The following is a 72,089-nucleotide window of genomic DNA, read 5'->3' on the forward strand; positions in this document are numbered from 1 at the left end:
AAAGGATAGAGAAGACGGCGGAAATTAGGACTGAATGAGAGAGGAGAGTATTTAAAAGGGAGCTGCCGGGTCAAACCTTAGAGTGGACCGGGTCGGTGGGTTAGAGGAATTGGGCCCTCGGGTTTTATCCGGCCATCCAGTGAGCAAGGCCCAATCATATTGGTTTGGGCCATCATTTTATTAATATTTTCCACCTTGGTCCAAACCAAGATGGTGGGTCAAAGGCTGTCATCATTGCCATAGCTTCCTTTTCCTGCAAGAAGAGAGGTTAAGGAACAACAGTTTATAGATGTAGCATATCAAGACAGTTTTTAAACTTTTCTATTGCTAAACATTTAGTTCCCATATCTGCAGGATTCTCTTCTGATTTTATTTTCTCAAGATTGATTATTCCATTGTTAATAACATCCCTAATAAAGTGATATCTAACATCTATGTGTTTGGTTCTGTAGTGGAAGACTGGGTTTTTACATAGCTGAATACTAGACTGACTATCAGAGTAAACAACAAGTTTATTTTTCAGAAATCCAATTTCAGAAATTAAGCCTTTTAACCATAATGCTTCTTTTATTGCTTCAGTTGTTGCTATATACTCAGCTTCTATAGTAGAAAGAGCTACAATACTTTGAAGTTGTGATTTCCAACTTATGCAGGCATTACACAGTGTAAAGATATAGGAGGTAGTTGATTTTCTACTATCTTTGTCATTAGCATAGTTAGAGTCCACAAATCCTTTAAGTTCCACACCATCAGAATTTTTAGAAAAGGTTATTCCAACATTCTTAGTACCATTCAAGTATCTAAACAGATATTTCACTGCTTCCCAGTGGGAAGTTCCTGGATTGGACATATACCTACTTAAACAGCTAACTGCATATGCTATGTCTGGCCTAGTACTTACCATTAGGTACATGACAGAACCTATAGCATTTGAGTAGGGCACATTTTTCATTTTATCTTTTTCAGATTCTGTTTTAGGACATAGATCTTTGCTTAACTGAAAGTGTGCTGCAAGTGGTACAGAGGATGGTTTGGAGTTTTCCATTGAAAATTTTTCAAGAATGCTTTGAATGTAAAAGGTTTGATTTAAGAAAATAGTTGACTTGGTTCTGCTTCTTTCTATGTTCATACCAAGTATTTTCTTTGCATTTCCTAAGTCTTTCATTTCAAAGTTCTTGCATAAATGATGCTGTAAGTTTTTAATCATATCAAGACTAGGACTAGCTATTAACATGTCATCCACATATAAGACAAAAAATAGTGGCACATTGTTTTCATGCTTGAAATATAAACATGGATCATAAGCACTGTTTTTGAAATCCAAAGAATGCATGAACTGATCAAACTTTTTATTCCACTGCCTAGGGGATTGTTTCAGACCATATAAGGATCTTTTGAGCAAGCATACATGTTTTGGATTTTTCTTATCAACAAAACCGTGAGGTTGAGACATGTAAATTTGTTCATCTAGATTTCCATGCAAGAATGCAGTCTTTACATCCATCTGTTTTAATTCCCAGTTAAAGTGAGCAACCAAAGCAAGCAAGATTCGAACAGTAGTAAACTTAACCACAGGAGAGAAAATTTCAGTAAAATCAATGCCTTCTTTTTGAGTAAAACCTTTTGCTACAAGTCTTGCTTTAAACCTTTTGACATTATTTTCTTCTTTTATTTTGAAAACCCATTTACAGTCGACTATAGAAGCATTTTTCGGTTTTGAAACTAGAACCCAAGTGTTATTCTCTTTTAAGGCTTTTATTTCTTCATTCATAGCAGTTATCCATTCTTTAGAGTTTGTACTTTCTAAAGCCTCTTCATAAGTACTTGGTTCTAAGTTTTCAACATTTAGAGCTAAATGATAATCTTTAAGCCTAGAGGGAATCCTACGTTCCCTAGGTACTCGATCTCTAACTAGCTGATAGGTATTTGGATTTTCATTTTCATTTTCTTCATTGTTTTCTTCCTGATTTTCTTGATTTTCTTCTCTATTTACTATTTCTTCCCCTTGTTGGTTATCCTCATTACTAAGTTCCACCTTATTAAAGGTATTTTCAATATTAAAATCTTCGGAATTTTTAGAGGAAGTGTTTAAGCATGGCATTTCTGATTCATTAAAGATCACATCTCTACTTACTATCACCTTAAAGCCAGGTTGATTCTTAAGCCATAGCCTATATCCTTTTACTCCGGGTGGATAACCAATAAATACACATTTTTGGGACCTAGGATCTAGTTTATCACCATTATAATGACAGAAAGCAGCACAGCCAAAAATACGTAGAGAAGTAAAATCAACATCAGAATTTGTCCAAACTTTTTCAGGAATATTTCCAAGTAAAGGCACTGAGGGTGACCTATTTATCAAATATGCTGCAGTTAATAAAGCTTCTCCCTAAAAAGTTTTAGATAAGCCAGAACTGATTAAAAGACACCTTACTTTATTTAACAAAGTCCTATTCATTCTCTCAGCTACCCCGTTTTGTTGAGGAGTATATGGTGTGGTTTTGTGTCTTTTAATACCATACTTTTCGCATAAATCAGAAAACTGTTTGTTACAAAACTCCAAGCCATTATCAGTTCTTAATGCTTTAAGCCTATGACCTGTTTGGTTTTCAACCAGATTTTTCCAACTCTGAAATTTTTCAAAAACATCAGATTTTTGTTTCATTAGAAAAACAAATACTTTCCTAGAATAATTATCAATAATTGATAGAAAATACTTATTGCCCCCATGAGTACTAATATTAGCAGGACCCCACACATCTGCATGCACATACTCTAAAATGCAGTTTGAAGAAGTGGGTGATGGGTATGAGGAAGTAGGAAACTTAACTTTGTGTTGTTTTCCTAATATGCAATCATCACAAAAATTTAAAGTAGAAGGTTTTTCATGCAAAAAACCATTTTTGTGTAACAACTCAAGCCCTCTAAAGCTGATATGACCCAGCCTCTTATGCCAAATTTCAGATTTATTTTCTGTGAAAACATTTCCAGAAAAGGAATCATACTTAACAGTGCATAAATACAGATTTCTCTTTTTGATTGCTTTGAAAATAGTCATGGAACCCTTAGAAATTTTCATGATCCCTTTCCCCCATTTCCCCTCTAACCCTTCTTTCTCTAGGGCAGAGCATGACATTAAATTATGGGCAAGATCAGGGACATACCTAACATTCTTAAGGGTTATTTTCGAACCATTTTCAAAAATAAGACAGGTATTACCAAAACCGAGCACATCACATAATTTTTGGTTTGCCATTGACACAGAACCTAGTCTTTCAGTTTTAAAATTTGTCAAAATGTCTTTATAAGGTGTCATATGAAAAGTGCATCCAGAATCCACAAGCCATTCAGATTTATTTAAGGAGTTTTCAACAAAATTTACATCAGACACCATATAAACTTCATCAGTTGTTTCTTCAGAAACATTAGCAGATTCATTTTGTTGGTTCTTTTTAGGCTTTTTACAGTCTTTAATGAAATGACCTCTACCCCCACAGTTGTAACACCTAAAATTCTTTTTGTTTTTATCTTCATCTCTTTTATTATTATTGTTGTTATAATGCCTATTTCTAGACGGACTTCTTCCCCTACTTCTACTCCGACTTTTACTGTATTTTCTGAATTTCGAGTTATGGTTATTATTCCTATTTTTAGGTCTTCCCCTTACCAAGTTTACTTCATTGTTGTTATTACTAGGAGTATTGGTTTTTAAATCCATTTCTTTTGATTTTAAGCCACTAATTACAGTTTCTAAAGTTACATTATCTCGTCCGTATTTTATTGCGGCTTTAACATCACTGTAGGACTCAGGAATAGCATTTAATAAAACTATGGGTGTATAATCATCAATATTTTTATCCCCTGTCAATTTTATGTCTTGAATTAATTTAGTAAAATCATCAACATTTTCCTCAATATTTTTCGAAACATCCAGTTTATATCTGAAAAATTTTTCTAGGAGAAACAGTTTGCTAGGAAGTGAAGTTTCAGTGTATAGTTCCTCTAACTTATTCCATAGCTCTTTAGCAGTATTCTGTTTTCCTACTTTCCTAATTACAGAATCAGATAGATTTAAAATAATAGAGCTGTAAGCATACTCATCATTTTCAAGCCGTTTTTCATCAGAAACAGTTTCAGAATATTTTCCTTCAATAGCTTTAAAAACTTTTTGTTGTATTAAGATGCCTTTCATTTTTTGTTGCCATATAGAAAAATCAGTTTTTCCGTCAAATGGTTGTAAATTATAACCAGACATTTTAGCAAGTTTCAGTAATATCACAGAAATTCACAGTTCAAGTAATAGAGGCAAATATTAAGCAGCAGCAAATTCCCAATCACAGAAGATTCAACAGTAAACTAAAACAGTTAATAAAGCTAGGGCCTTAACTACGCCTCCACTAGATACCCGACGGCTTCAGGAGCCCGGCCAAGGGAGGTTAGCAGTAAGGGGTCGGGAAACTGGGACCGGAAAAATAAAGAGAGAGAGAGTTAGAGCGATGTTACCGTGAGTGGCCTCAGGCCAGAGACTTAACCCCGCTCTGATACCACTGTTAGTAGTGGATCGGTCTCCGGCACAGTTACAATACAAATAATTACAGAACACTTAAATATTACAGGCTTTCTAAATGAATTACAAGAAAACCTACCGAATAAGAATTAATGCTTACAGAGAATAAACCGAAGCAATACAATTTCAGAACAAGAAATGGTCGGCTCAGAGGCCTAAGACCCAGGGCCTAGAGAGGCCGTAGGCCGCAACCCTGCTCACGGTTGCACGGATATAACCGAGGCCACAAAGGCCAACCACAAAGGCTGTTCACAGTAATCCACCGAGGATCGTGCCACAAAGGCTTTAGAGTCGGAAACCACTAAGGTGTTTGCCACAAAGGCTTTAGAGTCGGAAACCACTAAGGTGTTTGCCACAAAGGCTTTAGGGTTTTTCACGGAGGAAGAAAGGGGGAAGAAGAGAATCTGTTTGTTAACCTCAAACCAGCAAGCACGAGCCATATATGAAGGCTAGCACTTAATGTTTCATTTACAGCCATTATCTGGAGAATAGGAGTTACAGAAGACGAAGAACGTGTGAAGAACCCGAAGGGTTCGGAGGAGAGAAAGGGATAGAGAAGACGGCGGAAATTAGGGCTGAATGAGAGAGGAGAGTATTTAAAAGGGAGCTGCCGGGTCAAACCTTAGAGTGGACCGGGTCGGTGGGTTAGAGGAATTGGGCCCTCGGGTTTTATCCGGCCATCCAGTGAGCAAGGCCCAATCATATTGGTTTGGGCCATCATTTTATTAATAAAATCAAGCATCTTGGAGTGTGTATGTTATAGCTCTTGTATGTTACGAGTAGCCACCATTATTCTCAAACCACTCAATTGTTTCCACATGAACTCCAAGTTGATGAAATGTTCTTGCTTTTCTTACTTTTAATGTTACATGTGCCCATACTCTCATCTCCCGAGGCATCTTTTAGAAATTTCATTTTTTTCCTTTTCTTTTACTAAAATATGATGAAATAGAACATAATAGAATGAGTAAAGGGAAAATTAACTAACACTTCGAGTGCGAGGTCGAGCAAGATTAAGTACCTTTTGTCTTAATATCTCCTATGCCACAAGTGGTGTTCCTTCTTCCCTGACTTGTGATTAATTTTTCTGAATCCACATGAAGAGACTGTCACGAGTTTCTCCACACACAGCAAACAAAAGAAAATGCACACATATACGATGAAATAAATTAAAACCACTTCCTCATCATTAAGTAATTCTTCAAGTTACATATGCAAAAAAGCAATTTGTTTATAAAGAAAAAATTGGTTCACATGATCAAAACAAGAATACTGCTGCACATATAAACCTGTTCTGAAGAAAAATTCTAGGGAACGAGACGAAACTACACAATGGCACAAAATTCTTCTGCACATTTATAGAAATATTAAACAACAAAAACTTGAAAAAGTATTCCCATCGACGAATAAATCTGCAGAGCTGAATAACCTAACATATGTTTCATGCATGGTTAATCTATATCCAGGTCTTCTACTAATTGAATTCGTTCAACCTTTTCTACTCTAAAGGAAGTATTTCATAGTCATAAAAAAAACAATTGAAAAAGAGAGCAAATTACGAATTACAAGCACATAAGATATATTCCAAATTGTACATACACAAGAAAGTATGCATCACAGATGATCGTCACATAGTAGAGACATCATAGTAGCTAAAGAAAAATATAGAAAAATAGAGATAGTAGTTAAAGGGTTATGTAAAACTTCAGAATGAGACAAATTATATTTGCCCAGCTGTAAAAAATATATGTGTTCTCGGTTTCGACTAAATCAATCTAATTCTTCATTTAATTAAGAATTTTCTTTACAGCCACCACCAACATTTTAAGGAATTAAACAAGTTCACTTTGCTTCTCAACAAAATATGTTAGGATAAAGATAAAGGGAACTAGAGGTAAATCAAGCTTTATTCATGAGAATCAATATTATAGAAAGTTACACTAATCGTGGTTATCATAACCACAAAATAGAGATCTTAAGGTCTCAATTTTCAGCATCAATTGACTTTATTCTTCCACTGACTAAAAAAATCTTTGGGAAACTACCATCAGCCATTTCATTTAAAAGTAAGAATACTACTAGTTCCTTGTTACAACAAAACATGAACAATGAGACAACCAAAGTAAGAAAAAAGACCGATGGTAGTTAATTCTTTTTTCACAGATAGTCAAATAGGAAGTGAAAATCAAGTATCAAGAGTTTGTCAAGTCGAACATTTCAGAAAGCAAAATAAGGGAGGCAACATCTTTTAAGGAAGTCTGGGAAGACATAACAAGTCATTACGAAGAAAACATAAATGAGGATTCGAGGAGTAGAGTAATAGATGAAGTAAGTATTATCTAAAACTGATCGATATAGCAAACAAACCATTGGCTGATTAGTTAAGGTAATAAGCATGCAGAAGCGAAGAAACGCACTAACGTACAATAATATGAATTGCAAAACTTGCTCGTAGGTGAAAAATCTAAAACTAACTATCAAAAGAATGGATCAAAGATGTACAACATCAGTTTACACTAGCATTTCTCCGAAGATATAAATGTATTTTCCAAAAAATATAAGTAATTAATAACATGAAACACTAACCAACTATCCGTCAATAACTTAGAAGGCCCTCATATAACTAAGAAGAGCATGAATCATTGTCGACACACAACAACCAAAAGTGGTAGTTTCTTAAACAACATCTTCGTGAGTTTGTTATGTTGATCGCCCTACTTTAGAAGAAATTGCAAAGTAAGTCAGGTAAAACCCTACTCAAGCAATTATATCATCAAGTCACCAACTAACAAGTAACCCACGCAGAAAGTATGATTCACAAAGAAAATGGAGAAGAAGTTGGTTAGTCTCTAAGAGCGCATAGGCTTCTTTTGATTACATTTTCAATAAACTTTTTACATTTGCTTATCATACTAATTCAGTGATCAAAACTTACCATTTGCTTCACATCTGTTGTTCCTTAAGTTTGTAGAGAAATCATTGTTTCTCTACTTCTCCAATCTACTCAATATACCTTGAATCCGACTTCTTCATCAACACCAATTTCTCTAAGCCACAATAATAAATTTCGACATTACTCCCTAAAACATTAGCTTCCACTAAGCCACAGTTATCATAGATAAAATATAAGCTCATAAATTTCACATAAGTACCATTTTTTTCTTTTATCGGCCTATGAGCCGATCAATAGATCACGCAAAGTAATCCGAACTTCGAACAGAAACAATATGGAATTCTATGTTCTTTCAGAATTTTCAAATGATTAAAATTGCAAGTTAAAAAAGTGTAGGTATCTACTAGCACCAAACAAACAAATAACTAACAGTATTCAACATGTTAACATGTTATGTGCAAAACAAAAAAAGGAAAAAGAAAGAAAGAAAGAGAAGAAAAACTGCATACCTTTAACTACAACGCATTCAGACACACTTCCTCTAATTGTGTATTGAAACCAAACATCAACTCCAAGTGGATGAGATGTTATAGCTTTTGTGTGTTGCGAACAGCCACAATTGTTTCAAACCACTCAATTGTCTCCACATCAACTCCAAGTGGATGAGATGTTCATGCTTTTCTTACTTTGAATGTAACATGTTCACATATCTCTCATCTCCCAAGGCATCTTTAGAGATTCTTTTTTTTCTCTTTTTTTTGGAATGTGAAGAAATAGAATCGAATGGAATGAGTGAAGGCAAAATAAACTAACACTTGGAGTTCGACTTCGAGTTTGAGCATGACTAAGCACTTTTTGTCTTAATCTCTCCTACAGCATAAGGGCCATTCCTTCTTCCCCAACTTGTGAATAGTTTTCCTGAATCCACATGAAGAGACTGTCATGAGTTTCTCCACATACAAGAAACAGAAGCAAATGCACACATATGCAACGAAATGAATTAAAACCACTTCCTCATCATTAAATAATTCTTCAAGTTACATATGCAAAAATCAATCCGGTTATAATGGATAAATTCATTCACATGATCAAAACAAGAATTTAACAACAAAAATTTGAAAAAGTATTCCCATCGATGAATGAGTCCGCAGAGCTGAATAACCTAACACATGTTTCGTGCGTGGTTAATCTATATCCAGCTCTTCTGCTAATTGAACTCATTCAACCATTTCTACTCTAACGGACGCATTTCCTAATCATAAAAATAAGATGGAAAAAGAGAGAAAATTACGAATTACAAGTACACAAAAAAGTGTATTTGAAATCGTACATACACATAAAAGTATACATCACAAATGATCGTCAAATGGTAGACATCATACTAGTTAAAGGCAAATATAGGAAAATAGAGATAGTAGTGAAAGAGTTATGTAAAACTTCATGATGAAACAAATTATATTTGCCCAGCACTAAAAATAGATGTGTTCTCAGTTTCGACCAAATCAATCTGATTCTTCATTTCATTAAGAATTTTCTTTGCAACCACCACGAGCATTAGGAATTGAACAAGATCACCTTGCTTCTCACCAAAACATGTTAGGATAAAGATAAAGGGAAAGTTACTGGAGGTAAATCAATCTTTACTCATGAGAGTCAACATCATGAGAAGTTATAAATCGTGGTTATCATAACAACAAAATACAAATATTAAGGTCTCAATTTTCAGCAACAATTGACTTCATTCTTCAACTGAACAAAAAATTCTTTAGGAAACTACCATCAGCTATTTTATTTAAAAATAAGAGTACTACTAGTTCTTTGTGTCAAAACATGAGCGATGAGACAACCAAAACAAGAAAAAAGGCCAATGGTAGCCAATTCTTTGTTCACAAATAATCAATAGGAAGTGAAAATGAGGCGTCAAGAGTTTGTCAAGTCTAACATTTCAGAAAGCAAAATAGGTGGGGTAACAGCTTTTTAGGATCTCTGGGAATACATAACAAATCATTGCGAAGAAAACATAAATGAGCACTCAAGGAGTAGAGTAGTAGATGAAGTTAGTATTTCCTAAAACTGGTGGACATGACAAACAAACTGTTGGTTGATTAGAAGGCAATAAGCATGTTAAAATGAAGAAAAGCGCTAGCATACAATAATATGAATTGTAGAACTTGCTCCTAGGTGATAAATCTAAAACTAAATCTCAAAAGAACGGATCAGACATGTATAACATCAATTTAGACTAGCATTCCTCCGAAGATATCAATGCATTGCTTAAAATTATAAGTAATTAATATCATGAAGCACTAACCAACTATCCTTCAATAACTTAAAAGGCCATCATATAACGAATAAGAGCATGAATCATTGTAGACACATCACAACCAAAAGATCGTTTCTTAAACAATATCTTCGTGATTTTGTTATGTTGATCGCCCTACTTTAGAAGAAATTGCAACATATGTTAGGTAAACTCCTACTCAAGAAATTATATTATCAATTCACCAACTAACAAGTATACCCACACAGAAAGTATGATTCACAAAGAAAATGGAGAAGTAGTTGGTTAGTCTCTAAAAGCGTATAGGCTTCTTTTGATTACATTTTCAATAAACTTTTTATAATAACTGCTCATAAAGCTCATCTTATCTCATTAATAATCCTATCAATTGGTTGAGTAATAAATTCAAACTTTATTGGTTCATCTTCAAAGATTCCTATTATATTTTTTTCATTAATCATTTTTATAAGAAAATTCTTCTTAAGAAAAGTTGTCCCGATAATTATTTTATTAGTTAAATTGTTTATTAATAAAAAAAACTTATTTGAATACATCTTTTATTATTAAGAATGCAAGCTTTTGAAATTTTAAAACTTATATTTAATTTTTGCCCATTAGTAGAGAACAAAAAATGAGTCGTTTTTTTCAAAATATTTGATTGGAATTAGCCCTTCTTTGATAATATTAATATCTACTCTGTAGAAATCGGCACAGCGGAATCATAGCAAGAAATTGCATAAAATTGGAGAGTTTTAAAGAAGAGATTTGAAGCAGTAGCTTCTCTGCAGATTTTATTACTGTAAAATATGAACGTTGCAATTGAAGAAGAAGGACTCCTTCTCCTTTTATAAAGACACAGGCTGCAACTAACTACAACTAACTATAAATCGCACTATCACTAATAAAACCGCTAATAAAAGAAACACGCTGAAAGGAGGAAAAATTACAACTAAAAGAGGCGTGATTGTGAGACAAAAGCGCAAGCCCGAAATGCGATCAGTGACAGTACAAAGCTTCTCCTTCCTCCCGTTACTCTGCTTCAGTTTAAACAGCAGCTCCAACTAGCTGCAGATCAACATTTCAACACTCCCTCCTCAAGCTGAACTTGTCAAAACGTTGACAAGATTTAGCTTGGACACCAAGTACATAAACCTTGTACCTGTTAAAATTTTCGTGAAGAGATCTGCAGGTTGTTCCTTTGATGCAATGTGCTTAGGGGCGATGAAGCCTTCTTTGTACTTATCCCTTACAAGATGGCAGTCAATCTCAATGTGTTTGGTTCTTTCATGGAAGACCGGATTAGCCGTGATATACAAGGCTGCCTGGTTGTCACAGTAGAAGGGAATAGGAGTTTGGATATCAACTCTTAAGTCTCTGAGCAAACTGTAAATCCACACAAGTTCGCAAGTGGTTGAACCCATGCTTCTGTACTCAGCTTCTGCCGTAGACCGTGAAACCGTGGTCTGCTTTTTAGTTTTCCAAGATATCAGGCTCCCTCCTAAGAAAATGCAGTAACCTGTGAGGGATTTTCTGGTTTCCTTACAGGTAGCCCAGTCTGCATCACAATAAGCTTCCAGGTTGAAGTTGTTATTGGAATTAAGGTGCAGCCCTCTGTGTTGTGTCCCTTTCAGATACTTGATTAAGTGCAAGGCTGCTTCCCAATGATCTTGACAAGGAGATTGCATAAATTGGCTTAGTTGTTGGGTGGCATGACAGATATCTGGCCTTGTAAAGCCAAGATACAGCAGCCTACCCAACAACCTTCTATAAGCTTCAGGATTTCTAAGTTGTTATCCTGAAGCAGCCGTGAGTTGTAGGCCAGCTGGTAAGGGGGTGTTGGTGGCTTTACACTGTGAGAGTCCAGCATCTGCAATAATGTCCTTCACATATTTGCTTTGTGTGACGATCATCCCTTCATTTGACCTGCCAATTTCTAATCCAAGGAAGAATCTGGCTTTTCCCAGATTTTTAATAGTAAACAGATTATGTAATTTGATTTTAAACTCAGCTATGGTGTGTTCACAAGGCCCTGCAATTAAAACATCATCAACATAGACAAGGAGACAGAAAAAACCTGTATCAGTATGAACAGTGAACAAACAATGATCAGACTTTGATTGGGTGAATCCTATCTTTTCTAATTGTTTTGTAAACTCCAGGTTCCATTGCCTAGAAGCCTGTTTGAGGCCATAAAGTGATTTCTTTAACTTGCAAACATGTCCAGCAGGAACATCATAACCTTCAGGAGGTTTCATATAGATTTCTTCCTCAATAAAGCCATGCAAAAAGGCATTATTAATGTCTAATTGATGTAAAAACCAGTGTTGCTTACAAATGACAGCAAGAAAAGTTCTGATGGTTACAGCTTTAGCAACAGGTGAAAAACTGTCATTATAATCAATTCCTTCGATTTGGTTATATCCCTTTGCTACCAGCCTAGCCTTACATCTATCCAAGCTACCATCAGGTTTTAGCTTCAATTTGTATACCCATTTGCTGCCTATAGCCCTTTTATTTTCAGGAAGTTTAGTAATGTCCCAAGTGGCATTGTCCTCTAAGGCTTTAAGCTCTGATACCAAGGAGGGAGTGTATGTGCATGTTGTTTGATGGATTATGCCTTCTTGTTTAAAGAAATTCTGGCATTGTTCACTTAGAAATTCCAAACCATTATCAGTTCTTATCTTTTTAATTTTCTTATCAAACTGAGTGCAAATCATTCTATGAAAATCCTTTAATAAGCTAAAGGTTTGTGACTTTTGTTGCATTAAGAAAGTCCAAGTACATCTACTATGGTCATCAACAATGGTTAACATGTACATACAATTGGAAAGAGAGTATTCATTGTAAGGTCCCCACAAGTCTACATGTATAAGGTCAAAGATGGATGGGGAATAAGAACTACTAACAGTGAATGGAAGTCTATGCTGTTTAGCTTGGGGGCATATGTCACAACTAGAATATCTATCTGCATTCTTATGAATTAAACCTGTATTGATCAGAACATCATGGGAAACATGTCCTAGCCTTCTATGCCATATTTCAGTATCTAATTTGGTGGCAATAAAACCAGAATTTCTGAAATTTGAGATCACATCCTCTATGAAGCCCTTTTCAAAGGATTCTGTCTTGATGACATACAGATTTCCTATTTGGCAGGCTATCCCAATGATTTGTTTAGTCTTGCGGTCCTGCAGGATACAATGAGATTCAGAAAACTCAAAACTAACAGAGGAACAACTGCAAAGCTTACTAACAGACAATAAATTGAATTTAAGATCAGGTACATGCAGTGTGTTTTCCAGCAGCAAATTTTTAGTAAGTTTAACATTCCCAGAGTTCTTGATAAGATGTCTACTACCATCTGCCAAATGTATATAGGTACTTTCAGCATGTGGTTTAACATAATCAAACAGGGAAAAGTTATTACACATGTGAGAAGTAGCCCCACTATCAACAATCCAACAGTTAGTGTTCTTCATGCTTAACAAGTTGTGTTCAAGATTCTTACCAGAAAATTCAAACTTATCTGTATGAGTGTTTCCAGAACCTTGAGACTTTAATTCATCAAAGAGCTTATGGAATTCAGACCTGATTAAGTTGGACATTGCCCTTTCATCAACAGTATTGTTGGCTCTTTCATCTTCAGTGTTTATGGCTCCTGCAAATCTGTTGTTATTTCCTTGGTTGGCTTTCTTTTGTTCCTGAAATGGTTTGTACCATTCAGGGTATCTAATGATGTCGAAACATCCCTCCTTCTGATGTCCAGACTTGCCACAATGCTTGCATATCAAGGCCTTCTTGTCCATCGGGTTTCTCCTTTTCTGAAAATTTCTGGAATTATCTTGTTTTCTGAAGGTTTGCATAGCCATGTTGGGAGCTGTTTGCTGTTGCCCGAAATTAACTTCCCTCTGTTTCTCCACATTAAGCACCATGGAATATGCTCTGTTGATATCGGGTCTTGGATCCATCACCAAGATTTGGGCTCTCACATTATCATAAGCTTCATTCAATCCCATGAGGAATTGAATGAGTTGGTCATTTTCTTTAATGTTTGCAGATTCAGCAGTGGTTCCACAGGTACAATTCCCACATGTACAGCTGGGTGTGGGTGTAATGCACGTCAGTTCATCCCATAATTTTGTAAGCTTGGCAAGGTATGCAGACAAAGGCAGTGCTCCTTGGATGGTGGCGGACAATTCTTTCTTGATCTGGTACTACATTGGCCCATTGCTTTGGCCATATCTCCCTTCCAGCTGCTTCCATAATTCTCTCGATGTATTTGTGTACATAAAGCAGTCAGCCAATTCCCTTTTTATGGAATTCAAGATCCACGAAGCAACCATTGAATCTGTTCTTATCCATTGTTCGAATTCTTTTGCGGTCTTTTCTGGTTTTTGGTATTCTCCGTTGATGAAGGAAAGTTTCATTTTCGCCGTTAATCCCAGCTTCACTGAGCGACTCCATGACAGGAAATTCGTCCCATCAAATAATGTGGTAACCAGGCTGATTCCTGGATTGTCTCCCGGTTGCAGCCTCAAGATATCAGGATCTTCAGCCATTCTTGAGATGGTGTGTTTCTTGATTTTCAAGATCTAATTGTCGATGTTTTCTTGAGCAAAGGGATATCAGAGACCATCAATTGATGGCTCTGATACCATGTAGAAATCGGCACAGCGGAATCATAGCAAGAAATTGCATAAAATTGGAGAGTTTTAAAGAAGAGATTTGAAGCAGTAGCTTCTCTGCAGATTTTATTACTGTAAAATATGAACGTTGCAATTGAAGAAGAAGGACTCCTTCTCCTTTTATAAAGACACAGGCTGCAACTAACTACAACTAACTATAAATCGCACTATCACTAATAAAACCGCTAATAAAAGAAACACGCTGAAAGGAGGAAAAATTACAACTAAAAGAGGCGTGATTGTGAGACAAAAGCGCAAGCCCGAAATGCGATCAGTGACAGTACAAAGCTTCTCCTTCCTCCCGTTACTCTGCTTCAGTTTAAACAGCAGCTCCAACTAGCTGCAGATCAACACTGTCAATTGGAGCGGAAAATATTTTTTTAAAATTATTATTTATTAATAAATTAATTTTAACATTCTTATTTTACTAGTAACTATTTCCAGTGTGGATAAAAAATTATCCACTATTTTTCTTCATCTAATTCGGTAAATTTATTGTTCGGGTTTACTTCTAACATTTCTACTACAGTATTAAAAGACTGATTATGTCTTTAAATATTTCTTATTTATTCCTTTAATATTCTACTTCTACCTTTAGAATTGTTGTAGAGGGATGACATTTAACTATATGCTTTTCATTAAGCAATCTTTTAAACTCACTAATTGTTTGATTCAAATGATGGGACTGTGTCATTATTATTGATTTTATTGAGAATTATGTCTCTTGTTTCAGAGTCTTTAATCTCCCTGAGTAAATCAATTATATGATTATCATTAAGGATATTAATTTTTCCTAATTCTTGAAATTTAGCTATTAACTCATAAAATTCTTGATTAGAATTTTTCTTCTATTTTCCCTTATTTACATGAACAAGAGGGTCTTTTTCTTCTCACTAAGAAGATGATGATAAATATTCATAATTTTTTTTATATTTTTTAATCCTAATAGTCAAACTCTTCTTCAGATTGAGAAGATTCTCTTTCTTTAGAAAATATTATATTTTTTCTTTATCTTCAAGATTAAGATTATTAACTTTCTTTCCTAATTTTTTTTGTTTTTTTTTTATTTCTATATCTATTTGCAAGGTGGTTTGCTTCACCACATATGTAACAACTTCTTACATTTTTCATTATATTATTCTTAGTTTTCCATTTATTTTTTCTGGCTAAGTTCTTCTTTTCTTTATTCATTTCTTTTCTTAATTTTTTCTTTATGCTCCTCTTCTCTCTAACTTCTGGAGTTCTATATTTAGGATTTTTTTCGTTTATGGAATGATTTCATTTCTATCCCAAATTGAACACAAAATTGTCCTGATTGACTTTTCCTTGTTAATTTTTTCAATTTGTTGATTCAATCAGATCTCATTACATAAATTTAATCCATTTTTAATGCAACTTCCAATTAATTTTTCATGAGTATATTGATATAATGAATCTGTATTTCTCCCTTCCTAAGAGTGTTCCTCACTCTTTGAGCAAATAAACGAGGAGGATCATCTATGAATTTTAAATTTTCAATGAGCATCATTAGATTCTGTGAGCTTCATTACTCTAATAAGAAAATATCTTTATACCATCTAAATGAGGTGAGAGTTTTACATTTTAAATTTTATAATAAGGTACTAATGTTTTCACTATAATATGACCATCTTCCTATAAATAATTATCCCACTAGCCTTTTAATTGACCAATAAATTCGATTACTATGATCTTAGTAGTGGTTTGTCTGAATTATTATTACTTTTACAGATGGTACATTATCCTATGTATAGTATTATATATTTGCCTTTTAGTATATCCATCTATATTCTATTCATAGATTTGTTTCCTTTGTAACTATTTTTGTCAATGATCTCTTGTTCTATGTAAAGAACATCCTGAGGTATAGGCCTGGGGATATAAAATTATATTTGAATAGACTTTCTAGAAATTTTTTTAATTTTATTAATCCCTTCTGAAAGTTTTTCTTTATAATTTTCCTGATTTATTTTGTTATTTAAGGTGTTTAATTTTAAATTTCTAAATTTGTTATCAAGTAAGTTTTAAATCTTTTATTGGTTTTAAATTAAAACTTGCATTTTTTGGAGGTGGTTAAATTGAAGATTTAGTAATGATTTGTTTATTAATTCCTTCAATTCATGTCTGTATATTTTGTTTGTAAATTATTTCTTGTTGCCAATTTAAGATTTATCAATTTTATAATTTAATTTAGTTATCTCCTCCCCTATAATATTCAGGTATAATTGTATAATTTCTGGGAGATCGGCGTCACCCAAAAGGGCGGGGGGCAGGGGAGGGAAGGGGGGGTTGGAGGCGAGAGGGGTGGGGGTGGGGGGTGGGAAGAAGATGCAGTGGAAGAAGACGGGGATGCGGGGGTGGGGGGGGAGGCTGGGGGTTGGGGTGGAGGTTATAATTATTATTTTAATTTTTTTTATAAATTATAATATTATATATATTATAAATATATTTTAATAGTATTAAATTATATATATTATAAATTAAAATAATTATATATTAATAGACCTAATTTGACCAGTTGACTAAAATGGGTTTTTTAGTCATTGTTTCTAAAAAAATAGGCTCAAATTGATCAGGGGCCGGTGTGATTATTTATTCATAACATAGGGGTGATTTTTTATATTAAAAATTTCATAAGGGAATTTTTTATATTTTTCTATATCACAAGGGGTCAAAATGGATTTAACCCCTAAATAAAACTATAAGTACAACTCCCTTAAAGAAATGTGTTACTATGGTTGGAGATAAAAAAAGACTATAAGTGGGTTTGTGACTTTGATTCTCGAAGTGATCTATACACTAGAGCATATTCACGAACTAGGGCACATTTAATTGGGTTAAGGAAAGGGGAGAAAACACGAGGAAATGCTTTGTGCTTTGTATTGACTAAATAAGATAAGAAAAAATTAGTAAAGGCAGAAATCAAGGTGCACACTTTGGGTTATATTTATGGGAACGACTGTGGTGGACTTATATTAAGGAAGTCAATAATAATTTTACACATTATAAATAATAGTCCATATCATAAGGGGACATTTTCTTGTGGTTTATAGTTTAGAGTGTAAATGCACTTTATACATAGTGTATGATGGATAAAAGGTATTTAACCGTAACAATAATGACCTTTACATTATTTGGATTATTTTGTAAGATTTTCCAAGACCTAATTACTACTAGTAATCCCAATATTTGCTAATTATCATAAAATTCATCGTCAGAGTAAATATTTACAATCAATATATGTTCTGATAATTGTTATAAAATGTAAACTATTTTTGCTTTTGTTGTTATAATAAAAAATTGAACTTTTTTACACATAATAAAAATTTGTTACATGTTATGGTTTATTAATATATCACACTATATTATATATGTGTATATTTAGTTCAAATAATTCAATTTTGTAATCATTCTAAAATTGAATCAAGCAAATAAGAACACCATTCAATATATATTTTGGAGCTTGTTTATGCTTGCATACTTCTACGAGTCCGATCATAACAAACATACCTTAATATATTTTAATTAGTACTAGTCAACTTCGCCCAGAAAACAGCAGACTACCTTTGCAGCACAAGGGGACGTGGGACGGCTGCCACACTGTTACATGACCTAGAAAAATACAGAACATACCAGCGTAGACAGACTAAGATTCTGACTAATATCTTAGACCAACCACTAAAGGAACCTGTATGCAAGTGCACTACAAACTAAATCCAATCCTCCCATGCAAATTATAATCAGTCTACATAGCAAAGGAACTACCATGCAAGTGCAATAGAAACAAAATAAAATCATACCATGCAAACCTTAACTGGCATACATACTTGCTGCCAAAAGGAATGCTCGTGACAGGAGCATTTAAAAAAGACAGCATGATAGTGACACATACTACAATATTTTTTCTTGCGACATATAAGATACTTTTCATATATATATTTCATACCTTCCACATTGAAAGGCCCGACAACCTTATGACCACACTTAAACTACTACTAACCATTAACTTTCATACTACGGACCACCAAACATACCGCATGCACATCTTCATGCATGCAAATCAATCTTCTTTCTTGATACGTGTTCTGTTGGATGTAGTGGAGCTTGTGACCCCCACTAGATTTGGTGGTTGGAGGAGAAACAGCCACAACAGGAGTTTTCTTCATAACTTATAGAGGCACTCTAGGAGGGGACAGAATGGAATCAGCATAAATGCCCGTCCCATAATAAACATCCATCTATTTTCAAATAAAAAAGGACAAGTTTGAACTATTGGATAAGTTCACTACAGGTACACCACTCGCAGGTGGGTCTGTAATTAGTGGAGCAAGATCAACTCAACTGTGTTCAGGTGGAGGGATATTCAGATCAAACCTATTAGCATCGATAACATCATTATCCGTGTAGTTGGCCCGATCAAAGACCCTGCATAGCTCCTCGCACAAATCCTCGTAAGCATTGTTATAGCATTTGGCACATTTGTTTTCCAACAATATAATGTAAGTTGCTAATGATGTTAGCATTCGGTATAAAAAGAATGAAAATAACCCAAAAACTTATAAAAAAATTTAGGTATTTGGATAAAGTAAAGAACATAAGATTCGCCTTCATTTGATAGTATGGGAACTAAACATACACAGTGCTTTCCAAATCTGATCGTCGACCGTCACGAACTCTAGCCTCTGGTTCCAAACTATACCTTCTGTGTTCACAACTGCGGAATATGTCGTAGTGTTCTCGCAGCCTAACAACTCGAGTTTGATCCCATTCATATGTAACCTTTGTGCCGTGCTTTTGTTCAAGGCGTATATGAAGCACATAGCGTGAATGTTTGGGCCTCCAGGGCGGAAGAATCCAGCCATGGCATGACCTCACAATGTGTCCACAAAGGTTTTTTCCATCTCTTTTGTCCACTTGGAGCTGTAGAACATATTATGTTGGTAGTGGTACCTATCTAACTACATTTTGAAAACGTGAAAAAGAACCGAACAAGATTAATAATATGAGATATGCTGTCTAAATGGATGCAGGTGTGGGCAGTACATTTTCTCTTCTTCACAACCCCAATTATAGATGCAAATATAGAAACAATTTGCAAGGTCCCTAATAGTATTTTGTGTAGCATGGCAAAGTACAGGGGTGCATAGTACGCTGAAATTATTACATCTTGATTAATGGACACGAATATGCATTGTGGAGTTATGGTGATTTTGGTAAGATGTGAGTACTAAATCTGGAAATAAAGTAATATTGGATGAAGGTGGATTTGCACCCTGAGATATAATGTAGTGCAATTAATACACGTAAATTCATGGACAACTTGTTCGGTGGAAGGCCACGTCACATAGATCTTGCCAGGTATGCTATTTACTTAAGAAGATTGTGGGTCCACTCAACTAAATCGCCGATAGACTTGCATTAAATGACCGGCTTGCTTCAGGAGGTGTAAGTAGCATTTAGTTCAGTTTTGGTTTTTCTGGCCAACTACTATTTGTATTGAATTGATTGCATTTAGTTAAGTGGGCACTATCACACCCATAAAAGCCTCCACCAAATTTTATTACAAACATTAGATATTAAACGAGTAAATATCGCTTCCACCCACTTCAAATGTTTGCTACTAGATAAATTATGGTCAATTATTAATAAGAACCGGTTAACATGTTACACCCAAAAATATCCCTCATTTGTATGCATCATGTATTGTCTAAAACAACATCTTGGCAATTAGAATAGGCTAACATGATACAAGAAAAATATTGAAGAGTTTGCAATTGCTATATTTTATGTAGAGTATATTTTATTTAAATAACTATATGTTTTTGCTATTACATATTTCCTCGAAAACATTATCCTCTAAGCACTATTAAAAGAATCTAGCTAACGAAGAAGAATATTTACATTTTTCATTACATGTTGCTTAATTATCCTCTAAGCACTATTAAAAGAATCCCATTAACTAAGAAGAATATTGGTGGATATTGGGGAAATTTTTCATTTCACGTGTGTAATATACAAATTACGCATTGGTACAAAGGTAACCAAGTTTAACAAATTAAAATAATCTAAATCATTGTTGGATGTAAATTGTCAACCCAAAAAAATTATTGTTGCCAATGTTCTCAATTTGTTTCTATGCATATATAATCTGGTGTTATTCTTGACATGCATTTGAGATTTTGGCTTGGTGTCCATATGTAAAGCAAACTTACAGCTACGCCCTTAAGGAAAATTTAGGGGAATATTAAATGTAACATGAATGCATTAAAATATTGTCACAGTGTTATAACAATGAATACAACAATGTCCATAAGGTAATGCTACTCCATGCTTGGACACAACCAATCAACCAATAGAAAAAAGACGCATAAAAAACATAAAACAACTATGAATATCTAGACTTGCAACAAAGATGGGAGCTAGGCAATTTTCAGTTTTAAGGCGACTTCTGTATTGAAGAGCCAGAGGAGAGTTCTTCATCATAGTCAGAAACCATGAGATTAGCGGCTGGTGAGATGGAACCACTGTCCACATCGACGTCAACATTAGACGAGTTTTCAACCTCATTATCTAGCTGCCCAAAAATTATTTTAAGCTTCTCCCATTTGGGCTCAAGCTTCCAGTGATAAGCTAGTGTGAACGGTTCTTCCTAGGCAAATAAAGTTTCACTAATAGAAATAGTCATGAAATTCCATATGCATAGGAACCAGTAATGATTTTACAACTAAGTGGACAACAACTAAAGAACAAACAAAATTCATAACTAGTCCAAGAATTTACCATATCTATTTCATCCCATAATTCTCCAACGACCCATAGTTGTTTCCACCGAGCAATTCAGAAGACTCCATCCCGACTGATAAGCCATGCAAAAGCTTGTATGATGGTCTCTTAAGTGCGTAACTCACTCAACACAATTACAATTGGAAAGACGGGTGCCAAAATGGGTGTTTACTGTCCGTTGGGCGAAACAAATAGCCTCGACATTTAGGCCAGTGTTTGAATTGTGCATTAGATGAGTTAGGTTGACCACTAGTGCATCAATGAAGATATCGTCCATCTCCTTGGTGAAATACTTGTGGTAAACGAACTGTTGATGGGGAGGACACATTGATGTGCACCTAAATGTGTTGTTTCGTTGGGGATTTGGGGACGGGAGCGGGAATTTACATAGACTGCACAATAAATGCTTACGTAATAAAACCAACCATGAAAGCTAAAGATAAGATGTGCACAAATGAGTAGGTGGTATTTATAACAGTAGACATATGTGAGTAATGATGGACTATAATGATAAGTGGTTGTAATTGACAATAGACCACCATACCCTAGTTCAATTAGGAACCCAATATGGCAAAATGCTTTATCAACTGGCAAAAAATAAAGGGCAATGAGGCGGATTCTAGTTCATTAACTTGATGCTCGTACGTGCACCTCGTTGTTTGTCAATTAATGTACTCTAATATTGTTACATCTTTCAATATTGTGTGCTGATAATAGAATAATTCATAGCTTATGTTCCCATAACAATGCAAGTACAGAACAATACAAGCAAAGACAGTGCATACTTGAAAATTCACACAATAACTTGTTGCCATAGATAGATCTTAAGTCTATTCTCATATTATATTTCCTTAGGAGAATATCCCTAATCTATTTGCTTAGGAATAATTTAAAGGCTTTAACCCATACATAGTAGTGGGATACAATTACGACCAGTAACTATACAAAACCATGAGAAACATAGAACCTACCCAACCGATTAATGCAAGGCATAATAATTGGAGGGATTTGCATCTTGAATCTTCTAAGTGTGACATATTCTTTAGCACTCTATACAACCTTTTCATACTGGTTCATGCATTTAACAAGTCCCAGAATTACATCCTTAGCCCGGCAACATATTGGCAGGTCCACCCACTCGAACAAGCCAGAATACAAGCCATTCAAAAGGAAAGATAATAATTTCTAGTATGTTGCATATTGACATTCAAATAGTACTATGTCGTAACATCTGGCCCATGAGTAGGAAAGAGAAACTCTATTTCATTGTGATCGAATTATAAAAATTGATAGAAAACTCACTGTAGCACCTGGACACCCCCGAAAATCGTCTACCGGGGTTGTTGTTGGTCCAGGATGTTCTAACCATGACCTGCTTCCCACATGTGTAAATACACAGTATGCTTCCATCAAACGATGCACACCTTTGGTGTGAAAACACTCTAGATGCTGAAATTGAATTGGCAGCATTTCCTTCACCCCACGAATCGTTGTCCATATACATCTGCATAAAAAAATTAATGTAGTAAACAATTGGTAAGTTCCAATCAAAGTATTCAAAATGCAAGCAGAGATTTTGGCCAAAAGCGAGGTAATAAACAAATAATGTTGGGTAGGCGTGTAACCAAATTTCGTACTGGATTGATGTAATGTACCGTGGGTATATGCATAGCACAAAGCAAGAACGGTTAGCAAACATCAAGAATGATAATTAAACTGGTTACTCGGGTAACTAAAATATGTAACACCAAGAAATAATTTTTTTAGATGTATAATAAACTTCTATATAATTCTATAGCTCGTCATACATCATATTTTAATGCGCATGTATTTTCTCTTAATTAATCTCTCCATTTATGAGAAATAAGAAGAAAAAACACCAAATAAGAGAACATACACCACCACCCTGGATACATTGATAACCCTGGTTAGACACTTTAGGTGCGGTATTACTGAGATTGAGACATTTGTTTGGCAATTCACACCAGTTAAATGGAAGTGAGACCTATATTGAAGTAGGTCCTAACTACATCAGTCCTTTCAATGCAATTACAACTTGTAAACAGACTTAATGACTAAATTGAATGGTATTGGATAATGCCCCTTTGCTGCGATGGTTAGGTATATGGAATTGAGATTAAGTTTTTAGAATTCAAGCCTTGTTCTAACAAGGTGCGTGGAGACAATGATTTGTGGACTAAATAATCCATCAATTATTCACCAACCAAGAACAACTAACGCATAAGACTGGACATAACAAACAATGATGTATGGAATTGTAGTGCCCAAAAAAAGAAAAAAAAAGGCAAAAATTTGTGGAGATAAACATAATTTAAAAGCACAATTGAAGAGAAGAACCTTTAATACCAGCTGATCTATGTGCTTGCACTGTCATCGGATGAAATCCGAAATGGAAACCTTTGGAGATATGAGCTCGGAAAAATGGAAGCAAATGAAGAAATAGTTAAGTGCTATGGCATTGGAAAGTCAGTCAAAGGAGATTGAAGACAAGGTGAATAATGGTTGATAGATGGTTGTACAGAGTTGATCTGACAAACGATAGGCCACATTGAAGTTATGGACAAATTAGTATGTTAATGTTTTAGTCCGAGACTGTAAACAATAGCTTCAGAATAGTTTATGAAGTTGCAGCGTGCAGTTTAGAACTTGCAGAAGAAAGAAGAAAGGAACAATTGGAAACGTGCTTTACTTCGTAGAAGAAAACGCATTATAGGGTACTGCGAAATCACGCTTTTATGAGTTGCTTTCATTGTATTCATTCTTATGAGATTTGAAGGCGTGAAAACGATTCTTCAGTTAGGATAGCGACTTAGAGAGCGGGAGAGTGAGTTTTCTGGTTAAGATAGTTATATATACATCTGTTGTATCTAATTTTCAAATAAGAGAAAATAAACTGAAAATTTGTCTTCTTGATTCTAGTCTTCTGCTTCAAATCTGTTTCTCATGGAAGTTACACTTCTTGAATTGTTCGTGCTCACCATTTTTACATGGTATCAGAGCCATCTTTGATGGTCTCTGATTTCCTATTCTCCTTTTAACCATATTTGAGCCCCCCCTTTTTTTTTGTTTTGTTTTCAAGAATTCAAGAAACCCTCAAACACAGAAATGGCTGAAGATCAAGAAAATTTGAAATTACAATCGAATGACAATCCAGGACTGAGCCTGGTATCAACACTGCTGGATGGTTCCAATTTCTTCTCTTGGAGCAGATCAATCAAGATCGCCCTAGGAGCAAAGATGAAGCTAAATTTCATCAATGGAGAAGGAGTTAAACCTGCAGAAGGAAGCAAGGAGATAGAGCAGTGGATTAGGACTGATTATATGGTCACATCCTGGATACTGAACTCAATTTCAAAGGACATAGTGGAAAGCTTCCTATACACCAACACCTCCAGAGAATTGTGGTTGGAACTTGAGAGCCGATTTGGACAAACTAACGGGCCTATGATCTACCAACTCAAGAGAGATTTGTCATCCACTTTGCAGGGATCAATGTCAGTCTCTACATATTTTTCAAAATTGAAAAGACTATGGGATGAGCTCGCTTGCATCACACCAATTGCACAATGCACATGTGGCGCGGCAAAGGAATCTGCAGACATAAAGGTAGCTGATCAATTGATTCAATTCTTGATGGGGTTGAATGAAAATTATGACCATGTGAGGAATCAAATCCTCATGATGGATCCATTGCCTAATGTGAGTAGAGCATACTCAATGGTTTTGAGAGTGGAAAAGCAAAGGGAAGTCACCTTGGGACAGTCACACAATTCTCAGCAAATGGCAATGCCAGTCTTCAAAAGAAATGAAAATCAGAGGTTTCTTGGTAAGAAAAGAAACCTTGTGGATAAAAGAACGCAAGTATGTAAAGAGTGTGGGAAGACGGGGCACTTGAAAGAAGTGTGCTTCGAAATTTACGGATATCCGGAGTGGTACAAATCACTGATGGAACAAAGAAAAAAAGGTGGATTTACAGCAAACAGAACTGCTGCTGTTATTGATCCTGCACAAAGCTGTAACAACCCTCCTGATGGTAAGGCAATATCTGAAATTCTACGTACAGAATTACATAAGTTTCTTGGGGACTTGAAACCACAATCTTCAACATTGATGAGAGAAGGTAACCTTGAATTTTCTGGTAAGTGCTTTGAACTTTTGAATTCTGAAACATCGTTATATGATTCTTGGATCATTGATAGTGGAGCCACGGCTCATATGTGTAATAATAATGCTTTATTTGATAAAATTAACACTAATATTCCTAACAGTTACATCCATCTTGCTGATAACAGCAAATGCAAAATAGTCAATTCAGGAGACTTAAACTTAGGTGGCAGGATTCAGTTAAAGGATGTGTTATATGTCCCTGGTCTGAAGTTTAATTTACTTTCAGTCAGTAAAATTTGCAATAATACTTCTATTAGATTTGAATTCATTCAATCACATTGTATTGTGCAGGACCACATGACTAATGAAGTGCTTGCAATAGGGTGCCAAATAGGGAAATTGTACATCATCAAGGATCAACACTTTGACCAGAAACACATAAAGAACATCATGGAATCCTGCAGAGAATTAGGACTTAGTGCACTCTCTATTCCTTCAGAAATTTGGCATAGAAGATTAGGACATGCCTCTCAAAATGTAATGATACACACAAGGCTAGTTAAAGAGAGTAAAGTTCAAGAAAACATCTGTGAAACTTGTCCTCTTGCAAAACAGCAGAGGCTTTCATTTCCTTTAAGTGTCTCAACATCTGATTTTTGTTTTGATCTAATGCACATAGACCTATGGGGACCTTATAATGAGTATTCCATTTCTAGATGCAATTATATGATGACCATTGTCGATGATCATAGCAGGTGTACATGGGTGTTTTTAATGAAACAAAAATCAGAAACCACTAGTCTATTGATTGACTTTCATAAAATGATTCTTACTCAATTTGACAAAAGAATTAAGATTGTTAGGACAGACAATGGTAGTGAATTTCTAGGACAACAAATTGTAGACTTCTACAAAAGAGAAGGTATTATTCATCAAACCACTTGCACATATACACCACAACAAAATGGAGTTGTGGAAAGAAAACACAAACACCTCTTAGAGGTGGCAAGGTCCCTAATGTTCCAATCTAAACTTCCTAAGATGTTTTGGACCGATGCTATCCTTACAGCCACCTACATTATTAATAGATTACCTACACCCATTTTAAAGTGGAAAACCCCTTATGAAATTCTTTATAATAAACCTGTTGACTATTCCCATTTTAAAACTTTTGGATGTCTTTGCTTTGCTACAAACAACTTGCCTAATAAAACTAAATTTGAACCAAGAGCAATGAAATGTGTTTTTTTAGGATATGCCATGAACCAAAAGGGGTATAAAGTGTATGACTTAGATAAAAGGATTACACTAGTTTCTAGAGATGTCAGATTCCAAGAAAATGTGTTCCCTTATCAAGAAGAACAAATAGACCCTGTATCTTGCTCTCTGCCTCAAATTATGAATGAATTAGAGCCAGCTCAACCAGATGAATATGAACAAAACACAGAAATGCAGGAATTCAATACTGATACACAAAACATAGATGTTGTACATGAAGAAAACAATGAAAATAATCAAAATATGGAAAATCTTACCTTAAGGAGATCTTCTAGAGTTATCACCAAACCAACAAGGTATAATGACTTCATATGTAACAATACAGAAAATGAATCAGACATTAGTAGTGTCTCTTTTCTGCCTCATATGCATGATTGCTTATTCACTGCTCATATGTCTCATCATGAACCTAAGAGTTATATACAAGCTGTTAAGGATAAAATGTGGATTGATGCCATGGAAAATGAAATAAAAGCACTAGAAGATAATCACACTTGGGACATTACCAAATTGCCACCAAATAAGAAGGCAATAGGGTGTAAGTGGATATTCAAAATAAAGCTTAATCCTGATGGAACTATAGATAGATACAAAGCTAGATTAGTAGCAAAAGGATATAATCAAATTGAGGGAATAGATTACTTAGATAGCTTCTCTCCTGTAGCCAAAATTGTCACTGTTAGAGCTATAATTGCTATCTCTGCAAAACTGAATTGGCATTTACATCAAGTTGATATAAATAATGCGTTTTTACATGGATATCTTGATGAGGAAATTTATATGCAGCCTCCAGAGGGGTATGAGGTCCCAAAGGGACATGTTTGCAGGTTAAAGAGATCTTTATATGGCCTTAAACAGGCATCTCGACAATGGAATCAAGAGTTTACTTCAAAGCTTGAAAGCTATGGCTTTGTTCAGTCCAAACATGATTATTGCTTGTTTACAAAGGACTCATTAACTGGCTTTTATTGTCTTCTTGTATACGTGGATGATGTGTTAATTGCAGGCCCTTCAGAGAAGACAATTGCAGAGATTTCGCAGTACCCTATAATGCGTTTTCTTCTACGAAGTAAAGCACGTTTCCAATTGTTCCTTTCTTCTTTCTTCTGCAAGTTCTAAACTGCACGCTGCAACTTCATAAACTATTCTGAAGCTATTGTTTACATTTGATTATATCCTTTTGCAAAGATACGAGGAGGTCATTAACTGGTTTTTGTGTTTTTCTTGGCAATAGTTTGATATCTTGGAAAACCAAGAAACAAACGACCGTATCACGATCTTCAGCAGAGGCGGAATACAGAAGTTTGGCATCCACCACATGTGAATTAATTTGGATTCATAATGTACTAAAGGATTTGCAGATTGTAATTCCCACTCCTATTCCACTACACTGCGACAACCAAGCAGCACTATATATCACTGCTAATCCGGTGTTCCATGAGAGGACCAAACACCTGGAGATTGATTGCCATTTAGTACGAGATAAGTTTAAAGAAGGCTTCATCAGGCCTCTGCACATTTCTACATATAATCAGCCTGCGGATGTGTTTACTAAGAATCTGTCAGGTCCAAAGTTCATGAAAGCTATCTCCAAGTTAGGACTTGTCAACATTCAACCAAGTCCCACTTGAGGAGGGGATGTAAACAATAGCTTCAGAATAGTTTATGAAGTTGCAGCGTGCAGTTTAGAACTTGCAGAAGAAAGAAGAAAGGAACAATTGGAAACGTGCTTTACTTCGTAGAAGAAAACGCATTATAGGGTACTGCGAAATCACGCTTTTATGAGTTGCTTTCATTGTATTCATTCTTATGAGATTTGAAGGCGTGAAAACGATTCTTCAGTTAGGATAGCAACTTAGAGAGCGGGAGAGTGAGTTTTCTGGTTAAGATAGTTATATATACATCTGTTGTATCTAATTTTCAAATAAGAGAAAATAAACTGAAAATTTGTCTTCTTGATTCTAGTCTTCTGCTTCAAATCTGTTTCTCATGGAAGTTACACTTCTTGAATTGTTCGTGCTCACCATTTTTACAGAGACGCAATCCAATTTCGTAAATACATTTGTTCGCTTGTTCACTGCTACTGAACAAAATAGTATCACAAAGTAAACAAGTAGGTCAAAAGTCTTGTGGAAAGCAATACAACATTTAATTTGAAAATAGTATTATGTGAATTATCCAATAAACCTTAATAAATATGGCTTTATAGTACTAATTCTGCATTTATCCATATTTTTCTTTCATGTCACTAGTAACTCAAAAATGAAAGTTTAATTAATTTTGGGGTGAATTAATGTGCTTGGGGGGGTAGGGCTCTGCATTGACAAAAGTTGAATGAAGAAAGGAAGGGGTTTTCTCAAAACCCTCCTCACTCTCCACCACCATAAACCCTTCCTTCCAAAGGCACTCATTTCTCTCCCTCTCTCCCTCTCTCCCCTATATATATATATTGTGTGGCTGTGTATGTGAATGTGTGTGTATTATGTTGTTTGATTGATTGTATGAACAGATGGATCCGTCGGAACGATACTGTTACAACCCAACATTGCGTTGGAACCCTCAAGTGGAAGAGTACTTTGTTAAAGCCTATGGAGTGGACCATTTTGCTAGAATTTCCAAGGCGCTCACGTCGGTATTTCAGATCCTTTTCTTGGTTTACACTGTTTTATTTCATCACCTGCATAGCGTTGTTGTTGGGGGTATTTGCATTGATTAATTTATTGTATCTGCTGTTTGCTTGGTTCTTTTTGGGTTTTTTTGGGGGGTGGGGTGGGGTAGAGGGGCTGTAAATAGTAGAATGTTCCATTTGCTCTCTGGAATTGAGTATAATGTATTTAACTACAACGGTTTAGTGCTAATACGCTGATGGTTGGTGAAAGTAGTTCGGCTTACTAATTTTCTTGAGAAATTTGCTGGAGAAAGGACTGCCCTTCCCTCATTGATTCTGAAAATAAAATAACTACATGGTCATGTTTGGAAGCGGGGAACTGTGTCCCAAATTTATTGTGTTTATGAGGGAATTCTTCCCAATTGTTAGGTAGCATTTTCATGCTTGTGGAAGACCAGTTAATTTAGTGTAATTGCTCGTAAATGGGGTTTCTAACCTTCTGTTGATCTTGGGATTTACTTTTTTCTCTTAATTCTCCATTCAATGTTAAAACCCTTATAGAATGTTTCCTACAGTTAGAAAGGCATCCTGTGCAGTAATTTCCTATGCAGCAGATAATAGTTAATATGTTTCCTGCAGTTAGAACTTAGAAAGGCATCCTTCTGTCGCGTTTTAGCTCAGAAATGACTTTGTTGTTTCCCTTAGGTTTTTGAACATTTGGAATGTTGGTCTTTGTCGACAAATTTGTCTGCTTGTAATTTAGTTCTCTATGCTTTTGTTAGGCGGCCATCATGTTACTCTTGTATACGGGTGAACACGCTCAAGTCAACAAGTGATGCTGTTATTGAGAAGCTATTGGCTATATTACAGGAAAGGGGTTGGCAAAATGATCCTGCTGAAGGAGCCAATGTTCCTTGTAGCTCAGATGATATTGCAACGGGACCAATGGACTCTGCTGGTTTCTCAGATGCTTCAGTAAAAAAATGTTCTATTTCGAAGTGCAAGATCCCCAGTTTAGACTATGTAGTTTTTGTCAAAGGATCAGGACCACACACTATTGATTATGGGTACAAGAAAGACAAACCTCCTAAAGAAGTGATTGTGAGCCGGAAATGTGCTGAAGCAGTTCTTCGTGGTGCTCATGTGAGTATGCAATTTAGCACCTAAACCGAACTGAATTTTCTCTTAAAAAAATTCTTAAGTGTTATAAATAAAAGAATGAAGGCCAACTGCTTTTGCGGCACTGAGAGTGCATTTGCTTCAATTTTCCTGAGCCAATCTACTCCATAGATTATCTTCTCTTTGTTATTTCTGCTTCTTTTTTTTTTTTTCCCTTCCTGTGTTATTCTTGTGTTATATTTGTATACTTATATTGCACTACTTGCTTCTCTGGAGCTATCATATGCAGGAGTAATATTTTATAACAAACATGACATACATGATATCTCCTTGCCATTTTATGATATTCCATGGTTAGGTGTATGTACCTGGTGTTTTAGCATGTAGTGCTCATGTGGAGAAAGGGGAAACAGTTGCAGTTTCAGTTTCTGTGGAGCAACCTGGCACTGATGGTGGATGGAGTGTTGGTTTTACACGTGGAACTGTTCTCCAGGGATCACAAACAGGCAAGAATACCTTACCCCTGGGCACCGACGTTATTGGTTTTTGCTGAACTAGCTCTACTCATGGTGGTTAGCTTACTATAATTCATGTGTACCGGGGTGTCACATGCTTGGTGTGTGATCTGATGACAATAAACATGAAAATGGCACCATGCAAATCCCATTCATATTCTGTTCTAGATAGTTAAGGGATTAGTTTTGATAACTATGGATCTAATAGTCTGACCGCAATGCATAATAGTTAAAACTAGAACTCTGCAGTTACTATCAATGTCATAAATGCAAAATGTTGAAGAATAGCCCCTGGAATTGTCATAATGGTAAGCATGTGGCATGTTCACTTAAATGTTCTTCATAAGAGTATATGGTATATAAATGATGATTTTAATATCAAAACTTGATCTTTATAGGACTATCTGAAGTTTTGACGCAAGGCTCTAAACAAATTATTTTTTAAGAATGTTTTTGCCTTGTCATATTCCGGTTTTGATTTCCTTGTCTTCATGGGGGAAAAATGGGCTCTATATATTTTTTTGTGTCTATGAAGAATTATCCAACTCGGAGATGCATATTACCAACTGTGTTTTTTTTCGAAAGGGAGCCTTTTCAAATTTTTCCGAAGTCTTATAAGGCTGATATATCCCCATTCTTGTCTATGTAAAGCTGAGTTGGATCAAAACATAGGTATCATGACATTAGGTTGCTTGTCATGATATTTTTTTCTTTCCTTTACCTTGATTTTTTTGGTATTTGATCTACTTGTGATTTACTACTTTATTTTGTGAACTAGCAGCCTGTCTATTTTGCTGTATTGTCATTAAGAGGGTCCTTGATATTTAAGGATGGATAAGTTTGTAATATTTGCAGATCCTTATCATTTTGAACGTAACGGCCTCTACATTGGTCAAGGAACCACTATGATGTCCAGAGCTGGGATGTTTCGGGTATCTGAAGGAGTTGCTTTAGACATGGATAACAGAGTATTTAATCTTCCTTCATTTCGTGGTATAGTTTTATTCTTTTTGCAACCTGCCTTGGTTATATTGTCTGGAAACATGCTGGTTGAATATATGTGCTTATTTATTTATTTGCACTGTGGGCGGCATATAATTCTTAGTTGCCACTACATTTCTTTGAGAGAGTTCCAAAAGGAAACCTGGGGAAATGTAGGAAACTTAAATGGGAAAAGAATTAAGATGATGTAAGATAAATATGGACAGTATGGAGCATGTTGAAAGATCCACTGTTAATGTCATAATTTAGCTCCTTCACTCCTTGGTTTGCCCATTATAACCTTGTTTGTGCTGCTACAGTTCCAGAACCTTAATGTATAGCAATACCACCATCGTAAAATGGTGTCATAAATATGAGCACTCTGAACTTTTTCTGTATGCGCCAACTCTAGTCTTTCTCTCAGAAACATATAGGGTAAAATGAGATTGAACTCAAAGAGATGGAGAAGAAAAAGCGTGTGGCCTGCCAACTAATTTAGCTATATGATCAGTGATGCCGTGGATCTATGTGTAGAATATTGGATAATTTGTTAAACTGATAAGAGTAGAAAAAGGAGTTAGGAAACGAAATAAATGGATGAAGCATACATGTTTATTTCGGTCTTTCTTTGATTTTATCTATCTGGAAAACAAGAACTACACACGTATTATTCAGTAATAGAATATAGATAAAAATGGAGACCTGAGGATCCCACACAATATGCAGCTTTTGATATGCTTTTGTGCCTTCTAGGATCTTAAACCTTACTTTTTTTCTCCAAGCTTCATAAATCTACTTTTATACTTAATGGTCCAGCAGTCTGAATGTCCAACTTTACTGTTTGCTCAAAAGTTTTTATTTGTAACCACAAATACCTAATTCGTTGAGATTACAGATTTACTTGAGGGGGACATATTTCTTCAGAACCTCCCTAGCATCATTGCTGCACATGCCTTAGGTAAGGGACTACCTAACCATGAAAGTTTATTCATATACTTTCTGCAATTGTATTTTTTCAGTTTTTGGACAAGCTGCATGTTCCACGTCATGTGCTTTTTCACGCATAGAGTCTCTTTTCTTTAGTAATAGCATAATTACTTCATCTTGCTCCACGGTCATCACATGAGTAATTGGTGAATTTGGTTTAGATGCTTAACAGATGCCCCAAGAAAGGGTGTTTGTTGGCTGTCAGTTGTCTGCTCATTTACCGAAGTGAGTTTTTTTGCTCCGGAAATTAAGAATTTCCTGCTGCAATGTTTATTAAGAATAGGATTTCTTCTTACTAGTGTGGCTAAAAGTCGATGTCAACTTGTTCAGCCGTGGTTATTTTGTGTAAGAAATGGTTTGCCCTAAAATGTGTTAAAAGGCTACAATGAGTTTTTAAAAACCTAAATCTTTTGGGAGACATTTTGAGATTTTTCAGAAACCTTGTAAAATTTTGAAGGTGTAATAATTTAATATTTCAGGGTAGTTTTATAGGAAATGAGCTCAAACTTTGGCTAGTAGTTATTTCATAGAACTCTTTACTTAAGTTTAAAACTCATAAGGTTTCATAATTGTCTAACAAGTCTAGCCTATTACTAAAGACCCATCGTAATACAAATTCATGGTTTCAACATTAAACTGCATAACTTGGTTGAGGTAAATCTTAAAAGGGGCTCCTTTTTGCTCTCATGCCAAGAACTATGTTTCTTTTGATTTTTTGCAATTCTGAAGTTAATGGGCATGCCTGCCATGGACATCAGCAACTGACTAGTGCATAAATGTGAAACACTAGTGCTTATAGAATTATGTTCCAGCATCATTTCTCTTTGAATCATGTGAATGGCAAGATTTACGTATTATAAAGAATGGCAACAAGTCGGGGTTGAGGAAGATTTGCTAAGACTTGAGACCTAACCAACCGACAATGTTATGGACAAATTGCCCTATCTGGCCAGGATCTATAGGTTGAGCCGGCTAGACTCGTTAGACCGGTTTCATAATTTTTGAAGTTATTCAAAGTTTGTTAGTTTATAAAAATATCATCCTGACTTTCCACCAGTTATGAGAAAAAATAATATTACTGACAAAGAACTAATTGTTTGCAAGTTTGTTTGTGGATGTTTTAATTCCAGATAGTTATAATTTTAAACATGTATTTACTTTTTATAAATTCAAAGTATTATTAATTTACATTTGCATTTCATTTATAAGTGCAATGTGCTTATATTCATATGTGACTTTATGTTATGAAGAAATGCTTTAATATGTCTCACAAAAACATACACAAATGATAAGGTATATCACATCTTAAATGTTGGGTTTGTGGAGGTGTGTAACACTAAAACCCCATATCAGAACGCAGACCCGTTTATGGTCTCAAAAACATCCCAAGTGGGCAGCTCTGAGTTAGACCTAGACCCAGACCCATTGCTTTTTCTAGTACATGTGTGCAAGCGTTCTCTATTGTTACGGAGAACATAAGTGATTGAACTAATACCTTTTCTAATTGGCATCTTTATTTAACTTTTGTTCCTTTATTTCATCTCTCAGTTGGCCATTCACTGTGGAAGTAACAGTTGAAACCTCACAGAAGATCCTGTTAACTCAGCAAAATTTTCAACATAGATAATATGTTATGTGCAGTAGCTCATCCTTTATAAGAAAGTTCCCAAATTTGCTTTTTGAATTAGCTTGCCAACGGTGGACATAAGTCATAAAAGATGAATGAAGGATAACAAAATTGCCTGCTACAAAACATGGATGATGCTTTTCTATTTCGCTCTGTTTCAAATTCTCATGCCAATGCTGTTAGTATGTACATGGAGTGATGCCTTGCAGTGTTGAGTTTCTGAACATGCAGTGGTCGTTTATATTGAGATAACAATGTTGGACAACTATGTCATTAGTTTTGGAGAATCTGCAGTGTGATTACCTGATGAGAACAGCACATCCTGCATTGCTTGCAAAAGATTCTAGCAAAAATTTAAAACATCATTACATTTTTGCATCAGTAGCCCCGGTTGGATCCACATTACAGGTTTACAACTATAGTCGGAAGCACTGAAAAATGGCTAGCTAGGAGAATTAAATTTCCTCCTCAAGTTGCTTGTACACGTCCTTGTTTGCCCAACCCTCTGCATGGTTTGCCTCTTCATTTACTTCTTTTTCCCTGCTAAGTTGCACCCTTTCTGTCATAGATCCTCAAGAGGGAGATAAGATATTAGATATGTGTGCAGCCCCTGGAGGGAAAACCACTGCAATTGCGATCCTCATGAAAGACAAAGGGGAGGTTATTGCAGCTGACCGATCTCACAATAAGGTGCACCTTCTGAACTTGGCAGGTGATTTTGAATATTTAACTTTTCTCTGTCATGTCTTCTCCATATCACAAACTTCTCATTGTAAAATAAGTGGGTTGACATTGACACTTTATGTCAATAGTAGATAGTTTGCACTCTGAAAATGCATACACATGCTTATTGTATTTTGTAATAGTGCTAGAAATCTTATTAATCTGTATGGTGTTGTCATTGCTCCAGAAGAACTTTTCTGGATGATGCTACCAGTTCATTGTAATGCCGATGCCATTGGTTCCTTGGTTTCTGACATTGGCTGATCCTCTGGATTTCAATGTTATGCTTATCTATGAATTAAAGTTTACACATGTTTCAAGGTAATAAATATTAGAAACTTTTCAGAAACACTACAGGAAAATTGTGAAATTAAAGAAACATAAGTAATAAGCATAAAAATAAAATTTACAAATACTATCTTCTCTTTTTAATTCAACCATTTATCTATTTCAATTTTGTATCATTTGGGCCAACCAAAATAATTTAATTTCATGTAGTATAATTATATTTTGGAGTTATTATTTGATGTCGTTGCTATTGAAATTAAATAATAATTTAGTATTTATTTTTTTAAGTGTGTGTTATAAAATGTCTTAATTACATTGATATATATATGCATACAGCATTACTAACTTAGCATAATATTAAATCAGTCATCGTTGAATGAAATATTTGTTCGACACAAGAATTTATGTATTTGTAGGTAAAATTATGAAATAAATGTTTCGGTAAAAAATTAGGAAAAATAAAAAGTTTGCTGGGAAACTCAAGAAAAAGAAGTGTTAGAAGGAAACTAGATAATTTCGAAAATACTGTCATTTTCATTCATAAAATAAAAAATAACTTTTCTGTAGTTTGGTTTGAAACTTAGAAGTTTTAAGCCGTGCTCTTATGTTATGGTGTCGGTTGCCCTGATTCACATGTTTTGCTATGCCTCTTGTTAGCCGGAGGCATCTGCACACCATTGTGGTCAAGTTATACAAGCTGTAGTTGCTAAGAGTTTTCATGTAAACCCCATGCATGCCTGAAAGTGGCAAAGTAAAATTTCTTGCAGGCATACAAGTTTCTATATTGCCTTTCTAAAGCATAAAATGCAAAACAAGGGCATGAGAATTAGAAGATAAAAAGACTAGAATATAGCTCATAACTAGAAGGGTCACAGCAATGACTTTTCCTCTTCTGCACTTTTTACGAGCAAACTGGGTTTACATGCGTTTCTCTTTTCTCCTGGGTGTAAATACTGTTGCAATTTATCTTGTGACATCATTGACACATGCCATTTTCAGGTGCTTGACATCCAGAAATTGGCTGCTGAGATGGGCTTGAAGTGTATAACAACTTATAAGCTTGATGCCCTGAGATCTGTTCAGCGAATAAATAAATCTGTTAGTGAGGATGCTCCAATGTGTGGGGAGAGTGAGAGCATTCAGAACTCAGATTCATTAACATCAAAAACACAGGAAATATCTAACACTGCTCTAGAATGTACTCATGGTGAGTTTTATTCCTTGAACACCAATAATATTCTTTTCATCTCTTGATAATTTCCTACTTTATATATCGAAATTCTTGTGAACACCATTTTCAACTTTTGAACACCATTTTGTATATCGAAATTCTTGTGCAATAGTTACACATCAGATGATTCATGCTAATTTATAGGAAACCTGTTTTGCTTCTTATTTCTATATGGCCCTTAATGGAGGAGTTGTTTTCCCCACTTTTTGGGGACCATTCATTTCTAAAGATGAGTAATCGATCAAATTCCAATAATCCTTGCAATGTGAATACAGTTCCTTCATCTTGAGAGAAATTGTGTGGAAAAATGCAGGGATTATCCAGTAAGTGTGGCGAAGATTTGTTGAGTGTAATGCATGTGGGATAGTTTGTTGAGAATGAAGCAGATTCCCCTGCTTATTTCTGTGTTTAAGAGGTAGATTAGCTTGTCCATATGTTTTATAGTGGACCTTGCATAAACTTGAAGATGTATGACTTGAAAGACATGGACATGCTTTACAGTGAAGCTAATGCTGGCAAGTGGCAGGCGCATTGAAAAAACACAAGACGTGAAGGGCCTCTGAACTATGCTTGGATTAATTTTCATTTCTACTTTTGTGAAAATATTTTGAGTCGATTCTCCCAGGGAATTTATTAAAATGAATATTTGTTTGGACTGATGAATGTCAAGCCAATCGAGTTGTCTTGTTTTGACATTTCAATTTGAGAAAACCTGTTTCATTACTTGTTTTCAATGTAAAATAAATAAGTTTTCGCTAAAATAAAACGTTCTTTCTAAAAATGGAGGGTAGACTTTTGAAAAAGATGTGGTTGAAATTAGGGTAGAGAATCTAAAAAACAATATTAATTGATTAATTATGACAATGACTTGGTTTCTTCCCCCTTTGGTGTTTAATACCACTCTGGAGCAGTATTGTCAATGTTCTGAGCTTTCCTCCTTTACCCGCCACTTTAGAAGCTCCGAAAGTTCAGAATTGAATTCATTTTTGTTCAGTCTTTACTTGGTTCTCAAATTTAGTGTTTGAACATGCTTTGAAGTAGTGTTTCATTGTATAATAAGAAAAATGGTTTAGGTCAACTGAAAATTGCTGTCTTTGACCCCAAAATATTTTATTTATGCCAGTCATAATCAGCTGGAAGCAATCTTTGGATACTGATTTTCTGCATATAGATGAGTGTAATGCTTCTCATCAATTGATTTGTATCTGTTGTTTCGTTCGTGGTCCCTGTTAAAAGCATATATTATAATTAACTATTTTATATTTGACTTCTTTCAACTTATCAGACCTATACTGGTGGTTGGTTCTTTTTTGAAAATATTAATGCTAAAATATGTTCTAAAAAGAGTTGGGGATAGAATGTCCGTAAATTTTTTTTTAAAATGAAAATGTCCGTGCATTGTTTTGACTAGAAAAAGTTGATTAATTTATTGGACTGGTGAAAACAAGGATAAATATGTTTTATTTACTGGTTTTAGCCTGTGATAACATCATGAAGATGGGTCTTGTGAGTACAAGAACCAATTTGTTGAAAATGGTGTGTAGCCTTTTCAAAAGGTTGAAATGGCTGTTTTATTTTGGAAATGTTTTCTGCTCGAGCCTTCACAAAGTGCACAAAAGTCAACCACATTTTTCGAACTTCTGTGGAAATATGCAAACTGAAATGCAAATGCATGGCGAGAAAGCCTATGTTTCTTCCCTCTCTTGATCGATTACTTATAACTTCATCATTCTTTTTATGCATGGTTTGAAACTATTTCTCATTCTTGATTTCATTTTTCATCTCCTCATAACTGGATGAAGCAGCTAGCATTGAGCAATTAAGGAAAGAAGTTTACACCAGTAAAGCTGAGGTGCGTAAGAGCACCCGCAAAATGAGAAATGGGCCTGGAAGAAATAACTCTTTAGGTGGAAGAGTTGAAAGGTCTAAAGGATTTTTACCTAACAGTTTTGACCGTGTTCTCCTTGATGCTCCTTGTTCTGCACTTGGTTTGCGACCTCGCCTATTTGCTGGAGAGGTAAGGCCTATGGTTGAATTTGTCTTTACTTTTATTTCTTTGGCATGTGCCCTGTGCATATAATACATCTCTACATTTTCTGTTTGTGCATCTGGTTGAATTTGTCTTGTCTTATATTTCTTTGACATCTGCACTGTGCTTATAATACATCTCTACATTTTTTGCTTGTGCTGTTCCTATGTATTGTGGGTTCAACCTGCAGCCAATCTGTATCAGGTATCTGAATATCAGTCTGTTATCTGAGTCCATTGCAGCCTGATAATTTTAGTTTGATGCAAGCCAATCCAAAGCATTCTTTTTTATAGGATTTCTAGGTGATTGGAAGAAGAATCCGGAAGGAATGGAATGGAATAAGATTGATTCATACAGAAGAAAAGGTTCTCTATTGATTCTGTACCTATGGGATAGGGATAGAGGAAGAGGAAAAAACCGAAGATTTCACATAGTACTTTTGATCGAAAAATCATTGTGATTGATTTCGTACCCTTTGTTCAATAGTCAAATTCTACAGATGAAACCTATGGGACTTAAGGAATGATATTAAGAAAAGAAAAAGGAGAGGGAAAAAGAAAATCATATTAAATAAAAATGAAGTAGAAGAACCGAGATTCCAAAATGAACGAATTCAACTTGAAAAGGACCTTTGTGATTCGTGAAGAATGAGGGGCAAGGGGATTGATCGAGAAAGGCCTCTCGAAAAAGATTATTTGCATCTTATCAGAGGATAATTATATTTTTCTTTTTGCTTTATTTGATGTTCATTTGTGTCATAGAAAATGGGAAGACGTATGTGTATCCAATTACTTCTAAGAAATATTATAAACTTGTTTTTCTTCTGGAGGCGTGGTAATATGTAAAGATGTCCACTAAAACACTCCAGTAACTCTTATATGTACCATGTTAGCACAGTAATCTAGATTTCTTTTACTTAATAAGGTTTTCTCATCATTTTCTTGAACTTGTATCCAACTGATTACTTAAGACAGTTTCTTTTCCCTACAACTTTTTTCTCTCTTTCACCACCTGCCTGGTAATGAATTGATCCTTAGATAAATTATTGGACAAGGAATTATTGGCTCTGATAATAGGAATTAGTGAGCTGGAGAAAAAGAAAGTTTAGATTGAAAGCGAGGAACATGTGCTAAGATTACATTGGACTTCTAAAGTTAATTAAATCCAATCCTGACCTCTTTTAGTTTTACTTCCTTTTCTCAAATAAATTTTCTGTCTGGAACTCTTGTTTAAACTCATCTTTTGTTAGCAAGGATGGCTTCAACGATATGTGATCCATGGTGTCACTAGTCACTACCTTTGTAGATGGGGCTCATATGTAGTACTGTGGTCAAAACTTCTACCATCTTCTTGATAAATGGTTATTTGGTCTTCTACTCGGCTGAGTTTTTCTCGTTCCGGGTATCTTAACTTGCTTAATTGATTATTTATGGCACTTTTTCTGACACCAATGTCTTGTTCTGGTGTTCCAACATCGGCCTTTCCTCCTGTGCAGCTGATACCTTGGGTTTGAGATTTTATACAGTCAAATTTCTGAACATATATAGAAGCAGTTCAATTTAAAAATTGTTGATGTCCAACGTTGACATCTCATACTTCACACATTTTGCATATGAAAGTAATGGTTGTATTTCCTAAAATGCAGCAGAAGCACTCTTGTTGGATTAGAAACTCATGTTTGCTTTATACATTTTGAAAGAATGTGTTCTTCCGTTGTTTGACCGGCGCTGACTTTTCCCATCTCTTCACCTGTTCTTATTTGTAGGATACAGTTGAGTCATTAAGAACACATGCCAAGTACCAGAGGCGGATGTTTGACCAGGCTGTGCAACTTGTTCGCCCTGGCGGAGTTATCGTGTACTCAACGTAAGCATTCTTATTGACATGTTGCATATATGTGCTCTTCTCTCATATTTTATTCTCTTTTTTAAGCTATTAATATAAAAAAAATTTCCATGCCTGATATGCATATCAATTCTAATTCCTACTGCCTCCTCTCTTTTTGTCTGCACTTCCTGGTGATTGTGGATGACATAGGATGTGTTCCTCCACCATTTCCCTGATAATTGTCTTAGGTCACTCAGGAATAGGCTCTGGATTTATCAGCACTCCTTGATTCTTAGGAATTGTTGATATTTGCTAGAACTAAATCTCAGGCAGTCCCTTCATGTATCATAAGCCCACAAAAAGTTGCATAGCATACTTCCATGGATCTTATTAGGTTCATTGTTGATTATACAAGACTCAGCTTTATCCCATGCTTTGCTGGGGTCAGCAGCAGGATCCCCGGTATAATCAATAAAGTGAATATTGAATGGTGTCTCTTGATTTACGACCCCGCATATATGAATACAAAATAACTCCAAAGTGTTTTTAAACATGCAGGTGTACAATAAACCCAGGTGAAAATGAAGCATTGGTTAGATATGCATTGGACACATACAAGTTTCTCTCATTGGCATCACAGGTTAGCTCTAAGGTTAAAGGTCTATACAGATTATAAATCCAAATTGTTATTTGTTGAAGCATCAGTGAATGTTAAATTTTTTTGTTATTGGGTAGTCAGCTTTGTGTGTTTGGAGTTGCGTGATCATTGCTGGTAGTTTTTCCCATGTGTCTGTATCCAGCGGTGGATAAGTTGTTCATGTTCCATCATGTACAACCACCTTATTGATGGAGTCAATAGCCCCCATATATGTGGACTCAAAAATTGTTTTCGTGCTGTTCATGTCTCCATTTTCTTAGATTGTGTTCTAGACTTTAGTTTTTCACCTGTCTACCTTGTAGCATGATTATGAAAATATAAATGACTCGCTTATATAGTTGCTCTTTCTTTGTCATTTGTGTACCGGAGGATTTTTGTCTCCAATACTGTACACGGGGGATTTTTGTACTTCAATTCCTACCTTTGCCCCACTATAAGTGGACAGCTTGCTCCTGTAACTGAGCTTACTTTACAGCCGTCAAACATAAAACAATGAGAAAAGGATCCTGAAGTTGAATAGCAGTGTGATTTTCGTAGGCTTACTTGAGTTCTAGATCACAAAATTCGGAGTTGTAAGTTATCCAACTATTAGAATTTTGGGTAGTTGAGCTTACTTAATTTTGCAACTACCGAAAATTCCTAATAACTCTGCAAAGACTTAATCGGGCTGCTTTTATGATTTTATTTTGCATGGGACATGCTGAAAATTTTTATGATAGTTGGGGTTGTTTTCCCTTTGTTTAGAAACAGGTAGGTACACTCTGAGCAAGACAACAATTACATAAGTCAGCCTTGATAAATTACTGATTGTTGCATCTGTTTGTTAATTGGTTGCAGCATCCAAAAGTAGGGGGACATGGCCTTGTTGGAGGCTGTCAATTTTCTGACGGATACCAGGAGTAAGTTCTTTCATCCACCACTTGATGTCAAATTACTTCTTTTGTATCAAGTTGAATTCGGTTGAGAATGAGATAACTCCATCTTAGTTCGGCTTACCCATGTAACATATGGAGGCATGTTTAGTAGTATTTGACCTGCCAACCTCTAGTAGCAGTAAAAGATGATAAATATGAGGGCATGCTTGAGAGATTAGCCAGTTATGCAGAACTAATTCAAGATATAATCTAAACACCCATTGGGTCTTTTATATTTACTTACTCAACTTGGTGCACCTTGCACTCCCAATTGAAAAGATCCAGTTCCGCTTTTTCCTTCATCCTGAGATTAGTTATCTCCTGCAAACTGGAAGAAGCTTGCAGTCCAGACAATTGCGTGCGAGTCACAAAAAAAGAGGAAAAAGAATAATCTGCTCTTCCGTATGGAACTTAGAGAAGTGAGGATGCCAGCAACATAATTTCTTCAATCATTAGGATCATATTTTTAATTTCTTCAATCATTAGAATCATATTTTTAAAAGATCAATTTCAAACATTGAAATCATATTTCTTAAAGGAAAAAAAACTCCTGAAAATCCCTAATTAGAAATTGAATAGAAAAATTGGAGTAAGAAAACTTTATGGGACTTGTAAAGACTGGCTACCTAGCAAAGATACGGATGCACTCCTAACTCCGCTTTTGCGCTAGCTCGCTCATCCGTTGCTTGTTTCCTCACTGCACACTTTATATATTCTCTTTTCAAAGAAATTCACAATAGGTCTGGCTTTCTATATACTACTGGTTCTGGCCTACTATAATATTTTATACTAGCGGCATATATTATACTATGTTATACTAGCGAGAGTATCTTATCCGAGCTGGAGTAAGGTATTATCCTTTGTCTCAAAGTTGCTATTACATGGCTTTTTTCTACTTCAGAAAAGTAAGATACTCAACTTATTTGCCCCTATAAAGTAGACAAAGGTTTAATTCACTTTAGTCCCCACGGATCGTAGGCAAGGTAAGGTTATTGGCTAATATGAGACCATTTGTATCTATATGCAATAGGATCCCATTTCATGGATCTCTCGGTTCAAATTCGATAAATGCTTCTATGATTCAGGCCTATTTGATCCCTTTGACTTCGATATTCGAAGTTGTGGTCGGATCTATTCATTAAAAAGAATTGGGTCAATACATTTCTTATTTACCCATAGGTACTAGTACTGCATTGAATTTGAATCAGATTTAGGATCAATCCATATTGATTGACTGCCTCCATCATGTTGTTGCTAGGAAATACCACTATTTTTTTTTGGTCTTGGATCTTCCAAATCATTCCCGCCGGAGATCTGTACCCATTTTTCTTTTTCAAGTCATCCCTCATTCAAGAATTGTCTCTTATCCAATCCGTAGGAATCAATATAAAGGGTAAAAAATTTCTTTTATATGACCTAAAACTAAGGCGAAAACCAGGCCAATCTTCATCCTTCAGTTTCAAACATCTCAATCGGGTATAAACCTAGCGTGATCTCTCATCCCATCACAGTGGAAGCCTTACCAACGAGCTGAGACTTAACCTGTTCTATTTTTGAAGCCACCACCTGTTCTATAGTAATGCAACAGGATTTGAGGTTAACTGTGAACTTAAGCTGAATATCCTATTCTTGGAATTGTCTGAATCTAATGAACAGCAAGCTGTATCGATGGGGCAACATGATGTTCAAGTACTAGAAACTCGTGTCTGATTTCTATTTGTCATCTTTTATATATCTTATAACTCTTCGCCTTAGATATTTGAGCAGAAGAGTGATATTACGTTCCTCTACAATAAACTCATAACTAGTGTGAAGATGGTAAATCTGAATAATCTTTCAACTGAACTAAAGTTTAGATTTATGATATAGTTCACTGCACAAGGTCAACTCTATACCGATGTCATCTTGATTCATGAAAAGTTGGGTTCTGAAGTTAAGACAATTGAGAATATTGTTGTAGCGTTCGTGTCCAAATATCCACAAGAACAGTTCGTTTAGTAAGAATTTCTTGTTGTTGGCATCATTACAATTTTAAAATTCACGAAGCAGTTTCCTACATATGATATCTTAGCATTTAAAATTTTGATATAATATTTATAAACATCTCCACAGCATACTTTTCACAGCCCAAGTAGTATGCTATCCTTCTCTACTTTTTCTTTTTTGAACTTTTAATTTTTGAAGCAGGAAACTGATTTAATTTTTCATTTTTCAGGGAATGGTTAAGACCTGGTGAAGAAGATCTTGTTCAGAGATTTGATCCTTCCTCCGAACTTGATACTATAGGTTTTTTCATCGCCAAGTTTAATGTTGGTCACAAAGATATCTGACTTGTACTCAGAACAGTTACATTCCTCCGGATTATATTCTCCGTTCTTTCTGCCTTCCGTGCTTCCTTGGAGGTATGCAGTCTGGAATTTTTAACGTTTTTTTCTCAAGTAAATTCAAGAATAACTGAAAAGGCGATAAACTTGCACCCCCCCCCCCCTGTTGTTTATAAGTTAATACTGAATCTGGTTCCCATTTGAAACCAAAATGTTGTACTTTATAATTCATCTTACTGATATTGCCTAGTCACTTGTATCCATTTACTTGTGGCTCTTTAGTTGCCATTTCACTAGAGCATGGAGCACAGGCTACGGTGTGGATGATGTAGTTGACCTGATTGCATTGCAGCAAAACTTATCATGAGAATTAGATTCTTACCATATAAAATAGAAGTGAGCAAACAATGAAGGTTTATCTAGTGACATAAATTCTCTCTTTATTTTGATCTTTGCTAGACTCGAATAAGGTGCCTTTTGAAGAATCCTTGGTAATTTGCTTACTGGTTTGATTCATGAAACATGGATTCCCAGTGCTAATTCTCTTGCCACAACCCTATGTACCCAATTTCATCACACAGAATTGCATTGTGGGAAAGTGAATAATCTCCCATTACAAAAGTTTCACTTAATTCTTCAATGCATTGGTCTTCATACCAAGCTCCCAAATCATTGCATGGTGGAGCTGTTTCCTCCACCATGTAGAGCCAATTGAAATCTTGGACATCGTCTTTGATATCCTCAAGAACCCAGTAATTCTCCACTGTTGGACTGAGATTTGTCCCGTCAACCTCCTTAGGTTGCATGAATGCTGCACCGCTCTCTAGTTCCTCTGCGGGCTCGTATAGCAGCTCCTGGAGTGTGTTTGGGTCAAATTCCGTCACTTCTAGCCCTTCAAATTCATCCATGTTGGTAAGTGACGATTGAGGTACAGTAGCAGATAGCTCTGAGGCCATTTGTTAAGTGCAAAATTTCCTGTAGAGGTGAAGAGGATAAAAAGGATTTTGTGAGTTATCTGTTCTGTGATAGATGTGCTTGGGATAAAGTTGATGTGCAAGCACAGCCTTAAATAGGCAACTCACCAATGTTTGCTTCATGGGATTGCTATGGTCATGTTGACAGTGTTGTATATCTAACAATACAATACAACTTTTCTCGTGTGGGGAAAATCATATTTGATAAAGAGGATAATCGGATCATGCCTTGATGACTTTGATTGTTTGGTAGTGTTCTTTTACCAGTTTCGTATTCTCGTCTCAATTACTCTAATAGACTCCATCTCTCTGCGACGACGTTCATATTAGATTGATACAGAACTTCAAATGAGATCGTATTTTATTTTAGACTTTATCAATTTTAATAAGCGAGTGCTCTACCCGTCTGCAGATTATTACAACTCTAATCGTCGAAGGTAAAAAAAAAAAGGGGGGGGGAAAAAAAAGGGGGGGGGGGGGGGGTTCAAGATCCACCTTCTTGAAAAGGCTTGATTCAATTTTGAGGCAAATACAATAGCATGATGATAACGGGACAAAGAATCAACACAAACAGAGATGAGAAAAGTGCAAGAAGCTTCTACTTGTAGAAAATACCCTCAATGCCTGAAGCCATTACTCTTTCCTCTTTTCAGAACAAAGGCAGCAAAAAAGGGAAAAAGTTCCATCTTTCTTATGAGGTAATAACACTACACAAGTGGGGCTGCAGTTATCCCTTTTTGGATAAAGTGTTGAAAGCCAAGTGTTTGGTCATTAAATTCCTTTCTATTTTTCCCAACCATTATTTGGTTCAAGATTTAAAAACACTTCAATATTATAGATAGAATATTATATATTAATTTTAAAACTACCATTAAAAATATATATTTTGATTTTATCTTGATATAATGAATAGAAAGTTGTCATTAAACGATATATTTATAATGACAATTTAGTTGCAATGCAAATATAATAACGACAATTATTTATTATCACTAAATCGTCGCCTTAGATGTGTTTATAATTGTTTTAATTAACGACTTTACCCAGCTTTTTTATCACTGATTTTTGCTAATGACAATTGTTACAAAGTAAATGTGATCACTATTAGAACTATGAAATTCATTACTTAAATAAAATAAAAATTCTTGTCATTAAATGTATATATATATACATATATATATATATATACACTTAGTGATAATATTAAAACGTCACTTTTTCATTTTTGTCATTAATCTTCTTTTTTATTTGTAGTGAAAAATTATTATTTCTTTTTTGAAGAACTGTAAGAATAGGAAAAGATATTATTATGGGTTAATTATACTTTGACATGCTCTTAAAATACGAAACAACACTTCCCTCAAAGTTTTAAAATTACGCTTACACCCCCTCCAAAATCCACCGATAACACCTGACTCTTTCCTGTTAGGGTTGGATAAAAAATGTTTATGTCAACAAAAAATAATACATAAATTTTTAATTTTTAGCTTTTATTTAACATCTCATGCAATATTTTATACTTGTAAGGCGATAAATAAAATATATATGAACTCAAGGGTATAAATGTAATAAGACATTGCTATCAAATTGTAATCATTTGATAGAAAGTAGGCATAGATGAATGAGAATATTACGTGAAAATATTAAATGAGGGATAAATTAAAATTTTAATGTCAGTAATTTTAATCTAAATTCTAATAAAATAGAGAATTATTGGAGGAATTGTAAGTAAAATTTTGAAACTTTTCTTAAAAAAAAATATAATATCACATTTTCAGAGATGATCAAAGTTTAACTAACCCTATTATTATAAGAATATAGACGTGAAGTCTTGTCCATTGATCTAAATTAAGATGTCAAAGCTTCATAAGTGTGAAATTTGTAGTTCTAATCTCATCAAATATCTAAATATTTGTATTAATTACTTTGGGATAATTTTGATTTTTGGCCCATAGTTAGTTCACTAAATTACTTTTGATACTTCATATTCCGACTTCATCAATTTTAATTCCTAAATTTTCTTAATTGATCAAAATTAATTTTGATCGTTAATTGACCGTCTAATCTAACGGAGGGATTTTTTTTTATCAATTTACGGTTCAGGGTGGGTCCAGGTGCTAAGGGTTGGGACCTAACTAGATCCAAGACGGGGTATGAGTTTTGTATTAGACTCCGCCAACTCATATTTTATACACTTTTTATTATTTATTATTCATATGTAATATATTAATAATAAAAATTATAATATTATACGTAAATTCTTAAATAAGTTTGTATATATCAAACTCTATATATGAAATAGAAAAAATAAAACATTAACTAATGAGAAAAATTAATAAGTTGGATGAATGTATGTTAAGGTATTTAAGCCTAAAATAATATTATTTATTACAAAATTAAAATATTAGTTGAATGTAGTTTTTGTATTATATAATTCATTGTAAATTGTAAAATGATATTACTTTGTGAAAAAGATAATAATTTAGATAAACATATACTTTATCATATACAATTCATTTTAAATTAAAAACTCTGCCTTATTAAAATTATCTACATTTAAAATGATGGTTATTTTTAATATATAATTTGAGACACTTATATAAAATATAAAATTAAGAACAAAACAAAAAATAATTTTTCTAATTTCATCTTTAATTTCACCATTTATTCAATTAATCCATTAGTTAAAGGGATAATTACACTCCCCTCTTTTGAGATTTGGTGTAATTACATATAGATTCCCTATGGTTTGAGAAATTACATCTAGTACCCCTGAAGTTTGCTTTCGTCTAACAAATCAGTCCCTCCGTTAATTAAAATTCAATAAATTTGCTAATATTAACAAAAAAAACTAAATAAAAATTGATATTTACTATCGATTAACTTATTACTGACTTATTGCAGGTCAAATAATTTTTTCAGACTAAGCTACCCTTATAGTGGTGAAAATATATCTCATACACATGTATTAACGCATGAAGACGCATGAAGGTAATTTGATTATAAAAAAATTTATCTGACCTGCAATAAATCGAAAATAAGTCAATTAGGGATAAATATACATTTTTTTCCTCATTTTTTTGTTAATATCAAAAAATTCCGGTGAATTTTGACTAATGAAGTGACTTATCTATTAGACGGAAGCAAACCTTACGGGTGCTATATGTAATTTCTCAAAATATAGAAGGACCTACGTACAATTATATCAAATCTCAAGAAAAGAGAGTGTGACTATCCCTTAATTAAATTATTTTTGATGGGGCGGGGCGACATCGGGGTTTTAAAGAGGCAGGACGGGGCAATTCAAGGCAGGTCTGTGATCAGGCAAACCCGCCCGTTGTCAGGTTGCACTCACTTTTTGGCACCCTTTATATCACTTTTTTTAATATGCCCAAGAAATGAGGAAATTGGAAAGGCAGGAGAAATGGCCGGTTTCCTTTCCAAAGTGTCAAAATTGAATATAAGAAAGATTATGGACCAAAAACAAATTAATGGCTAAATATAGGGATGAAAATGGTAATTATCCTTATAACTGTTATGTGAGAAGTAGGGGTATCTATATAAAAAGTGGAAAATTGGTGGCCATTCTGATTGAGAGAACAGAAATGAAGGCAGCTGTTTGGGTTGAAATTGGTAGGAATTCCAACAATTGTCTAATGTTTGGCTGTCTTTACATTTAATAACACAGCATATGCTATCACATGTGCATCACATATTTAATAATACCTCTAATTATTTACAAATATTCATACATATATATATGTGTGTGTGCAACAATTATATGATTTTAATTAAATAGTTATAATCCCATTATTTTATAAATTTATACTACTTGTTAACTATTATGGTCGACAAACGTGAATCATTTAATAGTCAATGAAGTCTAACTGAGTTGGCGAAACTGAAGCTTCATGACCTCTTCGAACCCCGTCTTATGCGCGAAATGTTGTTTCTACTGAATAGTAGGTCTTGTTTCTACTGTAATAGTAGATGTTGGTTAGATTTAGTTTATCTGATATTATTGATTGTGGTAATGGTTTTCGTTAAATATTGATATTCAACAAGAATAATTATAATCAATTTATTTCAATTAATAATAGTTCATCGCTCTTATTTCAAAAAAAAAAAAAAAAAGAATTTGAATCGTCTAAAATGCAATTAACTATGCATATTTCTACCACAAATAACTATTTTTTCATTAATAAGTGTTTTTTTTAGTAACCATCAATACATGCATATCTAAAATTTGTTTATTTTATTAATTTTGATCAATTATCTATTTTATATTTATTTTTTATTCAATTAAATAGATATAATAAAAATATATAATTATACATGTACATCGAGTACGTGCCAATTGCAATTTATCTATAATTGATATGTTAATTAATAAAATAAGAATAATAACAAGGTTTTATAAACGAGACATATCTCAATGAAATTCGAATTCAAAATCTTTGCTATTATAAATCTTGGAATTTTGTGTTAATTAATATATGATGTCATTTCAAATAAACTGAAAGTCTAAATTAATTAATCCTCAACATTCTTATGCCCAATAATGGTAAATTCAGTATTTATTACGTAAGGAAAAACGTAAACAACCTCTTGTGATATTATAAATGAGCAAATTATCTATCTATGAAAAATAAATTGCAATTTATCTTTCTGTATTTTTTAAAATACAATAATTTACCTCCCTGTATTTTTTAAAATGAAGCAATTTACCTCCTTAAACAGGAAGGTAAATTGTTTTATTTAGAAAGCACATGGGGTAAATTGCATTTTTTTTTTTCATATGAAAGTAATTTTTTTATTTGCAATATTACAGGAAGATAAATTGCTATTCACCCCTATTGCATATTATAAATTATTAAATTTTTGATCTATCATAAAATAAACTTTGGAATATTGTATCGTCTTTTAATATTTAAAAAATAATATGAGAATTTCATATTTCTCAAAACCACGTATACTTTTCAGTACCTTTTTAAAATTATGTGTAATATACTTTTTATAATAGTGTATTTTTTTAAAATTCATTTGTTTGCTTTCTTTGGAATATGTTTGTTGATTTAGAAAAATCAATATATTGAATTAGTATATGAGTTTGGACGACGTAATAATCAATCGAATCTTATTAAGAAAAATTAGGTTCTTATTTTATACCATGAATTAGGAAATGCATTGCAAAGTAAATGTTGTACATATAAGGTACAATTCGGACAAGAATGCGATCCTTTTAGGTACAACCCTAGAAAGAATTACATATACCCCTACGATTAAGCTTAATTATACAAACACCCTCTACTCGCTCGTCATAAAATGATAGGTATATACCTTGATTTGGTGTTAGAGTAATGCATCTAGGGTGTGTTTTGTGAAAAGTTTCGTCATTCAACAAGAAATGTATTTGTAATTACAACTAAAACCTCGAGAGATGTATTTATAATTTTACAAACGACAGAGGATGTTAGTGTAATTAAACCTAACATGAGGGGTACCAATGCAATTTATCCTAAAAGAAAAGTTCAATTAGGTTATTTTACTAAGTGTTTGGTCTCATTCAATTAGGTTTTTCTTACAATTGTATGTGATTGAATTATTTATGTAATGAAAGGTGCCCAACAAGTGCATATATGGTTGGGGTTGGCTGCCGGAATTTACACTTTTCTGTTCTTCCAAACTCACATGTTCTATGATAGAGGGTTGGAATTTAGATTTTAGGTCAAGAGACAAGCATTACAAGAGAATAGGGTATTGAAATATGAAAATTATGGACACAGGAAAATAGGGTTTTAGAGACGAAAAATTATAGATAGAGATAAAACAGAGGCGGATTTAGAGACACGAAAGCAATTTCCTATTACATTATTTATAAGACGTTTAAATAAGAGATGCATTTAGCGGCAGATGTATACTTAATAATTTTGGGAAGATGTGAGGAAGCGATGTATACTTAGGGAAAAATATTATTTTAGTTTGTTAAGTATGTCTAATTTTACTTTTAGTCCGATAATTATGTCCATTTTCGTTTAGGTCCAGTAACTTATAAAATTACTTACTTTTAGTCCTCTGGCAGATTTTCGGACAATTTTACCCTTATGAGTGCATATGGGCTAAAACTGCTTTTCAAAAGTTGCATAGGGGTAAAATTATCCGAAAATCTACCAGAGTACTAAAACTAAGCAATTTCATAAGTTATTGGAACTAAACAAAAACGGACGTAGTTTTCGGACTAAAATTAAAATTAGGCATATTTAGCGGACTAAAATAATACTTTTCCCGTATACTTAATAAGGGACTGGCAAACTAAGACACAAGAAGTGTATATCAATTGGCCTAGCTAGTATGATTTCCAAACTATTGCTTAAGCATAAATTACCAATAGAGCACTAGCATGTGACAAAATTTATGCACCTAGTTGTCCCATAAAAGCAACATTAGTAAAATTAAAAATAATTGCATTTACATCTTCTGATTTATGGTCTGTTTACATAAATTGTTTCTATTTTTTTGGATAATTACGTATATACACCACCACAAATGTTAATATCATTTACACAAACTGCCTTACCTTTTGAAAAATTACACATATAGTTCCAAAAATGTTAACATCATTACACAAACTACCCCTATTTCTGTAAATAAAAAGTATAATTATCCCAATTAATTAATACAAGTTAGGAACTTGAGCTATCATGATAAGAATTAATTGGGAAAAAGAATCCCTTTCCCTTGATAAGAAAAAGTAGCTGAAGTTTCATGTGTAGTGCATGATGCATGTGGATGTGATCTACCAAACATTTTCCACACAAAATTAGCTCAACTCTTCTACATACATTATTGAGTAGCAAAAAAGGGATTGCACTTTTAGGTAAAAAGGGGTACCCTTTTCTTATCACATTTGACTCAACACCATTAATTAATTAAGTGGTAAATCATGTGAAAAAAGTTTAGTTATTTTAATTACCATTCATGTGAACAAGAAAACAACACAATTAGGGCAAGACTCTAGATTGAATAGTGGGATCTCAATATATATGAATTCAAAGAGTTCATGTTTGATCAAACGTTTGGTTTTAATGTAATTTATCCCGTGAAAGTTCAATAATATTTAAGAAACCCCATGACAAAAAAAAAAAAAAATGTTCGTAAACTCCCTCATGGGGAAAAAAATAAAACTCACTCGAAGAATTGAACAATACGAGTTAATTTTTATTTTCATTTTTATTTTTAATCAAATACTTATATTGATACCCTTTATATTGATACCCTTTATTTTTAAAGTCTCCGGTCAAGATTTTATAGGTATAAATTCATAAATTTTATCCCTAACCCTCCAATCCACCCCCACCATGGCCACCCACTACAAAATAAAAGAAAGTGGAATTTGATACGGTTTGGACAATCTTTTAGAGCCCGTTCTGCATTTAGAATGGATATGGGTACTAATGAGGAACGGATAGTGGCGGATCACGTCATGATTCTCATATTTGATGTGTTATTGTTTTGGTACGGTCAAATCATTATCAATGGTGCTCTAAAATAACAGTTAGAATTTATGTTCCTAAAACCGATCCCGTACTTGTAACGGTAAACAATTAGAGTTCTTTTTGGAACACATTATGAAAATTAGGGACACTTTGAGCTGACTGTTCCTATATATGAGATGATTGATGTAAAAAAAATGACAGTTAGTAAATTTATTTCAAAATGAGGTACAATTTAAAATGATTTAAATACGCATATGGTGGAATATTACAACAACCATTCCTAAATATGACGTAATTTCAGTGTGATATATATATTTCTATAATTGCAGAAATTACATAAAATAAATTTTTTTGCAGAATTTTTTTATTTTTAAAAATAGAAAATTATGAAAAATGTTAAAAATTACATAAAATTGTTAAATTTTTAAAAACTTTTATATACTTCTAAGATTATCAAAATTATTACAATTTATAATAATTACAGAAAATTATTAAAATTACCAAAAATTATGATTTTTTTTTTAAATTTCAGAAATGTATTAAAATTTTAAAAAATTACAGAAAACTATTAGAAATATTTATAAAACTTACAGAAACTTTTTTAAAACCCAGAAAATTAAGAAAAATTTTACAATTGGAAATTTTTGAAACTATTTTTAAAATTACAAAAATATATTAAAAAATAAAGCGGTAACTTACCTCTACTAGTGGCGAAAAAGGGGTGACGACGGCGGCGGACGGCATAGGGAGGCGAGAGTCGGGAAAAGAGAGAGAGGACGAGAGTGAGGGAAGAAGGAAAAGAAAAGATTTGCTAAGTGTTGTATATATATATTAATTTTTGGAACGGATTTTGAAACAAGCATTTTTTAAAAAATAATTTCAAATAACCAAGATGACATCGTTTCAGTTTACGAGCACTTTTAACAATAATTGTTCTTATTTTTAAAATCATTCTAAAAATAAAAATGATATTATTTAATCCAAAACCAACGTCGTTTTGGAACGTTTTTAATAAAATTGTTCCTATTTTTTAAAAAATCGTTATTAATTGTGTGCGAAAATTATTTTTCCTAAGAAAATAAAAAATATAGAAAAATCATCCCAGACATGTTAATGATCAGAAGAAAAGTAAACCATAAATTAATTAAGGCCTTTGGAAACATATAATACTTTGAATTAAATTGATACATGTTCAAAAGATCAAGTATATTTCTGTATATAAGATTGTTAGCCTTACATAAATGTAAGTAGCATCTTATACTGTTGTATTGGATCACCTAATCAAATTGTTAAAATTTTAATCAGACTGTCGGATATTATTAAATCGACAAAATACTATATTTTATAAAGTTTTGGACATTTTTGTTATACGGATACTGAGATATATCTGATACACAATCAACGAGGTTAAAAACGATGTAACTGTCCATCAAATCATGTGATTTTAGATCGGACCGCTAGATATGTTCACATATATAAAGTATTTTTATGCGTTTAAGTTTGGAATTAGTCAGTGTCCCCGGATGTTGAGATATAGTAACTGAAAAGTGAACCAGGAATCTGTGGACATATTTAGGAACGATTTTGGACCTTATTTAGGAACAATTTTTTGTTAATCATTTTAGAACGGATATTTTATATATTTAGGCACTGTTTTATTTAAATTCATTTTAGGAACGGTCAAATATTTAAAACCCTTTCTAAGTTTGATTTTTCCTCTACTTTTTATTTGGCGTGAAATTAAATTTTTTGAAACTAATTCTGGAACAGTTAGAATAAACTGACCGTTCCTAAATTTTGATTTTTCCTCCTTTTTTATTTAGGATATTGTAATGTATTTAGGAACGATTTTTATTTTAAAGGCCGTTCAAAGTTGGAACGGTGTTTGGAACAGTTTGTTGGTTCCTAAACAGAAAAATATTATTTTTTTGTTTTAAAAATAATTTTATTTGTGTGAGACATTATTTTGCAAATTGTCCATAAAATTCGATCCAAAAATCGTTTCAGTTTGTAGCGGGTCTTGAAACGGTTTTTGAAACACATTACTTCTTAAATAAAACTCATAATTTGGAACGATTTTTAACATAATTGATTAAGTGTGTACTAAAGCCATTCTAAATTGTACCTCATTTCATAATACATTTTCTAATTGTCATCTTTTGGATATCCATTATCACACATATAGGAACGGTCTTGCTAATAATGTGCTCCAAACAGAGTTTCAAATATTAACCGCTGCTATTTTGGAACGGTCTTTCGACGAATTTTGTAATTGTTAGTTTGGAACACATGTTGGAATGATTTTATCGGTAAAAAATTATAACTCAAAAGAAATATGCATCATGACGTCATTTATCAATATTCGTTTTTCATGTGTTCCAAAGCCCGTTCCAATATGGTATGGGTTTTGGAATTTTCACCCATGCCAAATTTAATTTTTTTTTGTAGTGAAAGTCCGGCTCCGATTGGCATTCGCCGAAGCAAGGAACAGGGAGGGAAAAGAGAGGCGAAAGCAGCAAATTAAAAGAGGTGCTGTGAAGTAGTTAGCCGCAGATGGGAATGTCGGAGAAAAGGGTATGGAAAGGTGCACAGTGAAGAGACGAATCCACTACCAGTAGTGGTTTCCGACAATGGAGGCCGAGCGGCGAGAAAGGGGAAGAGAGAGAGAGAGAGAGAGAGAGAGAGAGAGGTGAAGGGTCGGCTGACGGCTAGTGGCATGTGAGGGAGCATTGCGGGCCAAAATGGAGCTCTGATTGGACGGGAAAGGTTGCCGGGGGGAGGGGGAGCTATCGCTGATAGGGGTTGTCGGCAACAATGGCTGAGGTAGGGTGTTAGGCAACAACAAGGGGGCGAGGTCTACATTTTTGGTTCTTTTTCTTTTTTTTTTAACTTTTTTTTATGTCAACATCATATGAGGATGCCACGTGTTTAATTCGAACCTAGTTAGCTGTCGGAACCCTCAATCCCAATTTGTCCAGCTAAAATCTGGCAATTTTTTTATCCGAATGATTAAAATTGTCACTAAATTAAAACTTACATGATTAAAATTCCCAACGAAATACTTCCGGGATTAATTTTATTACCTCCTATACATAAAGGACTAATTTTATAATTTTGCCTTATATATAAAATTGTTGATATATTTTTATAAAGTAAATATATGTTAGTACTAATAAATAGTTAATTGCAAGCACATGTTTATATCAAATAAAATATAGGTCGTATATTTGTTAAATTAAAGTTGAACCCCTGGATTAATCCAATAAACTTGAGCAATGGGTTTAATTTATATTACTAAAAATATAGATTGTCGATTCATATCAAATAACATCTAACCATTGATTGATAAGGATATATTCTATACGATATAAATTGCATTAAACCTTTATAGGTTCTTACAACGATCATACATTTAATAAAATATCTTTTACGATTTATACGATGTTTGACCTTATTTTAAGATTAAGCCCTTAAACTGTTTGAATGAAATGAGCTAAGATCTTAGAGTTCATACAATATTTGCAAATTAATGATAATCTTTTTGAAATTAAAATGAAGAGAATCCAAGAAAGTTGTTAACATTTTAAAAGTGAATTAGAAACTTCCTACCTTTTTTAAGGAAAAATTATAAAATTGGTCCTGTAAAATATACGGGGTAGCCAAAATTAGTCCTGTAAGTATTGAACTGACAATTTTAATTACAAGACTAATTTTGCAATTTTGCCTTTTTTTTTAATAAATTCTTATAAACATCTTATTTTCAAGCGTAAATTGCATTTTGTTATCTGAACTATGCTTCTTTCTATACTTTGCCATTGATATTTGTTTTTTTTCTTTGGTCAACTTGTCATCTCAACTTTGTAAAAATTACATTTTGCCATATATGGTCATATTTTTCTTGTTCTTTCTATAAAAAAATACCACATGTTGTGCATATGTAAAAAGTATCACATCACATAATCCTTAAATGTCACATGTGCACTTTAAATAGCTACAGAATAGCAAAAGTGCAATAAAGTTAAGATAGTAAGTTGACATAAAAAAAAAACAAGTTCAAATGCCAAAATACAAAAATGATCATAATTTAAATGACAAAAATATAATTAACCCTATTTTCAAATAGTATAACCTCTTTAAAAAATATATTTAATTTACAACATCTTATATATATAATTCCATAATTCAAACTCTATTCATATATGTTCATTTCGGGCCAACAATCGAACAATTAATTCCCAAACTAACCAACATATTGAACTACATAAATAATTACAAGTTCAAATTGAAATTTGTACAATCACATATTCAGCTCCACTGAATTCATTTAATTAGCAACACACCAGATAAAATTGTTGTGGATAAATTAGGAAAATGAGAAAAAAAAAATTAAATCAAACTGTTAAATATTAATGATGGAAAAATTAAAAGAGAAAAGTAAATGAGGAACACTCATACACTGATTGCATTAAAAGATGGCTCCCATGCATTTTCATTTCGGGCCCTCCTCTTTTTCTCATCCATGTGATGATCATTATTAGTACTAGTGGTCCTCCTCCTCCTCATCTTCTCCTTCAAACCCTTTTCTTGACAGCTCTTTCCATGGTCAGAGGGAACACAAACCGGATCTGAACCAGAATTCCGGTAATTATTGGTGGTGTCGACGCCAAAGAACTTCACGTGTCGGTCTCGGGCCTTTTCGACCTTGAGGCCGGGCTTCACCAGAATTCCACTGATGGACAGGCTATCCTTGGGCTGATGATGATGAGAAGCATTACTCCGAGCCAACGACTTCGACCGGAATGAGGACACGGGATCCATTGCTGCACTCATTCGACTCCTCAGCTTCCTCACCGTCCGTCGTGGGATGAGATAGTATTTGTGGCCCGGAATAAGAATCTCTTCGGGCCGGACGACAGAGTCCCATGGCCTTCGAAAGATATCGGGGCGGGCCAGAATGAGAGACGGGTTCTTTTCTATGATCATGGCTGCAGGAACAGCCATGTAGTAGTACTCTGCATGGCCTCCTGCATTGACGATCTTCAGGGCCCTTGACCGTGAGCCTCTCTCCGCCGGGCCAGACGGAATAGCCAAAGCCCGTGCATGATGATGATCAAGAGTAGGAGTGTTCAAAGGGTTGGTTTTGGGCTTTCTGTTGCCAAAGAGTTTGTTAATCAGCATTTTTGTGTTGCCAGAAATTAGTTTGAGATTTGAGCAATGGAGAATTAATTAGATATGGACCGATGAGTTCAAGAAATCATAGATAATAATTTAGTCTTAGGTTTTGTAGTTTATGTTTGAACAGCTGATAGCAATAGGATTTAATGAATGTTTGCACATTGCCATTGTTACGAGGATTTCTTTCGATGTTTCTTAAGCATTTGTATGAAGATAAGATTTTATTAATTTTCTTTAATTTACCTGAAAAATATTGTTTTATAGATATTGTCTTTTTTTCTTTTTTCTCTTATGGTTGATTAAGTCTTGTAGAAGATAGTTTCTTTGAAAATTTTGATAAAAAAAAAAAAAAAAAAGGTTCTCATAAGTTGGTGAAATAAATTGTATAATTAACATCTCTACTAAAATTCTTTCTGCTTGCACATCCCTGCCGGCGATCAGTCACCGGTGTCACCGGGCAGGGTCTTGAGCCCCAGAACACGAAGTGTGGCCCTGCCTATTAAAAATCATTTTATTAGAACGGTTTTTTTTTTTAAATTTGTAACACTTTTTCTTTTTGTAACGGTTAGGCCTACCGCGCTTAAACGAGACGTTACAAAGTGTTTGTAATAACTTGTACAAAAACCGTTACAAATTGTAATGGCTTTTGTGACCGTGTATTGTAGTTGTTACAAAACTAGTAACATGAAAAAAAAATTAATTTGGAAGAACTGCTATGCTGGATTTAAAATAAATGTTATTATAACGGCCTTTGTAACACATTTAGATATGATTTTGCCAAATACTTGAAACGATTTTTGTAATACTTTTTGTAACTATTTTGTATTATATTTGTATCCGTTTTTGGCACTGCATTTGTAACTATTTTTTTTTTCACTTATTTTATAACGATTTTTGGAACGACCTAGGTTCTAATTTATAACTATTTTTGACACATTATTTGTAACGGCATGACAATTATACATTTTATTGCTGTATTACAAAAGTCGTTATAAAATTTATTATTTTTTAGTATATTTTAATATTTATTTTATTTAATATATTTAAAAATTTATTTTATTTAATTTATTTTTTTAAAATTAAGTAAATAAATTTATATAAAACAAACATAATATAACAAAAAATAATAATAATTCAATTAAAAATTGTATTTTCACAAAATATCGAATTGGTATAAAGGGTGTGAGGATTTGGGTGGATCCTTGGATAGCTAGGCCATCACTGTTCCAGCCGATCATCCCTCCTCAATCACTTTCAATTTAAGCCACAGTAATTTCCTCACTACTACCAGCAACTTGTGCGACGTGGAGAAGGTATGGGCAGAATTTGATGCGGCAAAAATGTGGAGTGGGAAGCGACGCTCTGGATCAGTTGTGTTGGCACTATGACGACAAGGGTCGTTTTATGGTCAAGAGAACATACAAGTTGGCCTTGAAGGGGCAAGGATTTAGTCGAGCGGGGAGCATAAAAGGCACGGGTGGGTGTTCATTTGGAAGGCTAAGGCAGCCTCAAAAGTACTATTTTTTGATAGAAATGTTCTGCAATCCCGTTGCAAGCTAATCTCTAGCCTAGAAGGGTGGCAGTAGATGAGTCTTGTACGCTATGTGGCTACATTGAGGAGGGGTTGAGCATGTGCTTGTGTGGTGCCCTTTTGCCCATTTGGTGTGGGCTTTGTCACACCTCGTTGGCGGTGGGTTGCTCGTGACAATTATTAAAAATTAATGTGCCCCATGACAAATTTTAGTTAGGCCCAAGGCCCACCTCTCATATGGATGGATCCTCTATTCCCAAGTCTGCCAAACCCACTAACTAACCTAGACTAAGGACCCGACCAGACCCGACCCACTATCCTACCGGACCCATGAAGCTTTAAATAAATATCCCTAACCCTAACTCTAAACCTATTTCTCATTTCCCCTTCCCCCTCCTTGGCTGCGGCCGTACTCTCTCTCTGTCTCCTAGCATTCTCCTCCTCCTCCTCTTCTTCCTCACCAAAGTTTCCAATGGCTTCGGAAACTAATATCACCGCCCAAATCCTCTATCGTATATATATCCCTCCATGACCTGAAAAATAGATCCAACCTACGAAGCAAAACCCAAGAGTTATTCTTGAGATCTTTGTGATATTTTCTCCTAAGTGGTTGTGTTGGTTCACTGTGAATGATTCTTAGTGATTTCTTGATGAAAATATTGGAGCAACCGTGAGTACGGTTGCCGGCCATTGTCATCGCGTCTTGCCTCTCCGGATCTCGACTCCCTGAGCTGTTTTACTGCTTTACTTTAATATTGTTGTAACATTATTATTCTTGTATCATTCATTTGTAAATCGGTTTGTACTATTAAGGGTTTGAAAAACCCACAAAAATTGTGATAGTTGATTAGGGTTATTTCTTGGACTTCTGTTGAAGGGATAAACTCCCAACAGTGGTATTAGAGCCATAAGGCTTCTGATTTTTCCTTGGTGGTGGTAACCTCTAAACCCCTCCTCTTTTATTTTTTCTGCAAAATATATTTTTGATCTGTTATTTTTCCGTAGCTTGCTGATATTTTTTGTTAATATTTTCTAAAAAATTTACTATTGAAACTACTATTATTTTCTGTTTATATTCAGCTACTATTGCTATCTCTATGCTAAAATTAATCTCTAGTATTATTTATGCTTCGTGCAAAATTTCTATAAATTATTATTCTTTTTGATATTATTTCTACTTGGTGGGAAATTTCTCAAGTTATTATTCTGCTTAGTGCATCTGACCCAATACTCGATTTTCCTGTCAATAACTCACCTGGCTGAACCCTTGAGGTTGACGGGTATCTGGTCGAGCTTGGCGTGGGAACCTTTTATTTTTCTGTTTTATTGCTCTCATTACCATTTGCTTATTATTCTTGTTAATTACATTCTCTGTTAAACGGTTGGTTATAATTTGCAATCTTCCGATGGAAAATCTAATTCTGCAATTTGGCAACAAAAAATAAAAGGAATTTTGATTCAACAAAAGGTATTTAAAGCTATTGATGGAAAATATACAGAAAATACTTCAGAAGATAAAAAGCTTGAAAATTATGAATTTGCTTATTCTTCTATTATTTTAAATTTGTCAGATATTGTATTAAGAAAGGTAGGTAAAACAAGACTCTGTAAAAGACTTGTGGAATAAATTAGAAGAGCTTTATACAGAAACTTCATTACCTAGTAAACTATTTCTACTTGAAAAATTCTTTCGTTATAAGCTAGATTTATCTAAAAATATAGAAAAAAATTTAAATAATTTTACTAAATTAATTCAAGACATTAAACTAATAGGTGATAAGGATACAGATGACTATACTCCTATTGTCTTATTAAATGCAATTCCTGAAGCTTATGATGATGTTAAAGCAACAATTAAATATGATAGAGATAATGTAAGTCTAGATACAGTAATTAATGGTCTAAAAATAAAGAAATGAATTAAAAACTAATAAAAATAATCAGTCTCAAAAATGAGGTTAATTTTATTAGAGGAAGAAGTAGAAGCCAAAATTTTGAATATAAGTACAAAAGACATGGAAAAGTAGAAGCAAAAGTCAAATTAAAAGTAGATCTAAATCTAGAACTAGAGAAAAAAAGTCTAGAGTTGATAAAACTAGAAGATGTTATAATTATGGTCGTAAAGGGCACTTTATAAGGATTGCAAGAAACCTAAAAGAGATAATAGAAATAATAATAAGGAAGGTGCTAACATTGTAAATAAAGAGAATAATGGTGAAGTCTATATGCTTTGTAATGAAAAATCATCTGTAAAATAAAATGAGTGGCTTATTGATTCTGGTTGTACATTTCACATGAGTCCTTTTAAGAAAATATTTACAAATTATAAAATTGAAAATTTGGGCTTTGTGTCCATGGCAAATGAAAAATAATATGAAATTAAAGGTCTTGGTGATGGTTATAAGTTAACCTTAAAAGATGTTAAACATGTCTCTGATTTGTGCCATAATTTAATTTCATGTGCTACACTAGAAGAAGATGGTCTAGAAGGTAGATGGGGAAAAGGAATAATGAAAATAATGAAAGGCTCCTTATCTATTTTCAAAGTTGAAAGAAAGAGAAATTGGTATTTCTTTTCTGTAAAGTATGAATCGTTTGCTGCTACTGCATTTAATAATAGTAAAACCAACTTATGGCATAAAAGATTTGGTCACGTGACTGTGATGATTGTGTTTTGGGAAAACAACACAAGGTTCACTTTCCTACATCACCCAGCTACCCAAATCCCTCATCTTCATCTAGCATTCTTGATTATGTGCATGCTGATGTGTGGGGACCTGCAAATATTGCTACTCATGGTGGTAATAAATATTTCTTGTCCATTATTGATAATTTCTCAAGAAAAGTCTTTGTTTTCTAATGAAACAAAAATCTGGAGTTTTTGAGAAATTTAAAAACTAGAAAACACTAGTAGAAAATCAAACAGGCAAAAAGTTAAAAGCTTTAAGAACTGATAATGGCTTAGAGTTTTGTAATCAGCAATTTAATGATTTATGTAATGAATATGGAATAAAAAGGCATAAAACCACCCCTTATACCCCTCAACAGAATGGTGTAGCCGAAAGAATGAATAGGACCTTATTAAATAAAGTTAGATGCATGCTTATTAGTTCTGGCCTGTCAAAATCTTTTTGGGAAGAAGCTATTATGACTGCTGCTTATTTAATAAATAGGTCTCCTTCTGTTCCTCTACTAGGAAAAATTCTTGAATATGTGTGGTCTGATAAACCTGTTGATTTTTCTAATTTACGCATTTTTGCGTGTTTTGCATTTGCTTTACAACTTGGTGATAAACTTGAACTCCGCTGCCAAAAATGTGTTTTTTATTGGTTATCCAAAAGGTATTAAAGGTTATATAGATTATGGTTAAGAAATCAACTTGGTTTTAAAGTTATAATAAGTAGGGAGGTAACCTTTAATGAATTAGAAATGTCATGTTTAACTAATACATCTAGGACTTCTAAAGATGTAGATATAGAATCCATATTTAACAAGGTGGAGTTTCCTTTAGAGGATAACCAACAAGGTGAAGAATATAGGGAAGAAAATCAACAGAATGATGAAGATAAAGAGCCTAATCTACAAAATTATCAACTTGCTAGGGATAGAGTAAGAAGATAACGTAGACTACCCTCTAGACTAAAAGATTTTCATCTTGTTTTGGATGATACTGAAAATATTGAACCAAATACTTATGAAGAAGCATTAAGTTCTGAAAATTTAGAAAATTGGATACAAGCCATGAAAGAAGAAATAAAATCCTTAAATGATAACAAAACATGGGTGCTTGTTCCTAAACCTAAGGATTGAACTGTTGTTGAATGCAAATGGGTGTTTAAAGTTAAACAAAAAAATAACTTTACACGTTTTAAGGCAAGATTAGTTGCTAAAGGTTTCACCCAAAATAAATGTGTAGATTATACCAAAATTTTCTCTCCTACTATTAAATATACCGTTAGAATTATTCTTGCTATTGTTGCTCAATTTAATTGAGAATTAAAATAAATAGATGTCAAAATTGTTTTCTTGCACGAAAATTTACAAGAAACTTATATGCATCAACCATGTGGTTTTATAGATAAACAAAATTCTGATCATGTATGTTTACTTAAAGATTCCTTATATGGCCTAAAACAATTACCTAGGCAGTGGAATAAAAAATTTGTTGAGTTATGCCGTCTTTGAATTTTAATTGAAGTTCTTATGATCATTGCTTGTATTATAAATATGATCAATTTGTCCCTGTATTCCTTGTTCTTTATGTGGTTGACATGTTAATTGCTAACCCTAGTCTAAAATTAATTAAGGATTTTACAAAGTAACTTGTGCCAAAATTTTGAAATGAAAAACCTAGGTAATGCTAAGAAAATTCTAGAAATGTCTATAGAAAGAAATAGAAAGGATTCAAAAAAAATTTAAATCAAAAATCTTATGTCAAATCAGTGCGAGAAAAATTTTCATGTCGAATTCTGAACCAACCTCTGTTCCCTTAGGAGCACACTTCCAGTTAAGGAACAAAGTCCTACGACTAAAATTGATAAAAAGAAAATGGAAAAGGTTCCTTACTCAAATGCAATGCACTCTGTTATGTTCTTAATAGTTAGTACTAGGCCTGACATTGCTTATGTTGTGAGTTGTTTAAGTAAATATAAATATAATGCTAGTTCACCTCATTGGGATGCCCTTAGTGGTTACTTAGATACTTGAATGGATCTATAAATTATGGTATAAGATTCTCTAAAAAGTAATTATGGTGTTAAACTAATTGGATATGTAGGCTCCAATTATGCTAATGATAGAGATAATAATAAATCAACAACTTCATATTTATTTACTTTATGTTGCTCATGCATAAGCTGGAAATCCAAGCTTCAAAACATTGTTGCATTGCCTACTATTGAGGCTGAATATATTGCTACCACAGAAGCATTTAAAGAAGCAATCTGGTTAAAAGGATTATTAGATGAAATTGGTTTTTTGCAAGAAAAAGTAATTGTGTTTTCAGATAGTCAATCAGGAATCCAACTTCGTAAAAATTCAGTTTTCCGTGACAGAACAAAGCATATTGACGTTAGGTACTACTTTATAATAGACATAGTTGGAAAAGAAATAATCAACTTAGAAAAGATAAAAATTGACCTAAAACCAGTAGATATGGGAACCAAATATTTACCCAAAATTTGGAACTTGCCTTCAAATTATAAACTTAGGATAAATCTAAACATATCTATGCTTGTATATTTCTTTGTTTTGCCAGTACCCCCTTTGGCGAATAATGGCTATGATGATAATCGAGATCCGGACTTAGGCCAGGTTCCCTTTTGGGTCCTGGTCCAAGGTGGAGAATGTTAAAAATTAATGTGGCCCATGACCAATTTTAGGTAGGCTTAAGACCCACCTTACTCATATGGATGGCTCTTTTATTCCCAAGTCTGCTAGGCCCACTAAGACTAACCCAGCCCAAGGACTTGGCCCGACCCACTATCCTATCGACCCGGTAAGCTTTAAATAAATATCCTTAACCCTAACCCTAAACCTATTTGTCATTTCCCCCTCCCCTCTTCCTTGGTTGCGGCCGCACTCTCTCTCTGTCTCCTAGCATTCTCCTCCTCCCTCTTCTTCTTAACCAACAGTTTCCAATCACTTTGGAAACTAATATCACTGCCAAATCCTCAACCTTCTACTATATCTCTACCGTATATATATCCCTCCATGATCTGAAAAATAAATCCAACCTACAAAGCAAAAACAGAGAATTATTCTTGAGATCTTTGCTCCTAAGTGGTTGTGTTGGTTATTTGTCAACAATTCTTAGTGATTTCTTGGTGAAAATATTGGAGCAACCGTGAGTAAGGCTATTGGCCTTTGTGATTGCGTCTTGCCTCTTCATATCTCGGCTCCCTGAGCCGTTTTACTACTTCATTTTAATATTCTGTGAATATTATTATTCTTGTATCATTCATTTGTAAATCGATTTATATAATTAGGAGTTTGAAAAACCCACAAAAATCGTGATAATTGATTAGGACTATTTCTTGGGCTTCTGCTGAAGGAATAAACTCCCAAGAACAATTTTACCATGGAAAGCCTGGATGAGACGTGCTTACCATAGGAAATATGCAACTTATCCCCCCCTCCCCCCACCTTCCATATGATATAAGAAATGACTAAAGAAATCCCTATAAGAAATAAAATAGCAAATTATCTCATTTATTTTGAAAAAAGAAGCAAACTACGATACAGATAAAGAATAATTTGCTTTATTTTTTAAAAACACATGAGGATAATTTACTTATTATGTTATTTATATGAAGAAATTTGCTCATTTACCTAACACAGAAATAAATTACACTAAACTCAAAACAAATATGTTATCCATGTGAGAGAGAGAGAAAAAGAGAGAGACAGTCCTCCTGATATTAAATAGTACACCAAATGCTGAGTAATCGATTATAATGTAAAAATAGAAAACTTTAGTAATTAGAGGACGTACCAAACCAAATATGAAAAGAAACCTCGGATTTAGGGATGGGGCTGAATTCCTTATCTTTTTGTACCAGAACCAGACCATCTCTACATCACAACCTTCATCAATGCCAAATGCACGACAAATCCAATTTAACTAAGCCTAAATCTAATAATAGCATACTAGAATCAATGCATCCTACAATATAAACATTGTATTTGGATATTCTAAGTAATAAACAGCAGCGGATAAAACAACAGTAGTAGACTATCAATGTTCGCAAAGAATCACAAGTAAGAAATCCCATGAAAAAGATAATTCTTTCAATTCGAACTGGTGATGCAAAGGATTGTTGAGTTGTGGGATGACTTCAATACTCAAATAGAGGGTAGAAAGTCTTATTAAGTCCATCACAGCAATAGAATTTCCCACATGAATAATACCAAAGGCCAGTTACAACAGTTCCAAAGTACAACTTCCTTGCTATCTGAAAAATTCTCACTTTACAGGTAAGACAGCGCAAAGTAGAAACATGACAAGAGAACGATGGCAGAAACAATTTCAAGAGTAACACCTAAGAACCTCACATCAGAATCTGCCTATAATACCTCTAAAGTTTCAAGCTATTGAAAATTATGCCAAACAAAATGAATCAAACTCTCCACTACACTAATAATGAAGCTAAAACCTATAGAAAGGAGGGCTCCCCAATTATATTGAGGGAATTACAAAAACTTTCTATGAGAAGCAAGAAAGAGATTGGTTTGCACATTCTGGCCTCAATTTAACTTAAAAGGTTGTTATGAGTCACAAGAAGACCACAAAGGATATCAGCCAATGTTATTGGCCCTTTCCATTAATTTACACTCAGTTAAGGCATCTGTGTCTTCTGATCTTTTCCATTAAATCAGAACTTGTTGCAAAATCCCATTGAGAAGTAAGCCTCGGGATTTGAATTTTGTCACTGCCATAAGAAGGAAACATCATCTTTCTTAGTAGTTACTCGGCCAATTAAGTTGTGCATGCTGAGGCTGCTGGTAAACACTGGCTGTTGGTCCCACCATATCAACAGGGTTGGTAATGGCTTGAGATTGCTGCAAAAGTGGATGAACATTTGCTGCTGTAACGGCCTGTGCAGGGTGGAAAATCCCTGTGAAGGTTCCATGGCCAGGCTGTGTAGGGGTGAAAGCCAGTTGACCCTGAGGAAGATTGTAGAACGAACTTGCCTGCAAGGTAGGAATGTCCCGACTATGGGTAGTAAACCAAACGCCCGAACCTTCGTTCTGCAAAGGCAAAATGGAACACGAAATCGGTGACTATTCCAATATGTCAAGAGACATTCATAGACAAACAGGAGCATATACACATATCTAATTAGCAAGGTCTATGTCAAACCATGAGGTTCTAACTTACGAGCTTTATACATATTTAAATTAGTAATGAACTGCAAACTATATGGTGCCGCTATGATCGAAAATGCAAAAACTGAAACCCAATTTGGAGTCTGCAATGAAATAGGATACTATATTACAAAGCATGTTTCCTATATTAATCACTGGACAGTTCATTATCACCACATTTGTATTAGCAATAGATAATATGACATTGAGATTTGACTTGGAATGTATTAGGAATCACTAATGAGTATCATTATAAAATTCTTATACTCATCAGAGACTGTCAAGAAGAATCCATCCGTGATGTCACCAAACTGATATCAAAATTCTAATCACGAGAGACCTCTGTGAAATACTTTCTGATGCTCTACATATATGAAATAGATCATATAACATTTATAAATGAACAAACCTGTTGGCCACTGACGTAGACATTATTTTCCTTGACTTGAGAGGCAGAAACATCCTCATTAGATGTTGAAGACACAGCTGCTGTGGCTGAACTGGAAGTGTAGTTGGCCATGGAAAGACCATATGGCCCATAGTTGCCAGGCACTCCAAGAGTTGAGCTTCCTGTATTTGTGCCCTGCTTATACTGAGAAACGGAATATTTGGCAGTTGTCCCAGGTGCGGTTGGATACAAACTGCCAGCCTGAGGTTGCTGAGGAAATGCGCCATTGCTTAAGAACTGATGAATTGCAGGTGGTGGGACATAAAATGGGGAGAAATAAGGACCATATGGCATGTAGTTTGGAGGATAATGGGGTAGATGAACCCCAGTTGGTTGCCGGAAGACAGGAAGAGGTTGCTGGGTCGCAGTTATTGAGCTCTGCATCACACCAGCAGCCTGGGTCACAAGTGGTGATGGAGAAGCTGAGGACAAAACCAGAGGGACACCACCCTGCAACTGAACAAGTCAATTGAGTAAATACAGTATCCTCAAACTTATCTCATAATCATAAAAAAGGAATAAGTAAACATTCTGCACCACTACACACAATATTTTACCACATTGCATATTCGTGCAAAAGGAATAATTTTTATAACATTAAGAGATCATAAAAAAATGATTCTTAAATACAACTAAAAAAAACCAAGGTATTGTAATATTTTATACACTTTTTAATTGGATAAACCTTCCATAACATATTCACCACAAAGAAATATAGCTAAACAAGAACAATTTCTTGGACTCAGTGGTATCCTTCAAATGCAAATTCTACCATGTATCAGCACTATGAGACGAAAATCAATTTCACCAAACAAATAACATCACCTAGCTCTGAGTTCCCAGTGTTACACACTTCAGAAGAGGTTATCTTAGAAGTTTTGAAACACTTCATTAAATCTCTTATTATATGGATAGGGCATAACCTCCCTCTTAAACAGTAAATAGCTAAAATATCCCAACTTCTTTCTCCCTTTCATTACTACAAAAATCTCCCCTCTAGTTTAACACATTCACACACTTCCTACTTTGCACAGGTTTCATATGGAAAATGATGAGACAAAATAAACTTCCTGTCTTCTCCTTCACCCAACTTTCCTTGTATTGTGCTGGCAACATAACCTTGGCACAAAAAGGGGATGTAAAATATTATTTGATAAATATAATGGCTGTATATAATGAAACACTGTTCTACAAACATATGGGTGCGTGGAATAGTTAACCATTTAAATTGCAAGGAATTGGCAGCTGGTGGCTGTTTTCAGCCCTAAGTACTTCAACTATTATTGTAAGATTGAATATAACAAAAGGATGTGCCTTGGAAAAATACACACTTCATTATATAACAATAAGATGTGCCTTTGGAAAATATACACCTAATTTCTGGTTTCTTTCCTCAAGTCATTTTCCTTTTTCAACCATTGCTTTCCTTCTTTTCTAGTGGTGTTGATGAGGAAGATAACGGACAGAGGGGAGGCAAGAAGCGATAAAAAGAGGATCAGGTGGGCAGCACAGGAAGAATGGGGAGGAACGATGGAGGAGGATGAAGCAGTGGGAGAAAGGTTTGGCAGAAGAGAGAGGGAGACCATTGCAGAGAGGGTGAGTGAAGAAAAAGAGAGTGAGGCTAATAATGCAGAGAGAAGAGGATAAGCATAGGGGAGAAAAAGGGGTAGGAGATCATGGCGAAGGTGGTCAGGTGGGAACGCTATGGGCCCAACAGAGAGGAAGAACATGGCAGAAAAGAGAGGATGGACAATGGTGCCAAGGAGAGCAAGGAAACTTAGGTTTCATGAATAGTCCGTTCTAGTCCAAATATTAAATATTGAATGAGCATACAGCTCAATTCATTCAAGATTCAGGCACTTCGTAGGATTGGGTGGAAAATGACGCTTGCATCTCTAATGTATTTGAAGTTTTAGGGTAATGAAATTTAGTTATGAATGTATTAACAATATACCCCTCCAACTAAAAAACATCATTGGTACACTTCTACCAAGATACATAAACAATACCAAGGCGCATGGAGTCATATTGACCATTTAATAAACTCATATTTGACTTTACTAACAACTTTTTTACGTCGTAGTCAATTCATACTTCTATCTTAGTTTGTTAAGGAAGCAAACCTAAGCAGACAGGTTTTTGAACATGAACCGAGGGCACAGAGATCAATTATCTAACTATTTCCAAGGAAAGGTAGATGAAAACAAGTATGAAAAGATGGAATCATCAATAAATACCAAACACGTTTCTCTGATGTAAAAATAAATGTGGCAAGATAAGAATTTTCACACAAGAGGTAAATGATTTCAAATATAATTACCCAATAAGTACAAATTCTTGAAACTTATAGTACAAAATTCACATTCTTTTTCCGCCAAAAAGGAGTATCTTAAATTTAAGTAACTTCACGTCTTCATCATAATGTCAATTCAGATTTTAAATTATTCAAATTCCACAATAGAATATACAAAGCAAAAAAGGGACTGCTAAGATTTTGAATGCCCAAACCTCTTGAGGTGTCTGAGAAGTCTGTGCCGAGACCATTGCAGTATTTCCATTATACTTGTTGGCAGCTCCAGCAGCGTGGAAAGGGGAAATGCGGCCATCACCATCCAGGCCAGAACGATAAAATTGTGCATAATATGTTGCTGGATCAAAAGATTGTGGTACCTGTATAGCATATAATTGACATCAATAACTGGCAATAAAGAATGTAAATGTTCAAATCAAAATTTCAAAATCTGTGTATCCTATGAAGAGAAGAAATATTACATCTATAATACATGGATGAGAAGTATGTAGGTTAGTCAGCAATTAACCTAGAAACATTATATGGAAAATGAACGGATAAGTTACACATAAGACATACAACAAAGCCTGGAAGTCGAGGAGCATCACGAGCTTGAGATTCAGAACTTTCCAACGGTGTAACTGGGCCACTCAATATTGGTGGCATGAAGCCAAAATTGTAGTTTGAAGAAGTATGGACCACAGGATTCTGATGGCTAGCATCCTCCGGCTTGGACTCACTGTATTCTGGGGTAATAGAGGATGAGACTTCACCCTCACTAGATGGGAAATTTTCTGGTCCTTGTGAAGGCGATTGAGGGTGGTCAGGATATTTTGTTTCTGTATCCTCTGTAGCTACAAACGCATTTTGATTGCTGTATTTGAGCAAGAAAGTACAACATTTTAGAAAGAAAAAACATATGGTTAAAAAGAGAAACTGAAAAATAAATGAAAACTGTAAATGGATCGTCGGGGGCTGAACCAAAAACCTGAGATGAGAAAATTCAAACAGTTCATACATGGATGAACACCCACTCACTAAACAACACATTAAGGGCCCAGAATGGCTCCATAAGAGGTCGCCAAATGCATGAATTAAATGGTTCTTTGATTTTAATTGGTTTCATGTCATATATAAATGTTAGTGAATTGTATGATAGATGCGTCAGGAACAATAGACAAACAGGTAAACACAGGTAACAATAAAGAGCATGATGCTAAGGATCACAGAGAAATATAAAACACTAACAAGTGAAAGAAGGAGGAGAATGAAGATATAGAAAAAGAAGAGACGGCCAGAAAAGGCAAGAGTAAAGGAGAAGTGCTAGACAGCAGGGAGAAACTTCAACAGCTATTAGAATATGACAGAAGACCTAGAAGATTCAGTCATATCGTTACAGAAGTTCCCAACTCATTCCATAAAAAACTACCAAAGAAAGATTACATGTACATGAGCTCTTTCCTGGACGAAATTCTAACTCCATCTACTTAAGAAAGGTCCCAGTGTAAACTAAGCCCAACATGTTTACCTATTCAACTTCAATGTTGTAGTACATGCAGCAAACCATAAGATTTTCTGGAATCTATAAATCAAAGGATACTTTAAGTGAATTAAAAAGTGGAACATGTTCATATTTCGGTTGTCATGGTTGAATTTGGTGCTCTCAAGAACTAGACAGTATGTGACTCGCCAATCAAACCCTCATACAAAGAGTGTTTCCTAGTTTACTCCACAATTCTTCCTTTCTTCGGCCAAAGAACAAATTTGAAATCATCTCTCCATTCCTTATACATACAGCTGTTAAATAAATGAAGTATTTCAAAATCAACAGACCAGCTAGCA

At 34.3% G+C, this 72,089-nt stretch overlaps 2 protein-coding genes across 9 annotated transcripts in view; one reads left to right on the forward strand and one right to left on the reverse strand.

Annotated features, from left to right (window-relative positions):
• The first annotated feature begins 28,887 nt into the window (after positions 1–28,887).
• LOC105178715 (NOL1/NOP2/sun family protein) lies at positions 28,888–45,658 on the forward strand. Of its 7 annotated transcripts, none has more exons than XR_016063099.1 (14): positions 28,888–29,039; positions 29,146–29,264; positions 30,027–30,387; positions 30,722–30,869; positions 31,734–31,871; positions 32,755–32,817; positions 35,042–35,163; positions 36,484–36,691; positions 38,518–38,732; positions 40,510–40,610; positions 41,130–41,211; positions 42,067–42,128; positions 44,359–44,545; positions 44,750–45,658. XR_016063099.1 is itself a non-coding variant. In XM_088876339.1 (13 exons), the coding sequence occupies exons 1-13, from the start codon at positions 28,971–28,973 to the stop codon at positions 44,471–44,473; spliced, it is 1,803 nt and encodes a 600-aa protein (XP_088732465.1). In that variant the 5' UTR covers positions 28,888–28,970; the 3' UTR covers positions 44,474–44,720. The 7 variants fall into 7 exon arrangements, 5 of the variants coding, with proteins under 5 accessions (XP_088732465.1, XP_020555084.2, XP_088732466.1 ...); XR_016063098.1 differs by having other exon boundaries at positions 45,267–45,658; XM_088876339.1 differs by lacking the exon at positions 44,750–45,658 and having other exon boundaries at positions 44,359–44,720.
• A 20,866-nt stretch (positions 45,659–66,524) lies between these two features.
• LOC105178745 (flocculation protein (DUF1296)) overlaps positions 66,525–72,089 on the reverse strand; it is a 10,948-nt gene continuing 5,383 nt past the window's right edge. Inside the window, exons 8-11 of one of the 2 annotated variants that reach the window (XM_088876400.1) lie at positions 70,827–71,121; positions 70,466–70,627; positions 67,919–68,407; positions 66,525–67,392 (exon numbers count right to left, since the gene is read on the reverse strand). In XM_088876400.1, coding sequence (XP_088732526.1) covers positions 67,102–67,392; positions 67,919–68,407; positions 70,466–70,627; positions 70,827–71,121 — 1,237 coding nt within the window. In that variant the 3' untranslated portion in view covers positions 66,525–67,101. Of the gene's footprint in view, positions 67,393–67,918; positions 68,414–70,465; positions 70,628–70,826; positions 71,122–72,089 lie in introns of both variants that reach the window. The other variant, XM_088876399.1, reaches the window with a different exon arrangement.

The sequence above is a fragment of the Sesamum indicum genome, linkage group LG12 (assembly GCF_026168435.1).
Source record: "Sesamum indicum cultivar Baizhima isolate 11 linkage group LG12, ASM2616843v1, whole genome shotgun sequence".
NCBI lineage: Eukaryota > Viridiplantae > Streptophyta > Magnoliopsida > Lamiales > Pedaliaceae > Sesamum > Sesamum indicum.

Bases quoted from the DNA above. Each gene is read 5' to 3' on its own strand.
- LOC105178715 (XM_088876339.1), top strand. From the start codon at position 28,971: ATGAAGAAAGGAAGGGGTTTTCTCAAAACCCTCCTCACTCTCCACCAC. The intron at 30,870-31,733 runs GCAAGAATACCT...TAATATTTGCAG, and splicing joins TCTCCAGGGATCACAAACAG to ATCCTTATCATTTTGAACGT. The intron at 42,129-44,358 runs GTAAGTTCTTTC...TTCATTTTTCAG, and splicing joins TTTTCTGACGGATACCAGGA to GGAATGGTTAAGACCTGGTG.